General features: G+C 49.7%; 3 protein-coding genes and 2 long non-coding RNA genes across 5 annotated transcripts; 1 reads left to right on the top strand and 4 right to left on the bottom strand.

The window, feature by feature from the left end:
• Nucleotides 1–4,897: 4,897 nt before the first annotated feature.
• Nucleotides 4,898–12,163, bottom strand: LOC306811655 (interferon alpha-inducible protein 27-like protein 2A; the record flags this gene model as incomplete). The annotated part of the gene is made up of 5 exons (XM_079325574.1): nucleotides 12,120–12,163; nucleotides 6,627–6,839; nucleotides 5,692–5,736; nucleotides 5,181–5,342; nucleotides 4,898–4,971 (listed from the first exon to the last, which is right to left on the bottom strand). Coding segments are annotated over exons 1-5 (498 nt in total), but the record flags the coding sequence as incomplete, so codon positions are not given.
• LOC306811716 lies at nucleotides 7,665–9,052 on the bottom strand. The gene is made up of 4 exons (XR_013776718.1): nucleotides 8,993–9,052; nucleotides 8,687–8,746; nucleotides 8,325–8,402; nucleotides 7,665–7,884 (listed from the first exon to the last, which is right to left on the bottom strand). It is a non-coding gene; the product is annotated as an uncharacterized lncRNA (long non-coding RNA).
• Nucleotides 10,791–12,050, bottom strand: LOC306811857. The gene is made up of 2 exons (XR_013776753.1): nucleotides 11,830–12,050; nucleotides 10,791–11,546 (listed from the first exon to the last, which is right to left on the bottom strand). It is a non-coding gene; the product is annotated as an uncharacterized lncRNA (long non-coding RNA).
• An 8,769-nt stretch (nucleotides 12,164–20,932) lies between the features above and the next one.
• On the bottom strand, nucleotides 20,933–50,203 carry KIAA0319L (KIAA0319 like). Its single transcript, XM_079325454.1, has 21 exons — nucleotides 49,859–50,203; nucleotides 48,686–48,852; nucleotides 44,366–45,015; nucleotides 39,143–39,425; nucleotides 37,037–37,138; nucleotides 36,087–36,187; nucleotides 34,877–34,964; nucleotides 33,924–34,016; nucleotides 33,225–33,357; nucleotides 32,165–32,393; nucleotides 31,353–31,476; nucleotides 30,698–30,830; nucleotides 29,717–29,865; nucleotides 29,266–29,417; nucleotides 28,957–29,095; nucleotides 28,477–28,636; nucleotides 26,668–26,810; nucleotides 25,591–25,713; nucleotides 25,008–25,098; nucleotides 24,561–24,652; nucleotides 20,933–22,661 (listed from the first exon to the last, which is right to left on the bottom strand). Exons 2-21 carry the CDS (start codon nucleotides 48,825–48,827, stop codon nucleotides 22,474–22,476), a joined length of 3,315 nt encoding a protein of 1,104 aa, XP_079181580.1. The 5' UTR covers nucleotides 48,828–48,852; nucleotides 49,859–50,203; the 3' UTR covers nucleotides 20,933–22,473.
• Nucleotides 50,204–50,254: 51 nt separating this feature from the next.
• NCDN (neurochondrin) lies at nucleotides 50,255–53,930 on the top strand. The gene is made up of 6 exons (XM_079325455.1): nucleotides 50,255–50,485; nucleotides 50,835–51,821; nucleotides 51,949–52,175; nucleotides 52,341–52,565; nucleotides 52,786–52,928; nucleotides 53,210–53,930. Exons 1-6 carry the CDS (start codon nucleotides 50,384–50,386, stop codon nucleotides 53,674–53,676), a joined length of 2,151 nt encoding a protein of 716 aa, XP_079181581.1. The 5' UTR covers nucleotides 50,255–50,383; the 3' UTR covers nucleotides 53,677–53,930.
• Nucleotides 53,931–55,250: the final 1,320 nt, after the last annotated feature.

Raw genomic sequence — 55,250 nt, 5'->3', positions numbered from 1 at the left:
TTTGATTATTTTGTAAGGCAAACCTAGAGAGGGCTTTGTCATTTCAAACAGAAATACACACACACTCTTTCTCTTTCCACCTTTGCAACACTGGCAGTGTTGTATAAAGGATGCAGTATTACTTCTGACAACAGAACTGTCGTAGAAAATGATCACGTGTGTTTTTATCCCACCCCACCCAAAGAGATTTAGTCATAGTGTTGGAAATGGAAAGAGTTTTTTTTTTTAAGGCTTGGCTGTTACTGAGTCTTTTGGAAGAGAAAAGCTCCCATGTGGTTTATAGAGGACAGGACATTATCAGGTACTGTCTGTATCTGTTTTCTCAAGCTCCAGGTGTGTGTTTCTGATGACCAGTTGTCACAAATTGGAAACCCAAACTATTTTTGAAGAGGAGAATTGTATGGTTTTTATCTAGCTCTGGTCAGTTATCCATCTTCTGTAACAGGGGTCTGATATTTGAGCTTGTCACTAAAATTTCAAGAGATGAAACTCAACAGCCTTGAATAATATTTCAGGTTTTTTTGTTCTGTTTTGGTTTTTGTTTTTTGGGGTTTTTTTTAATTATTTTTTTAGCAGTTACAAAAGTAATTTAACAAAAATAAAATCAGAAAGTAGTCTATTGACGTTGTGTACTCGGTAGTCCTGTCCCTGCCTGTAACAGATTTCACTGATGTATTTTTTAATACAGAAAATTATGTGAAAAGTAAAACCTGCCCCTGATTCTGTCTGACCAAAGCCCATCTGTGTCTGTCATTTCTGAGCAAAAGTTCTGCTTTCTCCATGGCCCAGCATTCCCAGGGGAGATGTTTTGGCCACTCCTCAGCTCAGGGTTGCTCCTGCAGGCTCAGTTTGTGTTCCATGAACACCAACCTGCTCCTCCCCATTGGTACACTGAACAGTGAAATTGCAGGTTTGAATTGGGAAGGTTAAGGCAGAACAAAATCATTCTGGAAAAATCAGTTTGTAGGGGGATTAAGAATGTCTGAGGTGTGGCCATAGCACAGGGGAGGCTGCAGAAATTCCTGGGCAGCTGCTGGGGGTGCAGCACTCTGTCCTTCCCTGGGAATGAGCAAGGCAGCACTGAGGACAGGCTGTGGAGAGGGCAGGCTTTCCTTCCATGGGGATGGTGTGAAAAATAATCCCAAAGTTGAGTGTTCCTTAATAGACATTAACACTAAATTAACATTAAATAGACATAGAGTAACATAAAATATTTGTACCCTATAAGAAACACTTATCTTTCTCTCTTCTCACTGTTTCTTGTCTGGGAACACTTTCACTGAGGTCATTTTTTTGCAGGTGCTTAGAATGAAAGATACTTGCCTTTCAGATTTTCTGGCAAGGCAAGTGAAATCACTTCAATTTTCACTGGCTGAGAGTTGTTAAACATTATAAACTCCTTTGACATGCTGGCTGTGACATGAGAAACATTTCATTGCAGTTTCAATGGTAATAATTAACACAGTAAGTAGTTTTAATTTCTGTTTCACTCCTGCTTGAAGGCCCTTTGGTCTGCCTGGACTATTTTTGCCTCTTGAGGGATTTCTTGTCAACCCAGCTCAAGTTTACACTGATACACAAAGAAGGATTGCCTTGAAGGATTTAAGTATAAAGTATTTGTAGATTATACACACAGGTTCAAAGTTCTGAACACAAACTTGTTTGTAATCAACATTTCTGACTACTGAGCACACAAGATTTATTGAGATATTCTTTTAAACAGAAAAATCATGCTGTGTCCTGCTGAGTTAACTGAGCTGAAAAGGACCTTTAAGATCATCAAATCCACCATGAGACTGAACAGCAGCTTGTCAACCAGACCATGGCACTGAGTCTTTTCTTAAAATGTAGTTTCAGTGTGGAGAAAAAAGCAATAAAGATGGGTGTGAGAAAGAAAAATAGAAAACTTCCTGCTACCAGGGTGCCAGCAGCTCCCAGTGCAGGAGGTGCTTGGTGCAAACCTGCTGCTCCATCCTGCCTTCAGTTCACTAAAGAAGGGAACTGGGGGCATGTTGAAAGCCACAGAACTAGGTGCAAAAGGAAGTTAAATTACCTTGGGAATTATTCTGCCAACTACTGCTAAAAAAAAACCACCCCAGGATTTCTCTGGAATAGTTTCCAACTCCTCAGAGATTTAAAATAGCAGCAAAGTCCCTCGTCACGTGTCCCCAGGTGTGCTGCTGGTTCAGTGCCAGGGCTCACAGATGTGACTCAGACAAATGTGCAATAAAGTAATTGGTCTTTTTTATAATCTCACTAACTCCCCAGTCCCTTGAGAAGCAGTTTGAGTGTTGTCTTAGCCAAAGAACCCAGAACAAATGCCCATGCACAGAATCCTTACTGTGCTGATAACAGCCTGGCATGGCTGGAGCTCTCCTCCCCTCAGCACAGCAGGTTCCTCCCCATTCTTCCTTCACCTGTCATTCAGTTTAAACATTCCAGAGGCAAAACAAAGATTTGCTGTCTTCAATAAAGAGCTTCTCCCTGGCAGTACTTCCCCTGTAGCATCATCAGCCTTGTAGGATGATGTGTAAGAAATGTTTTGAGCTGTTGAGCTCCTGAGCATTAACTGTTGGTTTTGTTGTTTTTCTTTTAACCTGTGTACAAGCACCAAAAGCACATAAAAATCACAGACCATTGCTGAGGAGAAAGGCTAGAAGGAGTTTTGGGAGCACTGGAATGGGTGTGTTGTGCCTCTGAGAGCTGCAGGTCTTGTCTCAAGTTGCCAGAGCTTCACACCTGCACCAGGTGATGTGACAGAGCAGTCCCCACAGGATCCCCTCCTGTGCCTTACAGGGAAATCCCTTTGGTCCAGCACCACAGCCACAGAGCTGAGCAGGTAGGACTGATTCTGTTTTTGCATCTTCCCCAGGAGGAAAGAATTGGTTTGGAAAAGATGGGAGGGGTCAAATGGATTTACACAATAATACTGTGTTTGTTATGAAGTTGATCCCAGCCCTTTTTTAGGTGGATTTTTTTAAACTAAAGAAGAAATCACTCATTTAGTCAGACCACTGGCACCAACTTCTTCCAGCAGCAGAGTTATAAGAACTTGCCTTTTTATCTTCAGTTTCCCCACCACAATCCCAAGGAGCATTCCAGAAGTTTTCTGTTGTGTTGTGCTTTCAGAGGGAGCAGTTTTGGACATGCCAGGAAGAGCAAGTGGCAGAAGAACTGTTACAAGGTGCTGGGAAGGTGCTTTGGGGAGGCAGGTAATTGATGGTATGTAGCAAAACACTGATATAAATAGTAAATCCCTCAGATTCATGGTTTTATATTCAAAACATCTCACTGAGCAGGTCCTTGATGCTCAGCCACTGGCACCAGTGCTGCCTCTGCTCCAGGGAGTGTTGCACAGATGCAGAATGGTTTTTAAACCATAAAAGTCTCAAAGGAGCTTGGATTCCTCTAGCCACAGAACTGACATGTCCATTGGACATCACATTCCCTAAACTGATGGATTTTCAGCAGACATTCATCTTTCATGAAAGAAACAAGATCTGGGATCCCTGACTTTCACCTGCTGGGTGGGAGAAGGGAATTTATGACAATGAAACAGTGAAGTTAGTCAGAGCTTCACACCCCAAATCTCAAAATGAATCTCAAGAACATGGTTTTAATCCTGGAAGATCCAAGTGGGTGTGGGCAGCACAAGCCACACACCCCAACTTGGTTGTTTTGATTCTTAGTGAGCTTTTGGCTATGCCAGCAGAGGAACTTGGGCCTGTGGGTCCTGGGCTTTTTACCCTTTCTTCTGCAAATTTATAGCACTAACAGCTACAGCAATTTGCAAAGATCTTTTTGACCTGCTGAGAGCCAGGCTGCAGCTTTGGAGAGAAGAGTGAGAGTGGTGTTACCTGAACTTTCCCCCCAGCTAAGGCCAACTCATCCCTCAGCCCACAATTCCTGTCACTCCTGAGGACTGATGGCACCTCATGTCTTGTCCCTTCCAGTCTGTACCTCAGTTGTACCCTCTGGGAATTGGCCAGACTTTTCCTACCTCTTTTGGGCATTATGAGGCAGAATTCTACAGGTTCTTTGCAGCCCTGTGATGAAAGGTGCTATAAAACTGCAAAGTGTTACTTCAGAAGAGGTAACTAGGTTACCAGTGCATCATAACCAATATTAAACAGACATTTTCTTATAGCAGAATTTATAATGTTCAATGTATGGTATTAATAAGTGAATTATTGAGACCCTCAAAATAGATTTTGTTTCAATCATACCTGTATTCTGGAAAAGTGATTAAAAACCTTTAACCTTAATTAAAGAGTGTATCCATCCTCCTTTCCTGTATGATGTTGGAATCTAAAAGCAGTATGTAAAACCAATACACAGTTTAAAAGCAGAATCTCACAGATTTCATGTGGGGAGGGCTCAGTAGTTTTTAAGACCATGGTAAAATTGCAGCTGATCACCTGCACAGCAGCACCTGGTGGATTCCACGTGGTGTTCCCACTTACACTCAGTTTTATTCCTCTGGCCTGGGCTGTAACTACACACCTGCCCCAAACTGAGTGCAGGGGAACTGGGGGCACCATCAACATCCTGGGGACTGAACATCCCCTGTGCTCTGTCCCCCTCTAATGCCACCATCACCCCAGAGCTGCACCAACACACAAACACCATCTGCTGCAGCAAAAGTGCCTTTATTGAGCACTTGTTTCTCAAGAGAATCCAAAGCTTTTCAAAGGGGAGGCAAAGCCCTGAGGGGTCTGTGGGGGTTTACCAGCACCTGCCATTGTGCATTGCAAAGCCTTGGGATCAGGCATCTGCTTGGCTTCTCCTGGGTTCCTCGTCTGGAGTTGTCTCCTCCTCATGTTCGTGACCCAAGTTACTTTTTCTTGGGTTTTTCACTTGGATTTTTATCATTTTTAGATTTGTTATTTAAAAGTTTCATCAGCCAGCCCCCGCATGCTGCACCAGATGTGCCCAGCCCAATATTGGTACCAAGAGAGAAACCTGCAGCTCCTGCAGAGACAGACAAAGGTGTGAAGTCCCTGGAGCATCAAGGCTGTGTGCTGAGGGACACAGGACACAGCCAGCCAAGAACCCAGAGAGTTCAGAGTTCACACCAGTGAGGAGTTAAAGGGCTGGTTTGGCTCTAGAGCAAGCCCAGGATACAATCCTGTGTTCCCTGCCATGAGAGGAAGCCCAGCTCCCCTGCCCTCCCCACTCACCGACTGACTGCAGCACGGCCACGGTGCTGCCAGCAGCCACTCCTCCCCCGTTGGCAATGGCAGCTGCTGACATCATCTTGGCAGCCACGGAGCCAACAGCAATGCCAGCCTTTGTGAACCCCAGCATGCTGATGAACAACGGGGGGGCAGTCACAAACAGTCCTGCAGGGACAACAGTGTCAGGGTGCTGTCTGTGACCCACATGTCCTCTCTGGTGCCACCAGCACCAGAACCATCCTCCCCAGAAGCACCCAGGGACCAGAGCAAGGAGAGAGGGCTGGGGGTGCAGGTGTGGGGACACCCCATGGGCAGCAGGAGAGGAGCAGCATGCAGGGCTGCAGCAGCAGGGACAGGCAGGATTCCAGGCAGTGACCAGTGCTGGCCCTTCCCTCCACCTCACCTGCACCCCAATTCTCCCCAGCCCTGGTACTTGCAGCCCCCAGCCCAGCCCACACGCAGCTGGGACTGGGCAGTGAACCCCAGCACTGCTCATCCAGTGCCAGATCCTCACCTGCTACCACTGCGGCTCCAAGGACAATTTTAATGACACCATTCCCTGAAAAGGAAAATGGCAGAAGGGCAGGAAGGACAGGAGCATGGGCAGCAAAGCTCCCCTGAGCAGTGCAGAGCACTCTGTGCCAACAGAGCAGGATCCCAGAGCCAGCAGCAGCTGCTCCAGCCTCCCCCTGCCTCCATCTGCCTCCCACCCCCTGAAGACCCCTGGGAAGAGGCCACTGGTGGGGTGGGCCCCACTGCCCTCCAGGCTGGGAGGAAAAGGGAGAAGGGGCACACCCCGGAGTGCCCACCCACCCTGCCTTGCCCTGCCCACCCACCCGGAACAGCACAGGACACAGAGCACGTGTCAGCCCAGTCTGTCACCTGCCACCAGCACAAGGTGAATCAGAGCTCAGAACAAACTCACCCACTGCCTTGCTAGCCCCTTCCTGTGCAGGGGGACAGAGCAGGGCTGGAAACGCCCACTGGAGTCCCTTCCTGGAGCACTGCAAATCCCGAGGCACTCAGCAGGTACCTGGGCCCTGACTGCACACCCACCACCCCTGCAGCCCCACCTGCTCTTTTGCTTTCAGGGCACCTCTCACCCCAGCACACCCCCAGCTCTTCAGAGGGTGGCCAAGCTGCTGGGGTTCCCAGTGCCTACCAGGCTGCCTGGCAGAGATCTTGGGATCAGGCATCTTCTTGGCTTCTCCTAGGAAGTCATAAAGAATGACAGAATGAACTAGGCTGGAAAAGATCTTTGAAATCCAACCTATGACCTAACACTTTATCAAATAAACCATGGCACTGAGTGCCACACCCTGTCCTTTTTTAAACACATCCAGAGATGGTGACTCTACCCCTTCCCTGGGCAGATCATTCCAGTGTCCAATCAGTCTTTCAGTGAAGAATTTTTTCCTGATGTCTAACCTAAATTCTCCTGCATTTTACCTGGACTTTTCTTACCCTTGGAACTGTCACCAGGATCACACTTGGCACTGCCACCAGGATTTGTCTCATCCCTGGATTCCTCATCTGAAGTTTTTTCCTTCTTGGTCTCATCACCAGGATTTGTCTCATCCCCAGATTCCTCATCTGAAATTGTCTCCTTCTTGGGTTCCTCATCCGGAGTTGGCTTCCTCTTGGACATCTTGGCAGACTTTCCTGCCCCAAGTGATAGATATGACCCAAATTTTGGCACCAAGAGAGAAACCTGCAGCTCCAGGCAGGTTTCTTGAGTCTCTCCAACCCCAGCACCCACAGCCCCCAGCCTGGCAGTGAACCCAAGTGCCAGACCTTTACCTGCTCGGGCAACTGCTCCAGGAGCAGCTCCTTCCCTCTGTGTCTGACGGCAGGAGGGCAGGAGGGAGAAGAGGAAGAGGAAAACGAACAGGAATGTGGAAGAGGGAAGGGAGCAGCGCTGCTGGGCGGGAACGGCCCCGATGCTCGCCCCGGCACTGCCCCGCCCCAGCCATGCCTTCGCAGGAGGCAGAGAACAGCGAGTCTTTATTAGGTACAGCCAGGGAGGCACGGGACACAGACAGGGGTCCCAGCCGCGTTCCAGAGTGTGGGGTCACGGCAGACAGCTGCGGGGGTCCCGGTGTGTACAGGGGGGTCAGGCACGGCAGCCGAACCACAGCCCTGCTGGGACCATTGGTGGCTCTCGTAGCTTAACCCCAGCCAGCCCCAAGCCCCTCGCAGCCTCTTCATCATCACCCTCCATCGGGACCAGGGAGAGTGGAAGAGTAAAAGCCAGAAAACGCACAAAAAAAAAGACCCAAATCAAACAGCCCCAAGCTCAAAATCCCCCAGAGCTTGTGGTGCAAGCCGTGCTCCCCCCAGGATGCTCTGCCAGCCCCCCAGGAGCTCCTGCATTGCTGCTCCCCAGGGATCTGGCCATGAGGATCCCAGGCACGGCTCTCAGGACCCAGGACAAGGCTCCAGCCCAGCAGCAGCAGTGGGACACAGTCTGCTTTTATTAAAACTTTTATTAAAACTCTCAAAGCATTAATTACTCAAGGTAATCCAAATCTGCTAAAGGGGTAGCTGAGGGTCAGTGGGGGCTTTCTAGTTCCTGCAGTGAGAAGGCATAAATCAGGCAGCTTGGAAGGAAGGAAACGTGCTTCTGTTCACTGCCAGAGGTCACCAGCTCTTCTTCTGGACTCTGTAGCTCGGGATTCTGCTCGAGGTGGAGACCTGTTATAGTCCCCTATAAAGACAGGAGTGTCATGTTTGAGAAACATCCAGGCTGCCTGCTGATGGACAAGCACAAGGCAGGGACAGCCAGCAATGTCTCTCCCATAAGGAACTCCTCAGTCTGTGCCAGAGACTTGGCCTGCAGCAAGCTTTGCTCCCTGAGCACAACCAAGCCCTTTCTGCTCCCCATTTCTGTCTCTGACCAGTGCTCCCAGTGGGCACAGGAGTTCTTGCCACACAGCAGACACCTGCCTGCACACCCCTGATGGCTTCAGCCTTGACCCCTGCCCAACAGGTCCTGGCTCTTCCCAGCACATTGGGATTGATCCCGTTCCCATAGTTCAAGCATATTGAATGAGGTGTTAAAGGGCTGGTTTGGCTACAGAGTAAGCCCAGGGGAGAGCCCCGTGTTCCCTCCCAGCACAGCCCAGCTCCCCTGCCCTCCCCACTCACCAGTGTCAAAAACCACGGCGAAAGATCCCCTGCGATTCCCTCTCGCACCCATTCTCATCCCCGTTCCATTTACCAGTGCTGCAGGGAGGACAGAGCAGTGTCAGGGTGCTCTAGTGACCCACACCTCCCCCTGCCCCCAGCACCAGAACCATCCTCCCCAGGAGCACCCAGGGACCAGAGCGGGGAAAGGGGGCTGGGGGTGCAGGTGTGGGGACACCCCATGGGCAGCAGGAGAGGAGCAGCGTGCAGGGCTGCAGCAGCAGGGACAGGCAGGATTCCAGGCAGTGACCAGTGCTGGCCCTTCCTTCTCAGCAGCTCCCCAAGTGAACTCAAAAACTGCTTATCCCGTGCCAGACTCTCACCTACAATTGTGAATCCAAGAATGAGTACAGTGAAGATTCCAAAGGTGACCATTCCTGCAGCTAAGAAGGAAAATGACAGAAGAGCAGGAGTGTTGGCACTAAAGCTCCTCCTGGCAGGAGCCCAGTGCCCTGTGCCAGGCAGGGCAGGGGCCTGGGGGCAGCAGGAGCTCTCCCAGCCCCACCCTCCTTCAGCCCTGCAGACACCCAGCAGGAGAGGGGAGAAGGAATGAATCCCAGGGTCCCTGTGCTCCCCCAATCACCCCCACATCAGTGCCATACCCCTGACCCCTGAGTCCCCCAACCTACCCATGGTGGCGTGGGCAGGAGTGAGAGCTATGATGAGTCTGCTCTAGGCCTGGTCTCGTTCTCTGAGGGGCCAAGGGCGGCCAGGAAGGTCCCACAGCAATGGCACGATCAGCTGATACTCGCGAACTTTGGAAACTGCTCACTGAGTTTCACTTTCTCTTTAACTCTTGATGTTCTGTCTGTGTCAGAGCAGGGCTGGGACTCTCCCATCCTCAGGGGTCAGACCCTGGCACTGTCCCCCAGGGAGCCCTTTCCCCCTGACCGCCTCACACGGGAGAGAGGGGAAGGCTGAGCCGGGCTGGGGGCTCCTCAGGCTGTGCCAGGGCTGCTGTGGCTTCCGAGCAGATCTGGCACCGCTGAGACTTTGCTGCTCTGATTAGGACACCATCGGGCTCTTATCAAACTTCACAGACAGGGACCCACTCTGCCGCGCGTTTCTGCAGCAGGAATCGTCGTAAACATCCACTCTGCCGCGCGTTTCTGCAGCAGGAATCGTTGTAAACAATCCACTCTGCTGCCCGTATCTGCCACTCCCCGCCCCCAGTTCTCAGCCCGAGCCTGCCCAGGGCAGCGGCTGCCGTAGCTCCTGCGCCGCTGCAGCTGGTTGAAGGGGACCAAATCCAGTTCAAGTTGATCGGGTTCCTTTTTTACCAGCCCCAGGGCACGGGGCTGTCGCTGTCCCAGCCGTATGCTCCAGCTGCAGTGAGATCCTGGAAGGAGCCACAGCCCATGGTGAAACCCGAGAGTGGCCAGGGGCTGTGGGGAGCAGCTGCTCCATGTCCTTGTAGGGCGAGGCAGAGCCGTGGGCAAACAATGTGTGCCTTGAATCCAGAGCTCCTCGGGGGCTGCAGGGTGCTCAGAGTGGTGTTTTGGGAGGGATGTTTCCTCTTTGTGGATGATGGGATGCTCCAGGATGCAGCCGAGGCTCAGCAGTTTGGCTGTGGGGGCACCTGGAGAGCTGCACCTGTGAGGAGATGGGGACACAGCCAAGGGCCATGTCCTGTGAGCCCACACGGGCCAGCAGGGATGGATGGCACAGGTGGGAGCCTGTGCTTGGAGCCATTTCCAGAGGGGAAATCCCCTTGGGCCTGACTCTTGGCTGGCAGGAGTGCACCCTGCTGCTGCTGCTGCTGCACTGGGTCAGGATGCAGGAATTCATTCCCTTGCCACCCTGCACATCCCAGGGACTCCACACCCAAATCTCTCAGTGCATTTGTCAGAGCAGTGGTTGAAGGTTGCTGCAGCTGGAGCAGTGTAGGTGGCACCCACCTCTCACACCCCCATGTCCCTGCCCAGCTCATTTGCAGTGACTCTGCACCAGGAGCTGTAGCTGCACACTCGCCAATAGCTCCTCTCAAAGACTCCCAGGTGCCAAATACAGCCTCAGGTCACTGGTCCAGCATCCACAAGCAGCAGAGTCGCTGCTCAGTGCCCTTCTGAGACACCAACTATTACTGTGAGCCACCACTGTGGCTGCCATCACAGCCATGCTAGCCCAGGATGTTCTCCCAGCATCCCAGGAGCTCCTGCATTGCTGCTCCCAAGAGATCCAGCCCTGAGGATCCCAGACAGAGCTCCCAGGACAAGGCCCCAGCCCAGCAGCAGCAGTGGGACACAGCATGTCCCAGGGACTGCCAGCACTGCCAGGGCTCAGTGGAACCAGCCCCTGGCTGTGCAGGGGGACAGGGGACAAGGCTGGAAACATTGCCTGCTTCAATCCTTCCTGGAGCCCAGCAAATGCCCAGGTGCAGGGCAGGTACCTGAGCCACAACACACACCAAGCACCACCACACAGACATGCGAGCACCGTCCATTTATTGTTTAAAATGATTTTATGGCTAAAATTATTCCAAACCATTTAAAGCTGAAGCTGTGGGCATGATGGGTCTTTCCAGCACTTGCCGTTTGAAGATTCAGGGTGCTTGGAAGGAAGGAATCTTGCTTTTGTTCCATTGCAAGGATAACAGGGAGTTGTTGTGCAATTAGCTGCTGATTGAAGGGCAGATCAGGCTAAACTTTTTGCCCCTGCAAAGACAGAAGAATGATGTCCCAGGAGCACCGAGGCTGCCTGCTGAGGGACAAGTATGAGGCAGAAGCAGCCAATGACTTCTAGGAGAGCCAAGGGTCTCCATGGGCTGCACCAGAGACTTGGCCTGCAGCAAGTTCTGCTCCCTGAGCACATCCAAGCCCTTTCTGCTCTCCCTTTTTGCCTCTGTCCAGAGCTGCCAGTGGACACAGGAGTGCTTGACATAGATCAGACACCTACCTGCACAGCCACTGACACCCTCCGACTTGACCTCTACCCCAGCAGGTCCTGGCTCTTCCCACCAAATTGGTTATTTCTCCTATCCCACAGTTTGGGGGGAATTGAACCAGTGAGGAGATAAAAAAGAGTTTGGGCTTTAGAGGAAGCCCAGGGTACAACCTGGTGTTCCCTGCAAGCACAGCCCAGCTCCCTGCCCTCCCCACTCACCAACCGTGAAAGCGACAGCAAGAGTCTTGTTCTTGCTAACCGACATGGCAGTGAGGGTCACATGCATCCCACTTGCTGCTGCTGCAGGGAGGACAGAGCAGTGTCAGGGTGCTCTAGTGACCCACACCTCCCCCTGCCCCCAGCACCAGAACCATCCTCCCCAGGAGCACCCAGGGACCAGAGCGGGGAAAGGGGGCTGGGGGTGCAGGTGTGGGGACACCCCATGGGCAGCAGGAGAGGAGCAGCGTGCAGGGCTGCAGCAGCAGGGGCAGGCAGGATTCCAGGCAGTGACCAGTGCTGGCCCTTCCCTCTCAGCAGCACCACCAGTGAAGTCCAGCAGAGCTCATCCTGTGCAGATGCTCACCTATGATTACAGCTCCTACGACAATTCCAATGACGAATACAATGATGATGTCTTTGAAGTCTAAGAAGGAAAATACCAGAAGAGCAGGAGTGTTGGCACTAAAGCTCCTCCTGGCAGGAGCCCAGTGCCCTGTGCCAGGCAGGGCAGGGGCCTGGGGACAGCAGGAGCTCTCCCAGCCCCACCCTCCTTCAGCCCTGCAGACACCCAGCAGGAGAGGGGAGAAGGGGTTCCCCCTCTGATCTTTCCCACTGCAGGTCCATGCCCCAAATCCCCCGAGCCACCCAACTTACCCATGGTGGCGTGGGCAGGAGTGAGAGCTGCAATGAGTGTACTCTAGGCCTGGTCCCTTGGAAGCAAGAACAAGGCAAGCAGGTGGGGCTTTGCTGTCCTGCATGATCCTCCCAGCCATCCCTCTTCCAGCCAGCAGACCCCAGTCCCCTTTCCTCACAAGAAGAGGCCCCTCAGTCCCACCCAGGATCTTGCCTACTCACACAGCTCAGTAGCTCAGCAAGGTGAGCAGCCCCCCGTTATTGTCCTTGCCTCAGAGAAAGGCTGCTGTCCCCAAACACCCACCGTGGGACAGCAGCACCCCACACCACCAACCTGTTCTGTGTGTGCTGTTCGCTGAGAGAACACTGGCTGCCGCAGAGATTGAGGCAGGTCCGTCCAGTCAGATAGGAAGATTTCTGAAACCGCTCGCTGAGTTGCACTTTTTCATGAACTCTTGATGTTCTGTCTGTGCCAGAGTGGGGCTGGGCCCCTCCTGTGCCTATGGGTCAGACCCTGGGAGCCCTTTCCCCCCAACCACCTCGCACAGGAGCAGAGGGGGAAGGACGAGCGGGGCTGGGGGATCCTCAGTTTATGAGGACTGCTGTGGGTGACGTCACCGAGCAGATTTGGAAACGCCGCTCTCTTACCGAGCACTCACAGGCTCTTATCAAACTTCACAGACCACTCTGCCTGCTCCTCTGCAGCAGGAATCATCATAAACATCCACTCTGCTGCCTGTATCTGCCACTGCCACTCCCCGCCCCCAGTTCTCAGCCCGAGCCTGCCCAGGGCAGCGGCTGCCGTAGCTCATGCGCCGCTGCAGCTGGTTGAAGGGGACCAAATCCAGTTCAAGTTGATCTGGTTCCTTTTTACCAGCCCCAGGGACACATTATCTCTCTGGATGAGCCATCTGGACGGTGCTGGCCAAGGGGGCTTCCTGGCGTGGGGGTCCCAGCCCAAAAATACATACTTCTTAACATTCCATAACGCCGCCGGCTCCATATGGGCATATGAAGAAGTATGTAGGGTTGGGAGGGAGAGGTGAGGCTGGGGCACAGGGCACGGGGCTGTCCCTGTCCCAGCCATGTCCTCCAGCTGCAGTGAGATCCTGGAAGGGGCCAGAGGCCGTGGTGAAACCCGAGAGTGGCCAGGGGCTGTGGGGAGCAGCTCCTGCTCACTCCCAGTGCCATCCTCAGCCTCTGCCCAGTGCAGACCAGCCAGAGGCACTGCCCACATGGGCCCGGTGTCTGCAGCCACACCAGAGCTCCTTGTGCCTGGAGCCGTGGGCAGCCAATGTGTGCCTTGAATCCAGAGCTCCTCGGGGGCTGCAGGGTGCTCAGAGTGGTGTTTTGGGGGGTTGTTTCCTTTTTGTGGATGATGGGATGCTCCAGGATGCAGCCGAGGCTCAGCAATTTGGCTGTGGGGGCACCTGGAGAGCTGCACCTGTGAGGAGATGGGGACACAGCCAAGGGCCATGTCCTGTGAGCCCACACGGGCCAGCAGGGATGGATGGCACAGGTGGGAGCCTGTGCTTGGAGCCATTTCCAGAGGGGAAATCCCCTTGGGCCTGACTCTTGGCTGGCAGGAGTGCACCCTGCTGCTGCTGCTGCTGCACTGGGTCAGGATGCACCAACTTATTCCCTGGCCCTCTACGCCCCCACAGGGCCCCCAAACTCTATGTCCCCCCATCTGTCCATGTGCCAGAGCAGTTATTCAGGTAGGCACATATGGAGTCAGAATAGGGGACCACCTCCCACACCCCCATGTCCCTGCCCCGCTCATTTGAAGGGCACAGACACAGGAGTCTGGGGACTTGGCACCCCCTCCCCACACAGCAGCTCTGGACAGAGAAGACTGGAGATGCCCTTGCCCATGGAGGAGTGGGATTCAGATGAGAGCTCAGCAGCTGGAGACCCTAAGGGGACTTCCTGTCCCCAGCACAGCTTGGCCATGTTTGGGTGCCAGAGGTGATGCATCTTGCCCTTCCCAGCCCTAAATCTGCTGCTGGAATGATACAATGGCTGGTACAGGAAGTGTTCCTGAGTTCCCAGGGCTGCCCCCTCTCAGGACAAGGAAGTGAGGGGTGTATGGGGGTCCAGCTGTGGGCAGGAGGGGCTGGCTGGACATGGTGTGGCCATGACTCAGCACTGGGAGCCGTGGCCACACACAGCACAGCTCCCTGCAAGGAGCCCCCGGGTGCCAAGTACAGCCTCACGTCACCAGCCCAGCTCACAGCACCCACAGGCAGCAAAGTCACTGTTCTGTGGCCCCCAAGATACCAACCCTTGGTGGTGGGCATAGCATGACACAACCGTGCTCTCCCCAGGATGTTCTGCCAGCTCTCCCACCCAGGAGTTTCTGCATTGCTGTTCCCAAGGGATCTGGCCATGAGGATCCCAGGCACAGCTCCTAGGACCCAGGACAAGGCCCCAGCCCAGCAGCAGCAGTGGGACACAGCATGTCTGTCACCAGCAGCCCTGTCCCAGCCCAAATCAAAGTGAGTGGGTGTCCTGAGCCCGAGGCTGCAGAGCTGCACCCACTGAACTCCTCGGGTTCTGCTGGCCCTGCAGTGCAGTGCAGTGCTGCCTTCAGCATTTGCTGCAGCAGTGCTGGGGTCCCAGGGACTGCCAGCACTGTCAGGGCTCAGTGGGAGCTAAAAGCTCGTGGCTGCACCTACCCTGAAATGGCAAAGCCAGGGCACTGTGTCTGGGCTCCCACATCGCAGCCGAGTTCATCTCCTGTCACCTCGGCTGACCTTGGGCTGCCTCCCAGGACTGGGTATTAGAGACACTCCAGCCCGAGCAGCCCACACAGCCCCACCCCATGGCACGGTCGCACAGCCCTCGGCCGGGAGCTCCCAGTGACCTTGGAGGGCTGCACCCAGCCCCAGGGGATGCTCGCTGCACCTCGTGTCCCCCAGCTCCAGCCCAGGCCACTCCTGTCCGTTCCCAACACCCCTCCTCGTCCCTGCCCTTTTCCACAGTCTGGCTCTCCCCCACTGCCCTGTCTGTACCCAGACATTTCCAGTCATCACCACCAACCCCTCTGCAGCCCTGGGAGTGCCCCCAGCACCGAAGGCATCCCTGAACCCTCCTCAGCACCAGCGCTGCCTTTGGCAGCTGTAGATCCCGAGCTGAAACCCACCAGGGAGATGTGGCCTGGGGCAAATTCTTCCACGAATTCTCCGTGCCCTCAGACCGGCTGTGAGTTCCCGGCCAGGGCAGCCGCCCGTGTTCTCCACCTGCCCTGAGAGCAGCTCCCTGCCCGGGCAGGGTGGTTTGTGGGCGCCTGGCTTTGCAGGGGCAGACGGAGGAGCCGGGAGGTTGCCGGGCCCGGCCGTAGTGGCACCCACACGCCCGCAGGCACCCAACAACCCCAGCCTGGCTATAAAAGGAAGAGCCTTTTTTTCTCCCGGCTCCGCCAGCGCCGCGTCCCTGGCCGAGCTCTGCAGCCGCTGCCCCGCAGGGGCCTTTCCAAGTTTTCCCATCCTGTGCTGCCCCCCCAGCGGCTTCCCCCGGCTCATCCATCCCCGGCAAACCCACTGCAGCAGCTCCTGAGTGACTTACGAAATACCAAGAGGCCCAGCAAGGAGGAGAGAAGTGGGTGCAAGGGGAGCGCTGGCACAGGGTGCCGGGGGGAGCACTCCTGTTCCCGTCCTGCCGTCCCTTCACCCGTGTCGGGGCGGTGGGCGCATGACCCTGGCGATCAGCATTTCCCTCCATGCGAGTCCAAAACGCGATGCCGAGGTGCCCAGAAGTTGGGTTTCCCTTCCCACCATATCCCACAGGCTTGGGTGTCCCCACTTCGCGTGGCAGAGGGCACCTCGGCTCCCTGGGGAGGGGCCGGCCCCGGTGCGGGGGGACCCCCGCAGGCAGAAGGGCCGGGCGCTGCCCGCAGAGCAGAGCGCTCAGCACCCGGGACTCCTCTGCAGCCGGGACCTGCCGGCGGAGCACCGCTGTCCCCCAGGCACACAGAGACTTGCTGCTACCCCCCACTCCTCCGCCTCCACCGGGCTGGCCCCGAGCAGGGGGGGCTGTGACCCCCTCCCCGCCCCGCCGAGCCGCTGCCGGCGCCCAGCCGGCATCCCCGGCCCCGCCGAGCTCAGCACCGGCCGGGCTCGCTGAAGGTTAAACCTTGGCGGCGGGGAAAGCCCCGCTGCCCCCCGCAGACCCCGCTCCTCCCTCCCGCAAGGCCACTCACGGTCCTGGAGGTGACAGCGGCCGCAGCGGGCTGGGCTGGCGGCGGAGAGCTGCGGTGACACCGGCACCAGCACGCTGCTCCCTCGCTCGCCTTGACTTTGCCACAGGACTCCTCCGGCTCGTCCGCAGGAGCTTGCAGCATCCTCCAGTTCAGCGGGAGAAGTTCCTCGCCAGGGAGGGAGGGAGGAGGGAGGGAGGGATTTAAGGCAGACCCTGCCTGGGATGTAACATCTAGGGGTGCAGTTGAAGACCCCTTGCTAGCTGGGCACCCCGAAGCTCCCTCCTCGCTCGCCCCATCCTGGTCTCGGTGTCCTGGCACATGTGCCCATGGACCAGTTCTGGGGATGCTGCGGGGGTGATCTCTTCTGAGAAACCCTCTCCCTCCCGGGCCGAGGCAGCCCGGGCTGCCACCAGCACGCAGCCAAGCAGCTCTGCCCCCTGCCCCGCGTCCCTCGAGTGCCCGGCGGGGCTCCCAAAACCATGTCCTGGGGGAGCTGGCACACACCACTGGGCCCAGCAGCAGTCGAGGGCAAAACGGAGCACGTGGAGTGCACAGAAGGGCAAAACCTGTCACCACCTCAGCCACAGGAGATCCCCACGGCCAGGTCATCCGCTTGGGGTGTCCCCAACACCCACGGGGCGGTTGTTCCAGCCTTCCCAGCCGCCAAGTCCGGGGGTACAGAGCTGCTGTGCCCACCCGGTGCCCCGCCGGTCCTACCTGCGGAGAGCTGGCAGGGCGAGGGGGAGCCCCTGCCCGGGGCAGGATGCTGGGAGACACCTTAGTGTGATTCCCAAAGGGAAAAGCCAGGACCAGCAGCGTGGCATCCCTCCCGCGGCAGTCCCGGCGGCTCCCTGCCTTCCACGACACCCTCCCCACCCCGGGTGCGCTCTGTTTGCCTGCTATTTTTGGCAGCCTCCTAAGAGCTCCTCTCAGGCTATTAATAATGAGAGTGAGAAATTCGTTTGGCCTCTCCTATATAAGGAAAGGTAGAGGCTTAGAGGCAGCTAAATATACTGGCGCGTGCGGGAGCGAGCGGGGAGCCTTTGGCACCGCGTGTGGAAAAGAGATTGTTTGAACAATGGAAAGACGGACTCACTCGGCGCACGGGGCCCCGCGCGGACCGACGGGCGGACGGAGGGATGGACAGAGGGATGGACAGAGGGCGGCGGTGCCCGCAGGCCTCCCCCGCAGCACCCCCATCGTCCCCGATGCCCCTCGGGGCTCTGCCCCAGCAGCAGAGGGGAGGCAGGAGCAGGGATGCTCTGCAAACTCCCGCTGCGAGCCAGCCACGCTTGCCCCGAAATGCCTCTAACAACCCCCACTGGGCCGGCAGCGGTCCGGGGAGTGATGCTGGGTCTGTGCCCGGCCAGGAGGGACGCGAGGGGGGCTGGTGGCACGAAGCAGGTGGGCTGTGGTGGGGCGACCAGTTGCCACTGGGACATGACCAGCACAGGATCGGTCCTCCAGCTGAGCCCGTGCAAATCCCGGCGTCTCTTCGGGTCGTGACCGACACTCCTGCCCGGCTCTGGAACAGCCCCGGGGTGCCAGCAGTGCCACAATGTGTCCCCAGCTCCCAAGGAGCCACCAGCAGCCCGCAGTGTGCCCACACCATTAAACACATCGGTACTGTAGCTGTGACCCCCCGTGGCTACGCGGGACCCGGGCGAGGTGCGGGAGCTCCTGTCAGTGCCCAGGACAGGGAGAGCCCGGCTGGAAGAAGCAAAGCAGCAGCAATCCAGGGAATCCTAATGACAGGAAGGCGCTGGGGAGCAGCGCCAAATCCACACGGTCGGAGCAAGGACAACACATGCAGCAGGATGAGTACAGAGGGAGGAAAACCGTGCTCCTCTGGCTCCAGAAAGAACCTTTTGGTTTTTTAACTCTTCGTAGCCTCGGGCGCTGTTTAGGGAGGTACAAGTGGTGTGGCTGAGGCTGCAACCCCGATCTCCCAGCTCTGTCACCGTCTTGGCCTCTGTGCCTGGGCCAAATCCCGGCACCCGCGTCCCCCGGGACTGCGGGGCTTCCCCGGGCTGCTGAACCCCGAAACACCGGGACAACAGCAGTGGGCAGAGTCCTCGAGCTGCTGCCTTGGCCACCGTCACAGCTGCCTCAGTTTCTTGAGTGAAATTCCAGCAGTAAAACCCATTTCAGACTTCGAGCCTGGGGCTGCTCTGAGGCTCCAGCCCAGGCCCTGATTCCCCCCTGGGGATGTGACAAAAACTGCTGGAGGCAAGAGCAGCTCTTTGTCCTCAGGGCAGTGAGAAACCCCATTCTCCTCTTTCGGTGCTGCCCCGGGGCTGCTGCAACTTGTGCTGCAAGTTCTCCCCACCCACCCAGCGGAGCCCGCAGCTCGGAGCTCGGCAGATTTGGCTGATTCTGTCCTTAGGTGACATTGAGGGAAGCGAATTCTGAGGGCTCCAGCCACCCCATGGAGCACTGAACAGTGCATGGACAGAAGGGCAACTCTGAAGGGGTTTTTTTTGGGCTGGGATCCCCACGCCGGGAGCCCCCATGCTCCCGTCTCTGCAGAGACGATGCATCCCTGGGGCTGGGAAAAAGGAACCAGATCAACTTGAACTGGATTTGGTTCCCTTCGGCTGCAGCGGCGCAGGAGCTGCGGCAGCTGCTGCCCCCTGAGCGGGCTCGGGCTGAGGGCTGGGGGCAGGCAGAGGGACAAACGGGGGCACTGGGGCTTTGGCTGGGTTTTGGGGTGGGGAGGAGGAGACAGAGAGGCTGCAGCTCTGCTCTCCCGACTGCTGACAGCTGCGGGTGCTTGATAAGAGCCGGGGAGTTTCAGCGGTCTGAAAAATCAGCGTCCCCCAGTGCCATCGGGTCCCTCCTGGCTGTCATGCTGCTGAAATCTGTTCCCAGCCAGCCCCAGTGAGAGCTGGGGGGCCACAGTCATCTCCTTCAAGGACTCCACTAATTAATAAATGTCCCTCTGCTGCATGAGGAGGTGCTGCTATTCAGGTGTGGGGCAGCTGCTAATTTGCTTTCCTGTGAAATCAAGTCTTTGGTGAGAACTGTCCCACAGCTGAAACTGGAGAAAGAAGCAAGACATCTTTCCATTTGCAAGAAACATTTTCTTTAAAGAAAAAAAAAAAAACTTAATCTTGATTCAAGTAACACTGGAATCACCAAACATGATTAACTAAAGTGCAGACAGGTTGGGTACTTCTAGCTATGCAGCAGAATGCAGAAAAGATTTAAGAACAAACTATTTCAAAACTAAAATTTTCCTCAAACATCTCCACCAGCACTTGAGTATGTTAAAGGAAACAAAACTGAGTGAAGGTGCTGGTTCATCTGACAGATGTCTCAGCCTTTAACTTCCACATGTGGGCAACTTGTAGCCAGTGTCTAATTGTGAAATCATAGAGCATAGCAATGCAGAAACCTTCCTGAGCAAGGTCACGCTCACGGCACTCGGGTAACAACCCAGCAGGAAAATCAGTGATGCTGCAGGAGGAGGGGAGCAGGGAAAGGGATTCCAAAACCCCAGGGAGGCTCTGTGCACACACCTGGGGAGGGCTGTGCTCCTGGGCCACACAGCACACAGCCCACCCTGCTTCCACCTTGGGCCAGAAGTTCCCACCTTCAGCCTTGGCAGGGTCTCTTCACCTCTGTCAGCCCCAAACGTCCTTGTGCTCACCAAAGCTGGGGTGCAGAGCTGCCTGTGCCCATTCCTGAAGGCTTGGTGGCACTCAGCATCAACACCTGGAGGGGGAAGAGCCTGCACAGCCAGGGAATACTAATGGGAGCCAGGAATCTGATGTGAGCTTGTGCTGTGCTGTCACAAACCTGCACTCAGACATGGCAAGTGACTACAAGCTACTGGGCATGGAGGGAAGACCAAAGCCCTCCCCAAGCCCCAGCCCCCATTACAGCACCCCCACCTGAAGGGCTGTGACCCCATAGGGGTGAAGGAAACAACCACAGCTGAGCATAGGTGTTGGAGGTAACAGCAGAGATTATAATTCCCTCTCCTGTAAGAAGCAGCCAGGCTCACTGGAAAGCCCATCCTGTGTCTGCTGAGAAGGGCACTGACCCCTGCAGCAACCAATGCCCAATGGCTGAGCCCCCATCTGCTGCTGGAGACCCTCCCTGGGATGGGCAGGAACAAGGGGCTCAAAAAGCACAAGCCCTAAGGCTCAGAACCAGCTGGAACCCAACAGCTCCTCTCTTCCAGCACAAAGTGCTCCCAGGTGCAGCCTCAGGACCAATTGACCTGGTCAATCCCTGCAGCTCCAAACCCTCCTATTCCCACAGATTGTTTACTTACACCCAAAGGAAGGGACATGCAGAGGGTGGTGTCACCCAAGAGTTAAGTGTGAGGCCATGGGACAGCCAGCCCTGGGCTGTGCCCTCTGAGGAGCATCCTGGGCTCAGCCCTCCCTGTGTGTGGTCCTGGGCTGGTTTGGAGGGAAGGAGCCCTTGGGGAGAGGGTGCAGGAGCCTCCAGAAGGGGAAGGCTGAGCCAAGCCCCAGCTGTGTGCCAGACTGCCCAGGCAGGGGTGGCCTGTGCTGTGACGCCAGCAAACGCTGTGGCCTCTGCACTGGAAGAGCTGCAGGCTCCAGTGCTGGCCTGAGGAACAGCTGATTGCCCAAAAAATAAACTCAGCAGCAGCCATGACTACATTCAGTGAGGGAACATCCCCTCACGTTCAATAGTGTTTAATCTTCATCTAGCTCAACACAAATCAGTAGTGCAGCAATATAAATACAACTGAGGAACTTAAAGCCTTTCGGCTTTCATAGCTCAGTAAGAAGAAAAAAAATAAAAGCCAATGAAACCAGTTTCCAGTTTTTAAATTAAACACAAAGAAAGGCAATGAACTGCCCACCCATCCCCAGAGAAGCAGTGGCATCCTTCATGCCAGCACGAGGCTGAGCTCTGCCCCAGGACAGGGTGCAACTCATGACAGCAGCACAGTGAGATAAAGGAGTGGGAATGGAAAAGGAGCCACCCCCCACACCTGCCCTTGGGCTCAGGCAGCAGGGACACAGTGACACCTGTGCCACGTGCTGCTGGCACTGCCCACTGCCACCCAGAGTTCCCTTTTCCACCAGGGCTCTGCAGCCACAACCACACAAATGAGCTGCCAGCCTGAGGGAGCAGCCAGCTGGGGACTGCAGACACCAATCCCCATCACCTGGGATGTGCAAATTTTAGGGGGGGGAAAAAAAAAACCTAAAAACCCAAACCAAAAAACCACAGTACATAGTGTTCCATAACTGAGATATGGTTGACATCCAGCCTCATGGACGGCCTGGTGACCAACAGAAGGTGCTGGGGCCACAGAACATGTCACAGCTTTGGAATGAAGCCAGATGTTGGACACAGGTACCAAAGGTGGGTGTGTGTCCCCCCAGCTCTGGTACCCAGCAGGAGTTTGCTGCAGGAGGGATCTCCCAGCCTGGGCAGTAACCACAGGCCAGCTTTTCACACATGAACAGGCACCAAGTCCCCAGCACTCCATGAGAGTGGCCTGACAGCAATTCAGAGCAGCCACAAACCCCTCTCCTACCTGCAAACTGCCAGAGTGTGACCAGAGTGTTTACATTCCCCCTCCTCTACACTCCAACAGCAGCCAAGTGCATGTGAAAGGACAAGTCTACATTAAAATAGTGCTTAAACCATTAGGGAAGGTGGGAGTAAAGGAGAAGAAAATTGTTGGACAGCACAAGTAGCTTGTGATAGGCAATGGGAGCCTGAAGGGAGCTCAGAGCACAGCTCAAGGACTTGACCTTCCTTCTCCAAGGAGCCTCAAGGCAAGTGAGCTGGAAGTCCACAGGTGCTCCCTCCACTGCCATCCGAGGTGGTTTAGGAGGGTCCTGCTCATTCACAGTTGCTCCAAGTGGTTCTGTCCTACCCTCTCCAGATGCCAGCTCTGCCCTTTTCTGACTCTCCTCCTGGGCTTCACAGTTGCCTTCTCCTCCCTTTGATTTCCCTTGAAGTTCAAATTCAAGTACAACCAGTTTTAACTGAATGCAAAGAAACCCACAAAACCCAAGTTATTTTCTGTGAAACGAGTTAGCAGCGTCGTCCTAATCCAAGTGGCCTCTGAAGGCCCTGGTAGGACAGGGACAGGCCAGGCTCTCCCTGCTGAGCTGCAGCCAGGGCTGCCCAAGGGGAGCAGCTATATATATATATATATATATATATATATAAATCCTATAGGATCTCCTCCCTCTGGCTCTTGGCTTTGAGTGCCAGCTGGCCGTTGCGCAGGGAGCCGTTCTGGCTGCGCAGCAGTTTCCCTTTCTCCCGGTCAGGCCAGGTGAAAATGGCTTCATCACTGTCCAGCTCCGACTCCGAGTGCATCAGGCTCGTGTTGAGGACCTGGCCTTTCTGTCTGCCACCTTGAAGGAGAAACATTCCCAGGTTAGAAATGCTTTTAACAGCAGTGAACTACCTCAGCTTGCTCCATCCCCTCTAAGTCTCCTTTTCCAATCACACCTAAGAGGCAGCAGAATCTGACTTTCCTCTGTGTGTCTCTTATTCCCTCTGATGTTGAAGCCAAAGTGATCCTGTCTCAGACACTCTGGCATGTTAGAGGTCACAACAAGCAGACAGGAAGGCAATGATGTGACCAGAAGGAGCTGGCAGTACAAGTGGGAGCTGTGTCTCCCTGACCTTGCTTGGGGCATTGCCTAGAAAATGCTTGGAGGGCTCATGACTGGAGTAAGAGAATATGCAGGTGAGTGAGGGAAGATCTCTGCCATCTCTCTACCCTCTCCCTACTCTCCTCTCTGTTACTCCTGCCTGCAAGGGAAGAGAGAGAAATTAGCAGGATGAATTTAGATTAATGCACAAGGACAGGAGAGAGACATTTACTGATATTGTCAGCAGAGGAAATATTTAAATTTAGCTTTTCCTTAATGAAGAAATGCAACATTTTCTCTGTTAGCAGAAAGCTCCCTGGACATATCTAGCAGAGAAAAAGACTTCAGTCAGCAGCCAGTGTCAGGAGCAGCAAGATGAGTTTAGTTACCAGAGAGCAAATGGTGAAGCACATTTGGTACATTTATTGCACAGTGGGCTCTGAGGTGACAGATGGTCAGATTAAAGCAGAGTTGGGTGCTGAGGGAGGGAAACACACCCAGGTTTCCTGCAAAGGTATCTGTGTTTGAGCAGTTGGGACAGCCTGGTCCTCAGAGGAACAGCTGATCAGTCTGTCAGTGCAATGCCCTCCATGCTGCTCTTGGGCACTGCTCACTTTGCTGGAACACCATTAAATGGGATAATGCTGGGATGAGAGGTTATTTTCCACTAGCAGACAAGGTTTAGGGACTCTTTTCCATGCACAGTTAACACATCTCCTTCTCTAAACAAAACCAGGACATACTTTGATAATGAAACACACACTCAACAGCTGCAGAGATCCCTGGCATCCAGCAGGGTTGTACTTGGCACATCCTTTCCAACATTTTCCTCTTTTCCTGGTCAGTCAGCAGGTGACCATGGCCTGGTTCATGTATCCAGCCTGAAATAACTCCCTGATTTTTGTACAGCACCTGACAAGCACCCTCAGGACAGCAATGCAGGCAGGAAAGTGCAGGCTAAGAACACTGAAGAAAAATCCTGCCTTTCTGGAATGGGCCAATGAACCTGTAGCCACATGGAGCACTGAGGAATTCATGGATCTCCCTCCAAAATGCACCAGCTCACTGGAAAACTAGAGGATGAGCTAAAATGTGAAATTTTCACAGCCTGATGTGCACAAGAACAAGAATGAATAAGCTGATGAACCAGTTGTTTGTGGTGGGGGAGTAGCAGAGCAGAAATAAACCTCAGTCTCTCCAGTACACAAGTATTTTCAGACTGCTTTCAGGTGTTGATCAATTTAGTGTTATGTTTAGTGCCATTGAATTCCTGCTCTGCTGTAGAGAATGACCAAAGAATTGCATATTGGCAAAAAGGGAACCAGAACCCAGGGGAAAACTGGAGAAAAAGTTACAATCAAGACCCAGTTCTGGGCTTCCTTATCAGGCTGTTCTGCACAGCTTTAATGAATCCATTTCCTACTTCTGAGGTTCCAAGTGGAGACATCAGGATCAGGCCAGTTTCAGCCCTAATTCCCAAACCTGGAAGTTACATGACTTTACTAAATATCCCATATACAGATCTGAGACAAGCTCTCAGATCTTCTCTCTGTCAATCCCTACATCATTTTTGTTTCACTGTGATTTTGAGTCTCCTGAGGAAGAGTCCTCAGTCAGCACTCTGGAAGTGCTGAGCTCTTCCCTCTCATATTTTACCTGCTTTGGGATTTGGTTTTAACTCCAGGCTTTCTTGATCCGTTGCATCCAAAATCTTGTATTTGCTTTTTCTTTTGGATTTTCCTTTCCGTCTAAAGGGGAGGAAAAGGAATTAAGAGACAGTCCATTTCCAAAAAGAGCCAGAAGAAAAACAACTCTGATCTTCAAAGCTAAAGCATTTGCTATTTAGGATTATGCTCATATACAAAATGAAACATTAAAATGTTGCTAAGTTGCACATTTATAGGTTAAGCCAAATTTTGCTTCTTAACATAATGCAGAGTTGTGGGACTTCAACATGTAACTTGAAACATTTAAGTGAGAAAACCCAACATCCCAAAGCTCAGCAGATGATCTGCTGGGATAATGGGTTTGAATCTTTAACATCCTAGTGCAGACACTTGGCTGTGAAACCTGGATACAGCAGGGCTTTGGTCTGAGTCCCACCTCTTGCAGCAGCAGATCACCATCCATGACAAGATTCCCAAGGCAACCACGATGACAAAAGATGCAATGATCACATACAGCATGCTCCACTCTGCAAGCAAAACCCCAGAGATGAACATGTTTTGGCACCTCATACCATTGACAGTGCATGTTTTAGGGGACTATTCTTGGGAAAGAAAAGGCAAGGCCTGGCCCTTTGCAGAATTAGAGGCCAGCATTCCCCATTGGCAGCACCACCAGATCCCCTTGGAAAACTCAAGATCCAGTGTGAGGACTCACTGGGCAGTTTTCACCACATGTTGGTTCCTGAGGCAGAAAAGCCTGTGTGACAGAAGAGAGCTGTGGTTTATACACCCAGAATGGACTCAACTCTTAGTGAGTTGTTCTCTGGGAGGGCCTGAAGGGGACTCACTCCCTTATCAATCATCATCTGCCCAGGAGCTGAGACAAGGGACTGTGCTCTGCTGTCAGCATCTCATCAGAGCAACTGGGAGACAGCAGGTGCCTGGCACTGTGCCCACCCTGGTTTCAAACACGGTTTCTCTGCCAAGGTGCCCACCCTGGGGGGTCACAGCTCACATACCACAGTTGCTTTCGCCGTCCCCCATCTGCACCCTGAGGAAATTCTCCATCCAGAAGGGGTCACACACGCAGCGCTTGGTGAAGGAGTCGCAGCGCCCGTGCTCAGAGCAGTTCAGCTGACAGGCTGGGGGCCAAAACCAGCAAGGTGAACTAAATGACTCACAGGTGAGGCAAAAAATGGGACAAAATAGTTCAATACAGCCAAGCCCTGCTGCAGGCTCTGACCTGAATGTGGCCCCTCTGTAGCTCATTCATAGCTCACAAGAGGTGAGAAGTGCAAACGTAAGCACCTGGGCCTCGTGCCAAACTCAAACATCCCACTTCACCAGCAACATACATTCTGCCTAATAAATCCTCATTTCTGTACACACGTTATGGAATTTGTGTATTTGTCAAGTAAATGTTTTCAAACAAAGCTTTGATTTTCCAATCCAAACCCTGCCTGTGAGACAGACAAGAAACAAACAGATCCTTTGGAGGGACCAAACAGAAAAATGGCTTCTGAAGGCCACAATATGGTGAGATCAGGAAGTAATGAAAATAATTACACACAATTCTAGTTTCAAATCTCTAATTGATCAGCAAATGATCCTCACAGGATGGATCTCATAAAAGAAAAACAGTGCTAATGTAAAGATTTAAAATAATGACAGAAGGGGAACATTTCCTGCAGACTGATGCTTGTGCTGCACAGGAAACGAGTGGATTCACAGCTACCAAGATGTGCAGCTTGTTTTTTTCAGGATGACACTAATTTCAGTGGCTGTAGTCCATTAACACTGTAGTTTAGTTTCCTAAGTATCAATCTGCTTTTGGTTTTGTGAGCTCTTATCTTCACAGCAACACCGCAAGCAATTATTTATAAGAAGTTGAATAGTGAATAGATGGAATTAATTGGCAAATAAATGATCAGCGAATAGCCTAATAGACTTAATTTTCTGTTTCCCATTGATTAACATGAAAGCTCCTGCAGTGAGTGTAAGTGTGTGGGCACGTGGGTGTTTTGAGCAGCCTTATTCTGTCAGGCAGCTGAAAAGAAGGTAAAAGATGCTCAGTCTGTCCCAAGACTGTCACTTACTGACTGTGTTAATCTCCAGAGCCCGGAAGATGAGGAAGTCTGACTGTTGTTTCCGCAGCTCGTTCTTCAGCGTCCAGGCCACCTCTCGTCCTTTGAAGATCTGATGGGGAGGCTGGTTCTGCACAAAGAACACCATCTTGGTGCTGAAAGAAAGGCAAGACTCATCATCTGAGGCTTCTAAAACATCAGGTGGAGAGCCACACTCTCCAGTCTGTCATTAGAGGGACTCACTCAGAATCCCAAATTTATTTGAAGACCAGACTTCTGGCTCTGTTTGGAAGCACAGAGCTCCAGCACCAGACACTGGAAGTTTACAGTCTTTTGCAGAGTTGAGTTTAAATGCACCAAGTGCTATAGCCCAAAACAACCCAGGTGTGAAGGACTCTGTATTCTGTAGCTTTTACTGCATTAACTTTATGATAGAAGAACTTGTTCCTCATGGCTTGCTCACCTTGCAGAGCCCTGTGGATCCTTTAGACTCACAAAAGGATGCATGAATGTTTAGGATTTATTATCACCAGTTAGCTTATGAGTCAATGGGATATCAGTGAAAAACCCTCAGAGTATGTGAAAAAGAACAAATGAACAGTGAGAGGAAAAAGCTCTTTTTTAAACAGCACAAGTTACTGTGATAGAGGAAGCAAAAATGGAATCTTTAAGCCATCTGTCAGGAAACAATCTCTGCTCTTTTATAACACTTCCCACTCTTTTGTCTGCTTGAACATATAAACAGATGAATTTAATGACAAGAATCCCTTGCTTGCCTCACTCAGGGGCTTGCTCATGGCACAGACAGAGAGCTAATGTTACAACAGAAGTGCTGGCTCCTCTGTTCTCAGCTCTCTAGGCTTGCATGGACAATGAATTCTGATTTTCCTGCTACAGCAGACCACGTGGACATGAAGGAATCAATACATCCCAGCACCCAGGGAAGTGTAAAGTAACAGCAGATTTATTGCTGACTTGCTGGAGGACTTTAAGCATGTTCCCTTAAATCTTCTTCAGTGCTTTAGGTACTTTAAAACTACTCCCCTTTCAATAAAAACTAAGTGCAATATTGCATTTATTTCAACAGTTTGCCACTCAAGGCTTGTTGCCACTCTCCAGGCAGGCAACACCACCCTGACCTACAGCCCTGCTCAGCAGCCAACTTCTATGTGTTTAGAAGAAATGCAGTTTTCTGTAAGCCAACTAGTAATCAAAATTAAGCTTTTCTATCTCTTCAAACAGAAATTACATCACCTTTCAATGGTTTTTCATACACTAAGTTGAAGCAGTTGTGTAATAAAGGCAATAAAGTTATTGCAGAATTAGAGGAAGGTGCCCCTGCCTGTGGCTGTGTGATTGGATCTGGATGATCCTTAAGGTTCTTCCTACCCAAACCAGTCTGGGATTGTAAGAACTACCAATTTGGCATGAAGGTGAGGAGGATTGTTAGACACTCCTGGTGTGCTCTAAGTGTTTCAGCAAACTCCTGCACCAAGCCCCATTACTTCTACAGTTACAGATCACAGCTGCAGAATGTCCCTTCACACAGTCTCCACAATTTTCAAAAAACAAATCAGATTTGCTCTTATTTTACAGGTTTGAGGTGAAAAGACATGAACAGCAGCAGTTTTCAAGGGCAATGCACCATCTCCAGAGGGGAAAGATACTCCAGACCTGCTTGGCAACTCTGATCTGAGCAGGAACATAAACATTAAGCAGTAACTCCACATGCTCTGATTATCCAATCTGCTTTCCAAGAGGCCTTGATTTTCCAAACCCTCACGCAACTCCTCACCCTGTACCCTCCCAGGTGAGTCCCACCTTTGCTCAGTGTATGGCTGGATCTTCTGCACAGTGATGTCTGAGTCCAGGACCCCCAGCAGCACCCCGATCTGCCGGATGAACATCCCCTTCTGCCGCTCCGTCAGCTGGCTCACGTTCACATCCAGAATTATCTCCACCAGGTTATTCTTCCTAGGATCTAGACATTGTACATAGATCTTTAGAGTTTCTATTTAGCAGCTTGGGCACAAGGCAGGTTTTTAGCTATCTTTCCAGGATGTTTCTGATTTGAACACAGAAATACAGAGTGGCATTAGGGGAGGAGACATAAGTATGACTTTCACAGGTGACAGAAGCAGTGAGAGTCAGCCCTCAAAATCCACAGGAAAACACAACCATATCCCTCAAAACTTTTGATATTTACAGATCTAAACTGGAGTAGATGACATATTTTAATCCCAGTATACAGTACCCAGAGGGCTGCAGGCAAATATGGTACAGCACAAAACCCAGACTCACCAGGTTTGACCTCCACTGTGGTCCTTTCCACATCACTCTCTCCTTTGGCATCTGTTACTCTGAGGTGAAATGTGTAGGTCCCTTCTACCAGATTGGACAGGAGTAGGACAGGATGATGGTCTGAATTATTTAAGACTTCCTGGAAGGCAGAACAAAGTATGAGAAAACAAATTATCAAAGCAGCACCATGTATCACCATATTTCAGATTATGACAGAATAACAGCCCAAGAATGAGCTTTGTATTTCCTCAGGAGCTGTCAACATCACCTTGCACTGATTTTTGTGATCCTTTACAAAAGAGAGCTCACCCCAGCTGCAGGACTCCCCTCATCCCTGGTCCACAAGTAGCTGACAATGCCTTTATCATCAGAGGACTTTGATCCATCCAACTCCGCTGTGTTTGTGGGCAAGGTGATCACAACATTACCAGCAATCTTTGCAACAGGTGGCTTGTTTATCTCTAAATAAACAGAGAGAAAGCACTTGGAGAAAGATCTTGTAATGCCCAACCAAAAATTACTGCATTAGATCTTCAGTATACCCCAGAAATCCCTGTCTAACCCTAGGGAAGAGAAGGGAAGGACTGCAGACTAAGCTGAAGATACTGTTCTTCCAGAAAAGGACAAACCTCCAGGCCACTTCAGTGCTCTCCATTGTCTCTCAGCATTCCTTATTTTTATTGTGTCTCTGAGCACAGGTTTTGTTGAACTGCTCAGAGATAACCTGTGACTGAGCAGCTTTGCCCCTGGCTGGATTTACCTTCTTTGACGATGACGTTGACGGAGCTTTGGCTCTGCAGGTTCTTCTCATCTTTCACTGTCAGAGTGAACTCATATGTCCCAACCTGGAGGCCTGTGACAGTGGCAATGCTGCTGTTGGCATTCTCCAGCTTCACACCATCTGGACCCCTAAGCAAGACACAAGGGGTTTGGTTCATTTTTGACCTTTTTCAGGGGTTTTGATTGATTTAAACTTTGTACAGAGCATTGGAGACAACCTCGCTCTAAACAGGAGCCTGGAAATAAGAGTCCATGATAAAAGGTAAAATTATGTTCTCCAGTTACAGCAAGATGATAAGTGCAGGATCCAGGACAAAAAGCATAATTTCTGGCATTTAATGTTTTGGTTAATTTTAAACCAGAGGAACACTGATAACAGCATTTAGGTGATGTTTACAAATAGTGGTACTTTCAGTAAATTGGTTTGTGAACTGCACAATGAGCCAGTTTTGTAAAAAAAAAAAAAAAAAAACAGCAAAAAAACAGTCCTTCATTTCTAGGGCTTTGCACAGACTTTGCATTAGCAAACAAAACCAGCTACTGCAGGCTGCTCATAGGCTTTTTTCTGAATTCCCTAAAGCATTTCAGGGAATTCAGAGTCAGAAGAGAAGTGTGCCTCATTTAAATAAACTGCAAAAGCATTGAGTTAAGAGGCTCTGCTGCTGTTTCAATGACAAGGGTCAGTCTCTCCATGAGACCAAGACAAAACTCCACTGCTGTGAATGGAAACACTGCTGAGCCACACCACACTCAGAGTGGGAGTCAAGCCTAGAGATGAAGGCAAAGCTATTTCTCATGCTCAAAGAAAACTCCACTTCTTTCCAATCAAACATAAATCCTTGTCTTATTCAGGTCACTAGTAAAACATGTCAGGCCCAATGTGACCATGACTGAGTGTGTGGGTGTGACTTGTTTTAAATGAAAAATTTGGATACACAAGACCATGGAAGGGGATACACACTGTGTTTTTTCCCAGAGAAAGTAAACTATCTTCTGGTCATCTGAGCTCTTGCTGCCATCTAGAGTGGTGCTGTCCACAGGAAGAGTCAATTCTTTATCTGGACCAGCATCTGCCTTTGGGGGCTTGTTGTTCTCTGGAAAAGAATGCAGGATTTCTCATACACACACCATAAAGATGAAGCTTAAAACACCACCATTAAGTTTCTCTCTATGATCCCTAGTTCATCCCTTGCCCACTACCTTGTACTCAGATAAAGTGAGGTTAAAAGCTGTTAAGACAGCATTCACACATCTATAATAAAATGAGACTGAAAGATAAATTCTGATTTTTGTTCTTATTCTCCAAGTACTAATCCACTTTTCCTGCCTCCATCTCAGGACCCAGCATAGCAGGCAGACACAGCTGTTTGGAAATACAATCCTGCCTTTACTGTAGAAAAGTATCAATTAGGTTACATTGTGTAAAATAAGAGAACAGCCTACAAAGGCAATATTATACAAGCTTTATTTTGCTCTTTACCAGAAATATAAGAGCCCAGAATGGCCCTAATCAGAGAAGCTTTTTTAAAAATCACCATAAGATCTAGAGGTTGCTGACAGATTGTCACCTCCAAGCCCTGGAAGGAAAGCAGCAACAGCAGGTAAAGGCAGCTTACCTGGCTGGACTATCACAGTGACCTCTGCAGTGGACTGGTGCCCAGCAGAATCAGTCACTATGAGCTGGTAGGTGTAATCACCTTCCTGCATTGCAGAGAGCTGCAAGACTGGTGTCCTCACACCCTGTGAGAGAAAAGATATTCATGGATTAAAAACAACCCTCTCTGAATCTAAAGTAACTATTACCAGCATATTCTAGGGGGTTATTACCAACTCCTGCTATAGGAATAGCATGCAAAGCTCTTGTAGTTGATTTTATGCACACTGCAAGGACACTGTTGTGGGACATAAGAAGAGTAATGCCATACAAGCAGATCTTTGGGGATTCAGTAGTTCCCAACTCCAGTAAAATCCCTGGGGAGCCCTGTGCAAATCCCACACATTGTGAACCTGATTTATGGACTTTCTTATTCCATAAATTTTACAGTAGTAATAATCTTTAAAAGAAAAATGATGACACAGAAACAAGTTTAAACCTTTACTGCTTAGCACTGAGGATAGTCTGGCCAGGATCAGCAAAATTTAGACTCCATGATTCAGCTCAAAAGTTCCCACCTCTCTCAATCCCCCTTCTTCAGTACAGATTTTAAACTGCATTACTCAAGAAAGGAACAGGATGCCAGTGGTGAGGCTGGTGCACCAGCTCACCCACTAAACCATTACCAGCATCACACAGATTTAGCTTTAAACACATCCTTAACCATCACACATTTGCTCTGCAGGATTCTAAAAGACATTTGCTAACAGTGGTTTGATTACAGATAAAAACCCAGCTAGTGAAGCACCCAGAACACTGGAGAGCTGCACTGACCTGCATCTCCATCACCTTCCCTTTGCTGTTGGGGCTGAGCAGCCACTCGTAGCTGACAATGCTGTGGTCATCTGTGCTCTGGTTGCCATAGAGTGTGATGGAGTTCTGGGGCAGGGTGATCACCTGGTTTGGGCCAGCATTGGCCACTGGAGGATAGTCCACTGCCTTCTTCACAGTCAGGTTGGCAGTGGTGGAGTTGCTGGCACCATCTGAATCCACGACTGTTAGACTGAAGAGGGCACAAAGAAATGAAAGCACTGAAGAGTGATGGTGATCAGAGCTGAATACAGCATTTTCTGAACAGAAACTTCCCCCAAATGTCCAATTATCAGCCTCAAAGTGATGCAAGGAATTCAACAGTCACATCCCAGGTGAAACACTGAAGTGCATTATTAATCCACAAGTGGCCTGGGCACAGCACATCACCTCAGGTAGGCTGGTACCACAAAACACAACAGCTTTTTGCTAAATCTAGATGTGAACATGGATCTGATTAGTTCATATGCCAAGTGTTTAACAAGAAAGCAGCATTCAGTAAGAGGTACTCCAGTTTATTTTATTTTAAATAGATCTGCTGATGCAGTAATGGACATCACACCAAAATACAGGCCAAAGGAAAAATAAAGGACAAATACAAAAGTAAAATCAGCTATCACCTACTGCCCAGGCTGTGCATCAAACCATTAGGCCTCATTCACTTATCTGAGACAAACACACTGCATTTAAAAACTGGATTTGAAGAATGCATTTCTTCCTAAGCCTTTACCCAAAGAGTTTGGATTTGACATTTCAAGTGACATTTTGTAGCACTGACAGACCAACCATCATCTTAACCAGGGTGACAAGTCAAGAATAAGAAGTAGCTGGACAGCTTATCTCTCCTGAAGTGCAAAGCTACAAAACTACTTGAAAGTGCAGGAGGGGAAAGAGACAACATCACAAAATGGAGTTCTCTCCATGCTTTATTTTTTTTGGTTTTTAACCAGATTAAGACTTTAGGAATGTCATACATTTCACTCTTAAGGGATGAGAAGTGCTGGACTCTGCCAGTGTGACCTACCTGAATGTGTAATTGCCAGGTACCAGGTTGGTCAGTCTCAGTATGGCAGTGTCACTGGAAACCTTCTCCTCCCTCAGGGGACCCTTCAGCTCTTCCCAGTGGTAGCTGATGATTTTATCATCATCTGTGCTTTCTGTTTCAGTAATGGAAGAAAGCACACACACAAGGAGTTGGAAAATGCTGCTTCACAGATTCCAGATGGTCAGTTCCTACTTCTGCCCTGGGCTGAGTGAGCAAAGGTATTTTTGGTCCAAGCCCAGAGTCTGTTATGCTCAGATACTCAAACTGTAACAAATCAGTGCTAGCTGAGGCTAAAACAACCAGAATTTGTTTAAAGGAACTCCTGAAAAGCTCTAGTGCAGGTCAGGATCATTGAAGGTGGCATGTCAGTAACTTACATGTTTGAAGTTCAGCCAAGAGCCCAGTAATTTTGACTGACAGTAATTATTTTTTGATTCTAAGCAGCAACCTCCAGAGCTTTTCCTTTTTTAGATTAGCTCAGGCCAGTGCCCTTCAAAAGGGAACACAGAGAGGTGATGGTGTGTGTGTTCTCCTCTCCTGGCCAGAGAGGCTAATTCTTTTCACTGAATTGTGTTTTGCAGTGTCACTGTTCCTCTTAAACTTTATGTAAAAAGCCATCCCAGGAGCAAACCCAAACCAGCCCTGCTGGATGCTGCACTTAAACCTGCAGGTACTCACTGCTGCCGTCGATCAGGGTGGAAATGGTGGGCAGGAAGATTTCCTGGAATGGTGGGGACACGATGGCAACAGGAGGCTGATTCACCCTGGGCTCTGCAACAACAACCCAGCTGTTACCATGACACTACAGACAGAAAGCCCTGGCCAAGGAACTGCACAACTATCAGCAACAGTGATTTGTGCTTCCAGCACGTTCTACAGCAGCTTGGGGAACTGAAGCTACCAAAAGGGGGTTCAAACAGTGTGGAGGAGAACAGCCAGCACACCAGTGACCTGAAAAACCTGCACTGCATCAGTTTGCCCCTAATGGGTCCAGCATCTACAGCTTCTTGCCACAGTGTGACTGCTGCTCTGAAAAGTGAAGGATTTTGGTGCATGCTGCCAGCTGCAAAGTCACTGCTTATAAGGAAATGATCAGCCACAGCACCCAGAAGAGCAGCCACACACTCTTGCTAATTTAGGGAGTGCAAGAGTCCTTCTTTGCCCACAAAGCTTGTACAAGAAGTTTTGCTGAAGATTGCAAGGGGTTTTATTGAAACCTGTGGTTGTCTCTTTACACAGGCCACCTAAAAAGTGAGGCAGTCAGCACAAGATGCTGTATCTCCACCAGTTCATCTGCAAACCACATCTTACAATAAGGAATGAGATTTGACTTAACCTGCCTGTGGATTACAGCTCTTTTATCAAGTGGTTGGCTTGATGCAGTACAGGAAAAATAGCTGTGTAGTAGCAGTAGCTTCCCATCTGAGGAAATTATTTAATACATACATAAATATGTGTGTGCATATATACATATATCTCTCTCTCTCTCTATATATATATATATTCTGCAAGTTCACAATACAATGAATGAATTATCACCACACTAAACCAAACAATCTAACCCCATGGCACAGCTGCCTTGGCCTGTCAGAGATGGGTGAAGTCAAGGCAGCTCCAATCCCAGCACTCACTTGGATTCACTGTTACATTCACATATCCCTCTCCATGTGCATTTTCCCCATCAACCACGACTTTGAACTCGTACAGGCCAACAGTCAGCTGGAAACAAACACAAAGGATTATTCACCTACAGGTTGGTGGCACCTTGTCAGGACCTATTGGAAGGTCAAGTTCCTGGTTTTTTGGCACAGGAGCACCCAGGTAATTGTGCATCAGCCTCTGCATACACAGCAAAGGATGGTTTCCAGGTCAAAATGGCATCACACATATTTTAGTTTACAATTGCTACACAGAAACCAAAAAGACTCATATTCCTCTCTGCCACAGGACTGTCAGTCAAGCTTTATTTCCCAGCAACAAAAGGCAAACAGAAGAGAGATAACAGAGATTGTCTGGCTACTGGAATCTGTACCAGCAGATTGCATTTGAGGTGAGAAAAGCTACATGTAAGAAGATAATCTCTTCTTGTATGTTTTTATAAATTCTCTTATTTTTAGGGGACATGAGCCAAGCAGTCACCTCTTCACCATTCACTGTTGAGCCAAAATGAGAGGGTGAGGGACCAAGTGCTGGATAACAATCTTGATACCCAAAAGCTGAAGCCCTGACAGGGACCTGCACACTCCTTTCAAAAGGTTGGGCTCTGCATGATATCCTTACTAAAACCTGCACATTTTTTTCTGAGTGCAGTAGAATCCAGGCTGCTGAAAGGAATGTCTCAAGTACAGAACTGTATATTCACAGTACTTAAGAGTCATTTCCTTGTTAAGAATCCCCATGTGCAGGAACTGGCAACCCTTTACCTGCCAGAGTTTGTCTAAGAGCAGCAGCCAGGGACATGGCACGAGGTATTGCAGGGCTCTTGTTAATGGAAGCAGCAAGTCCCTCTTCCAGTGGGCAGTAAAAAGCTCAGTAATGTTCTAACTGTTCCAGGAATACTCCCACCCCTTGTTACTGTTCATTTCTGCCATTTCTGTGCATTGTCACACTGCTTGTAGGCAGCTTGTAGCTCCTGAAATCAATTTCTTCTTCCCCTGGTGCCAGATCAATGTCTTTTTTCTATGAGCCTCAGAAGAGGGCTTGCAGTCAAATGTTGGCTGCCTGCCCATCATGCAATTTCCTATTCATGAAATCCCACACAAGTGTTTCCTGGCTGTTGGGGTCCCCATCTTCTCCACTTGGCATTTAATACAACAGGATACAAAGCAGCCAAAGCTTTACCTTAGACAACTTCAGGGTCTGGGAATCTGGCTTCCCTGCCATTTCTCCACTGTAGTCTTTTGGATGAGTAATCAACTCCCACTGATAGGAATATGAGGTTCCTTAAAAAAAAAAAAAAAAAAAAGAAAAGAAAAGGTCCAGATGTTTGTTTTCAAAGCCTGTCTTTCTGCCATGCTAAAGAACTGCAAAGGTATTAAACATTTACAAGGCACATTCTGCTGCACTGTGGAGAAATGAGACAGCTTGGGCTGTGGCTTTTTGGGAATATACCCAGGAAAAGAGACAATCTGTGCTTCTAAACTCATTTACTCTGGAATCAAAACCCATCTTTCAGCCTCCAAGGCAATAAAGAGCTTTGGAACAATCACAGCTCCAGGATAATTACAGAGAAAAGCCTTATCACATCCTCAGATCCTGCAGACACAGGAATGCCAATTTTTGAACAGGAATGAATCAATCCCTGCTGCTTGCACAACATGGAACACACCTGCCTCTGCAGCTCCCACTGCACAGTGGACAGAGTTAAGAACTCTAAAAATACCTGCCAACAATTTGTATGATGAAATGGGGAGTGTATAGAATGTGTTCCTCAGCAAGCAAATACCCTAATTTAGATTTCAATCACCTGTTAACACAGCTCACTTCCTATCAGCAAACATCAAGAACAGATGCTAAAAATCCAATTCTTCCTCACACACCACTCTGAGAATGTGCCATCTCTTCCCACAATCTCCCAAATCCACTGGCTTTGTAGCACTTTCCACTTTTTTGTGTCTTGCTATTTTCTCGAAGAGGCAGCACGAGGTAATAGCTGAACATGAAACATTTCCACAGGGAAGTGCTCTCTGACAAAAGACATTTTCAAGATTGCCCTTACTGCATGCCATACATGATGACTGTTTGCCTTTTCACATCCCAAGCCCTTAGCAGAACTCCCAGGGAAGCCTTACCAGGTGGTGGCTCAGGAAGCACAAATGCATTTAGCTGAACTTCATTCTTTGGCAGGGTCACCTCAACACTGTCTCCAGCAGAAACCACCAGCTCCTTCATAGCTGAAAGGGACAAACACAGAATTGGAAGAGGAACAGGAAAAAAAAAAAAAAAAGTACATAAATCCCCCTTGGTTTCAGTTTATGGAATAAACCCCAGCTATAAATGATGATGTATTTTGTAAACATCCTGTTCAAGAGACCTCCCACTTCAGGTTTCACTCTGCTTGTCAATGCAAAAGCACTAATGGGGGTTTACAATTTTTAGACAAGCCCCAAAATAACTCTGTCACCTCTGTCTTCGCAGATCCTGTGCTGAAATGTGACCCTTGGGCCCTGCACAGGGGAGTCTCTTCACCCAGGTCCAGCAGGATGGGAAGGGCTTGACTTGACAGATTTTTTGGCAGAGAACTCAGCTGCAGGCTGATGGCACTGGGAGACAAACACTGCCACTTCCACACTGCAATTCCAAGCTTCACAAATATATAAAGAATCCACAGAATTTCTGTTTTGAAAAACTGCTCGAGGGCTCAGAGAATTTTTTTAAACCTGCAGAGCTGCCACACTGGGTATGGAAGTTCAAACCTGGTCCTTTCATTTATATATTCTTTTCCACCTGTGCTCAAGAATTTTCTTGCCATTCCATTTCAAATAAACTGACAGGTTGCTTTTAAAGATAATGGCCAGGAACATATTTTTTCTGCTTTTTATTAGCATTAAGACAGCCAGAAAGTTGAACACATTTCTTAAAAACATCTCTTGGCCTCCTCATTTCCCTCTTCCCTTCCTATTTGCTTTATATTTGTCTTTTTATTATTGGATTTGGGAATCATGCATAGAAAATATGTTTTCTTTAGTTTGACCCTGTCAAAGACAATGTTTCAGAGGTATGAACAAAAAATTCAAGTTAAAAAAAAAAAAAACCAGGAAAAAAGGACCTCAAACATTCAGCTATTTCCCCACCTTTATTATCTATTATTTATCTATCTTCCAATTTTAATAGCTAGTGGAATTAACCACCTTTTTTTCTCTCTCAAATACTCCATCATTCACCTGCAAACAGTTCCAAGGCAAAAAGCAAATCAGATCTCATTAGGAAATAATAAAAACAAAACCAAGACAAACAGATTAAAAGAACCTGGAAAAACTTGGTAGCTTGGAAAAACTACACTTTACATCATCTCTGCATTGGTTAGCAAAACCAGGAGGCCCTGACTATGTTAATCTCCCCAGACAAGCCAATGAAGATGTTTAAAGTGTATTTTCCACTTTTAGCTGGGGTAAGCCCCTAAAAAAAAAAACCCAAACCATTAACTTGTCAGCAGAAGCAGCCAATGAGCTTCCTGCCAAAAACATCTCTGGATGCAGTGCTTCCCTTACACTTTCCATTTGTTCCCTTGTAAGGGAAAGGAACCCTAAATTCAAAAGAAATTCAGCTGTGGAAGCTTCAGCAGGCTGGATGAAGTGAATCCTGAGCCAGCACACGCCATTCCCTGAGCATGGCCAGCCCTGCAGGGAGAGCTGACAGCCTGCCTGAGGGAACAGAGCTGCCAAAGGCCATTCTGGCCTTTCTGCATCTTCAACAGTCTGTTTTAGGAAATAGCAGTGTGAACAGAAACATCATCATGCTGCAAAGCAAAGCATGGGCTAACAGCCAAGTACACTGTTCTCCACGCCTGAGCTGTGCAGAGACACTTCAGGGACAGAAAATAATCTGTTACACCCTTTTTTGAGCACACATTAAGATTTCTGCTTGATTTGATGGATAGCAGCATGCCAAGGCTACTGGAAAAACACTCCCTGGGACTCTGCCCCACATCACATCTCAGCCTTCACTTTGGGAGTTAAGATATCTCCATTAGTTCCCAGCTGTCCTCACATGCAGATTTATGATGCCCAAGTCCCCTTCCAGACCTCAGGAGTTACTGGGATCCAACAGCACAAGTGCTGACACAGGTGCCTCAGTATTTTCTCCAAGGTACCACAATTATCTCCTATTTTTCCACACTGCCTTGGCTTGAAAAAGCCAGAACAGGTGACATTTGCTGGAGCCCTACAAGTGCTCACCTGGTGTGGTGGCAGCAGTGCTTGGGGCTGCAGCAGTGCTGCTCTGGGCTGTAGGGACACTGCCATTTGTGGGGGCTCCACTGGGCACAGAAGTGGCTGCCTGTGCCTTTGCTGTGCTCTTCACTGGTGTGGGGCTGTCTGTGGGAAACACCTCAGAGGGAGGATGGGCATCATCAGGCTGCCCAGGCTTCTCAGTCTTCCCTGCAGCTGTCAAGTCCAGTGTCACAGGGCTGGAGAAGGTAGCCAGCACTGATGGTGCTGGTGCAGATGTTCCTGTGTGCATCTGTAAAGGAAAAAGTTGTCTGAGTTTGATCTGAACACTGAATGGCAATTTTAAATTGCCCTTCTCCTCCTTCATAGTTAGGGAGGTGGAAAAACCCCTGGTTTGTTTTTCCAGTAGCAGGAATTTTTACAGCTTCCTCTTCTCTCTTTTGAACTGCTTCTCCATGTTCTTCCTCCACAGCAGACAGGCCATTTCTACCCCAGCTGAACACCAGTTAAACCAGACTTAGCTACAGCACTAAATACCAAGGCTGGTGATGTGGCAAATATAAGAGAATATCCAGGTTCAAACCTGCAGTGAGTGGAGATAAATGAACAGAAAGGTGGGATAGGACAGACCCTAAAGACAGGGACCACAAACTGGGGTTAATTTACTTTGGCTGTGATTCCTTTTTCCTGAAGCCATGCAGTTTGGCCAACTCAAAGCAGGAGGATTGCAGTGGCATTTTTATGTAATAACTGAATTGTTGCAGCAAGAGGAAATTTATTTTGGAATCACTCTTCAAAGCAAGGGGAGCTGACACAGAGTTCCCTGCCCTAGGGGATGCTGCTGGGGCAGGGAGAGGAGCTGGAGGGCAAAAGGTTTGCTCACATCCACACAGGATGAGCCACTTGATTGAAAATAATCAGAGTGGTAGGAACAATTTCCTTTCTTTCATCAGAAAATTCCTTTTACCTAGCCCCATTCTAGCCTGCCAGGCCATACTCCTGACAATTTATCCTCCACTGTGAAGTCCATGTGTGTAGCACTATTTTTTATTTTTTTAGTTAACTCTATTTTGAGAACAGCTGCTAAATATTTTAAATGAAGCAATTTACCATCTTTGACTCAGAAAGTGCTTTAGAATGGAATTCCCCATCACTACTCCACATTAGAGGAGTGATTAAAAGCTGATATTGAAGGAAATACACTCAAGCTTTCAGAACATGCTGTTGGCATTGAGTCCAGGAAACAGAAACTGGGAAAACACTCCAGACCATGGTGGGCAACATTCTTGTCACTAAATGGGCTGGACTTTAGAAAACACTAAATGTTGGTTGTAAAAATAAAGCTGTGCTGCCCACACTGAACAACCAGCCAAGGCAGGAGCAGCACTGAAGGCACTGAGGGATTCTCTGCAAGGTTTTTGTTTCAGCCTTGGGCAAATAATTTTCTCTCACCACATCTCAGCTCATATTGCTCCCAAACAATTGTTTGATTAACATCTGAGCTTTATGGACCAAAGAATCAAGCACTATTTGTTAGTGCTACAGACATAAGCTGTCTTCCTTTATTTGGTTACTTGTTAATGGCTTATTTAAACAAAAATATGGATTCTTTGGAATCCATGCTGGAAAAATCCAGCATGCTGCCCTTCCTCATTGGCCTCAGGACAGCTGGATGGCCCAAGCTGTATCATCTTCCACCCACTGACAAATTCAAAGGGTACTGAGTCCCTCTCCTCAAGATAAAGTTTGAAATGCTGGCAGGAGAAAGAAGGGAACAAGCAGGCAGGAACCCAAGTGAGACTCTCTGGGAAAGGCACAGGAGCAGAATGTTTTCATGACTTCCTACCAGTATGGGAAACCACTTTTTGCTTCTTAAGAATCAACCCAGAAGGGTGACAAGAACAAGAGTCACAAACAACACACAGGAGATTCACATTCACCTGCTGGCCATAGCAGAGTTCCCACTTTGCTTGGCAATATTTCCAGTGAGCTGAATGCTTTCTTAACTCACTTTTAAATAAAAAAAAACCCACTTTACAGTTAAGAGAGATCCTCTTCCTTCCAAAAGTCTCCAGGATGAATTGACAGCCAAATGTCTGTGGAGAGCTCAAACAAGATAAGCTTTCCCTGGGGCAACACAACAGTCAAAAATGCCTCTAATGCTTGCAAGCTGAGACATTTCTTATCTTTGCTCTATAACTCTGAATTCTTTAAAGCAAAGAACAGATTATTTCATTCTTGAGGATAAATGACAAGGAGACTAGAAGTTTGCCAGCTGTCCTATCTTATTAGCTTAAGAAAATAGAGAGAAGTGACACATTGGCCTGAGTCAACACAGACAATTTTGATTCCAACCCCTAAATGGCTTTGGCCTGAGACAAACAGCCTGGTGTCCTTGTCTGAGAGTCCCATGTCTGTTAGAGGGACTAGAGCAGCCCTGTGCATCAGAATCCACACTGAGCACAGGTTACTTCAGAGAAAAATACCTCTGTCCTGGAATTTACTTTTATTTTTCCATTTAGGCCTGATCTGAATTTACACAATGGGCTCTTTTCAGCTTAGCTGGTGTCCTTGAGTCTGCACTAAGTGCCACATCTGTGAAGACTCTTAAGACACTAAAATGTAGTAATGTCACCAACCATTACAGAGTTAGTGCTGGTGTGAAAGAGAGACATTTCCTTGCTCTTCATGGATGAAAAGCACCCAGCACTTGCAGGAAGTGTGGCAGCAAGAGCCAAACAGGGGGCTTGATGTGAGGACAGGAATGAGTTCTCTGGCTCTGTTGCAACACTCTGGCTCCAGCCTTTCCCAGTCTGCCTGCAGAGCTGCTGCAGTGCTGCAGCAGCCTTGCTCATCATTTAAATGCTTCTCCTGACTGGCTATTAAATGTGTTGCTATATTTTAAAATTGACAAGGAATTCTACAGGGAGACAGAAAAAAAAAAGCTGGTACCTGGAAAATGTCACTCACTTGAATGAAAATGTACCAATCTCCCTTAGTTAAGGGCTGATGAACAGGATGCACTGTGGTTTATCCTTGTTCCATAGCATGGATACAGCAAAACCAGAAATTAATGCTCACTGCACATCAAAAAATGCCATTGCAGATGACTGTGGAGCCATCAGAACTGCAAGAGGAAAATTAAAACCCACAGAGGCAATATTTTCCCAAAACTGTCATTTTCCTTCTCTCTGAGCCTGCAAGAGGAAAGGAAAAGATTTGCCTTCCACACATTCAATGCTCAGCAGCAGCAGAGGAGAAAAAGCACTTTGATTTCAAATGTCCTTTCCCATTTCAGGTGTTTGACACTCTCAGCCAGTACTGTCCCCATTTTCCAACCCTTCCTAAAGAACAGCATTAAACACCCAGCTTTGTGCTCCATGGATTGGACCAAATGTAACCCAAGAAAAATTCTACTGATTTCAGCACAGGTATAACTTTATTTTGGTCCATAACCAACCCTCCTGGAAGTTCTGGCCATGTCCCAAGAACAGCCTCCAATGTTTTATCCTTGGCTCACATTAAACTGCTCTTGGATTTGAAGTGCAAGGACAGCTGCAGAGCTGGCTTTGCATTTTGCAGGTAAAGTTGGATGGTTCAATAATCCCAGAATTAGCCCAGGTGGATATTTTAATTCTTCCTTCTCCTCAAAAACTCCATCCTAAACCTCAAAAATGCAAATGCCAGGAATTCCATCATGTATTTCATACATGAATTTCAGTGTATTTCAGTAAAATGTTTTTACTTTTATAAACTTGCATTTTATTAAGAGTCATGGATTTTCTTATTAACAAATATCATCAAAGAGAGTAAAAACCTTCCCCCAGCACACATCCAACAGTGCACATTAATGACAATGGGAGCACTTTCTAAAGATGGGAAATCCTGCATGTTCAGCAACATTCAGAAACTGATTAATCAGTGTAATTTAATACTTGCAACCAATTTACTGGACACACATTGGACAGCAGCAGGATAACCAGGAAAGCAAAACTGCAAACAGAACAAGCAGGGAGATGTAAAAGCTGCTCCCCAAGAGCAAGAGAAGACATTTAAGAGTGGCTGTTCACATGTGTGACAGCTGAGAGAATGGGGTCACCCTGCTCAGCTCAACTGCTGGGAGTAGGAAAGAACAGGGAGGGTGGAAAGGCTGCAGCATTGCAGGGGAGAGAGAAAGCTGAGCTTGAGCTGGCCCCAGGTGCTGGGGGGTTGTGGAAAATCAAACATTTGTCAGCTTTTAGTGCCTGGTTTCACCCTGGCTGCCTGGGAGCTGGCAGCAGTGTCCCTTGGCTGCTGGCCACATCCTGCTCAGGGTGGTGGCTCAGGCAGTCCCAGCCCTACCTGCAACTAGGATTTGAAAAATTCAGTCATTTCCACAACCACAGGCAGCAGTTTTGTACAATGCCAAATGCCTGAAACAAGGCAAAAGCTATTTCAGGAACAGTTTAACAAAGCAGAACTGTATTTCACCGTCAGGAGTGCACAAGCATTTTTGAGATAAGGCTCAAAAAATTATTTGCAGATGTAAAAATACAAATATCACTTAACAATTCAAATGTGCCAAATTCTCTGTAACATCAAGATGTACTGGCTTAACACTGTATGTATTTGGAGTAGAAACTAAACTGATTTCATTCACCCAGTGCCAAGGTAAGCTTTGGTGGATTTGAGAAACTGGAGCACTCTTCAAAAAAGAACATTTGGCATTAAGATGCCAACTCAAGCAAGCAGATTGACATTGAAGTACACTGTGAGCTCTATGCATGACTCTATAAAATAACTTAAAAATAAATAATGTATTTAACTGCCTTGATTCAGCATTAAATGAAAATCATTTATTTTATTGTGTGGATCTGAACAGGTTTTTCTACAGGTAACAGTTTTCAGCTTCCAAACAATTCCAACTGACATGTCACCATTCCTTCTCATCTGGGCAAGCACACTGTGTGATTATACAGATAATAAGCATTATCATGGACTCCATCCTGCCTCACCTTCCCACTTCAACACAGTTTATCCCAGCTAGAAAAAGGATGGTGGGGGGAACCTACACCAAAACCCAAACAAAACCCCAAACCACTGGCCATGCCTTGTTGATAGGAGGCTGAAAACTAGTAACCTGCAAAGGTATCTCACCACTTGGGCAGTTCCAAGTCAAAATCTACCTGAAGCCAGACTGAGCAGAGGGACAGCTGTCCCAGACAGGCCCACTCCAGCCCAGCAATCACTTACCTGGGACAAGCTGTCAGCATCCTGTGACCTGTTCACATTATTGCTCTTAGGAGGGAGTGCACTTCTGGGGTTCTGCTCTTTTGGATTCTGTCCATTTTTCAGCAAGTCTTGCTTTTGATTTTCTTTTTCAGGAGCAGCTCTGCCTGCCACTAAGTGCCTCAGGACCTGATCCTTCAAGTGCTCTGCTTCACTTTGGCTGCTTCTGGAGTTCTCTGCCAGATCCCTTCTGAGGAGCTGCTCCCTGTTACCTGCCCACCTCCACTTCTGGAATGATCTCTGCAGTCTTTTCTTCCTCTGGCCAGGGAAATCCCAGTCCAACCACTTGTGACTCCAAGCCTTCACATCACCTTCCACAGGGAAGTTTAACAAGTGCTCTGTGCTTTTTGATTTCTTTAAAAACACCAAAACAGAATCTGAAAAGCCAGTCTTGTTAGCCTGACACGTGCCAGGCATGGTGCAGTTCACCTGGATGCACATATTTTCCAAGAACCAAAAGGCATCACAGGTGGGGTGCTGGCAGCAAGTGTTCTGACAGGAGCTCAGAGTGTGGAATCCTTCCAGAAGCTGCAAATGGTGACCTGCCCACGATGTCAAACGGCTGCCAAGCAGGATCCTCCCCCTCTCACATTTAGATCCATTCCAGTTTGCATCTGGGAAAGAGGAAGGGAGACAAAGAGACAATTGTCAATCTTTTAAAGCACTGAATAATGGATCTCACATTGTTTTGAGGAACAATCTGCTCCTCCTATCTAAGCTATCACCACCCTTTCCAACAGGGAGAAGTGAAGACAGAAATGTTCCTGTTTCAGAGGAGCCCATAATGCCCACACTGAGCAGCTGGACCAAGGTCACACAGCAGCTGAGAGCTGGAAACTGAACCCCAAAATCCCAAGTGCAGTTCTTTAACCAGTTATGGTCTTGCCTCTCTGCCCATAGTCTGCCTAGAAGGAAAACACTGCAAACAGTGGCACTGGCTTGGTGAACAGTAAAGAGGCATTTTTAATTCTTCTGTGCTGATATTTGACATCAGTTGCCTATTCTGACTGAATTTGCTCCACTTGGGAAGTTGTTAACAGCTTCTAGAAGAGGGTTCTGCAAAGCAAAGCCTTGCAACCTACCCTGCCATAGTGTTTTTCATTAAAAACCCTCCAACATTTGACATAATTTCTGTTAAGAGTCAAGTCACTTCAGGTCTCAGCTCTGCAGTAAAGCAGCAACTGCTTTGCATATGGATTCTTTTTTTCTTAGCATGAAAATTTTGCAGGGATCAATGGATTAAAGGCTTCCAAAATCCAGAGCTCTGCAGATTAAAAATTCCCTAAAAATAGTCTAATGACCTATGGGACTGTTACACTGTGCTGTGTTCAGCATCCAAGAGATAATAGGTCACTGGAAGATTACTTTACAAACAGTGTTGCTGGACTGGGAGCTGTGCAGCTGGAGAATATGCTCCAGATCTGGTTCCCTCCCTGTCAAGAATGGAGTTCTTGAACACAACACAAATGGGAAACATTTTTCTCCATTAAAATAAAGTCTGAATTTAAACCACAATATCCTGATTGAGAATGAACTCAAGTTTGGTGACCAAGTCATTGGGGACAGAGCTCCCTGTGGATCTTTGAACCCACCACTGTGCAGAAAGGGGAGAAGCTCCTCACTTGAGCAATGAAATGTGTAAAAGAAATTCTGCAAATGCTCAACAGCAAGAGAAGTTGACAGCAGCACCTTTAAAAACCTCAGCACCCCTGTCACACCTCATCAACACACAGCACTTCCTAGAAGAGAGAGGAGACAGGGAATCTGTGTGCCCAGGGCAACAGCCAAGCTCATCACACCTGAAATGCCTGGACAGCCAGACCCTGGCACTACTGTCACTGTCACAGCCACAGGCAGGGACAAGCTCCTGGCACCAACCTGATGGAGCTGGAATCAGAACAGAATATGGAATCTGTGTACACACCAAACCCACGTGTGTGCTCACACACTCTCTCCAGACTTGCAGAAACAATAACAAATTGAAGAATTACAACGTTCCTGTGAATTTCACCAGGATCTCATACCCTTAGATTTATGTTTTGCCTGTAAAATTCCCTTTCTGTTAAAAGGTGAATCACCATTCCTAATATATCCTGTGCATGAGGGAAGTGTGCTGCTTCCCACATTCCTAAAATCCTTCCTCCTCCACCACTGCTCATCCATCTCTCCTCATATGCCAGGCCTGGCTCACACATACCACTCAAATTAAGGCTTGATATGGAAGCAGTGAAATTCAGCAGCAGTTTCTAGTACCAGGCTTAGAACTGGGGCACACACAGAATGGGGCACATTTAAGAGAAAAATGTTCCCAGGGAAGTTATGCCTTGTGAAAAATCACTACATAACACAGATATTATATTTATTCATCTCAAATGTAAAGCCTGGACCCCCAGAAACATCTCCTCACCATGTCAGAGCTATGACTTATCCTGGATGACACAACACTACCATGCTGAGAGCATTCTGCTGCTCTTTTAACACACTGCTAAAACAAGATTTGAATAATATTTTGGCTACATTTCATTTCCAGAACTCTGCTAATGACCACTTGGGACATGTTTATTTGAAATTAGCCAGTATGTTCTTCTGAATTGCTGTACATGGACAGCTTAAACCTCAGATAACTCTCAGGAATGACAGGAGTGAATGGGCAACTCCCAGCATGCCAGATGTGAATTTTCCAGAGAAATATTGATTTTCACTTGCCTTGGGAGAAAACAGAGTCTACACTGGCAGTTCATCTGTGGAAAGCAGGAACATTCCTGAGGATGAGTTCCCTCCTAAGCTCAGCACCACACAAGTCACAAGACACCTGCACAGTGGGTGTGCTTAGTCACTTTTCCATATTGTTTTTGTCACATCAGTGGAGAAAACAGCTCTTCCCAGGAACTCAGGAGTTCCTGTCCCAGGCATGCAGCTCACAGCTTTGCTGAGCAGCAGGGGAATGGAACACACAGGAACACAGCTTCTATTAATAACTTCAGGTTTACAGACTTGCCCAGGCAGTTAATCCTGCCTGATAGCAGATTAATGATTAAAGACTTGCCTCTGTGGACTTTTTAAACCTGCCACACGTCAGTCAGTTATGTCAACACAGTCCCCCTTGTGTAACTCCACATGACCACGCTCATTTCTAGGCAGCCATAACTCCTCCTCAGCTTCACAAACTCTGCTGCCTGAGTGACACAAACAAGCCCAAAATAACAAAAACTCTGCAATGGAAAAAATGTCCACATCAGGGTAACTATGTCCATATAATTATATTTATTTCTGCACACGCAATAAGTTTAGTTTAATGGACTCTTTGCTCATTTAACCGTTGGACTTAGTGATCTCAGACCTGCACTGTTCCAACTTTTACAATTCTCTGAGTCTTGGCTTTAACTCTTCCAAGCATATCAGGCCTTAAACATGCCAGCACCATCTAGAACACCCTAGAGTCTCATAGGAGCTCTAACTCTTAAATCTCCAAGAAATTACTAAAGCCAGGAAATGCATGCAGGAAGCCCAGTTGATAAGGAAACACTCACCATTCAAACACACAATCCTTTGCTAGGACCAGGAATACAAACATGTCTTCCCAGGGTCTAAATAACTGATTAAGATCACACAGCTTAATCAAATCTGCCACTGGGAACTTCCAGGAAGGTCCAGTAACACTGCAGAGACACTGCAGCTGCCTGGAGAACATGTCCACATAACTGGGAAACAAAGCAAACCAACCCCTTCCCAAACCAAAGATTACACAATTCATTAGAGGAAAACTTCCATCCGAGCCACTAACCTGGTTATTTACTTGAGCAGGAGATTGGTTGCTCAAGTTTGAACAGGAAATAAAAAAAAACAAACACAATCGTTGCCTGTAGGCAAATAAAGACTTCTGACACACAATTCTTGGGAAGAGAGTTAAACATCTTAGGGCTAAAAAAACACTCCTGCCTTTCAAGGTTGTTTTTCTTAAATTAAATCATTTTCCAGATTATCACTTGTTCCTTTTGTCAAAAATTAAGGTCAGAACAAGCTCTCTCTGAGATACAAGCTCCACTTTTGAGAGCTCATTTGGTAACTGCTAAGGGTGGTGTTTTGTTTGGTTTAAAAAAACAAGCAACAGCTTCTGTTTGCTAGTTTAAAAAAATCAATTAAAAATGAAACCAATTAAAAAAAACCAACTCTACAATGTCTCCTAGCAAATCATTTCGCTTTTCTCTCAGAGTATTTTACAAAAGTAAGAAGGATAAAGACTATAAAAATCCATACACACAGTCCCAGAGAGAAAAGAGTCACCTGCAGAGGAGCACAAGGCACACAGGCAAGTGCACAGGTAGAACAGCTGCAGAACTCCCAGCTCCTTTGCAGCTCTTGCCAGGCAGGATCGTGACAGGAACCAGGTGCTGATGCTGGGCTTGGCTTCCAACCTCTTCTCCATGGCCTTTGTGGGCAGCAGTGGGGTTCTAGAAACATGCAGGGTGTGAGACACAAAACATCCCGTGGCCATTGAAACGTTCCTGCACAGATCCAGTGAGACTGCAAAGTGAACAGAGCATTTGTGGAGGAATAGAAATGTCTTATCAGCTGTGATTAGTCCAGCTGTTGCTAAGGAACTATCAATGTCTGATACCCAAATGAAATATGCAGTGGCACAGCTCCCAGTGCTGAGTGCAGAGGGCTTTCCCTTTTGGTTTTCTTCTCATTTTTCATCTGATATCACAGTAGCAGTCCGCTGGATTCCAAAGAGGCATTTGGGAAATTTCAGTTTCAAATATGCCTGAGGATTGGACACTCGGGCAGCAGCACGAGGATAACACAGGACACCAACCCTGCACATCTGCCGGGCAATGTCACTGCAGGCACGTCTGTGAATTGCAGCCAGAAAAGGGGAAACGAGAGCACAGCAACGCTGGGAAACTGGGAGCTAACGCCCTGGTTTGCTTCTTATTTTGCTCCTCAGGTCAGGGATCGCCAAACTTCTCTGCCTTTTTAATGCCAAAGGCTATTTAATAGCCTCACATGCTAATTGAATGTAAATTATCTCTAAGTGATGCGATAGGAGAACATTAATTTTTTCACGCGTAATAAACAGTATGGATTTTAAGGATGCAATTAAAGCATCATTAGGAGCTAAATGGCACTAAATCTGCCAGTTCTGAAGAATCCAAAGGGAATGCTGCTACAGGGAATGCTGCTACAGGGAATGCTGCTACAGCCAGATCCACCAGCGCTCCTCCAGCACTCGGAGCTTGTTACACCTCAAGGAATGGCACTCAACCCTCCGCAGCACAGGAGGAACAGACACACGAGGAAAACTTCACGGGGATAAACCCGCGCCCGCTCAACCAACAGGTCCGTGAGGAAACTTTCCGCCGCCGCAGACCCCCGGTCCCCGCACCTGCCCGGCCGGAACGCCGGGCCCGGGCCCCGCGGGAGGAGCAGCGCCCCGTGCCGCCGGCGAGTACGTACCAAGGGCGCATGGCGAGGCTCGGCGGCTCCTCGGCGAGCTCAGGCGGGCACCGGGCACAGCCGGGCACGGCCGGGGCTCCAGCGCGGCGGGCCCGGGGGCAGCGCGGCCTCCTGCCCCGCGGCCATGGCGGCACCCGCGCACGCTCACCCGGAAGCTGAACCGCCGCCTCCCGGCAGCAGGGCTGGATGCGGCCGTGCGGGCAGTGCCAGGGCTGCGGAGCCGCGGCTCCCCGCCGCTCGCTCCCCGCCGCCGCTCCCGGTCGCACCGGGCGGGGCGGGCGCGGAGGCCGCGCAGCCACAGGTGATTTGCCCACAGTTCCTCGCGGAGGCGGCGGCTTCGAGCACCGCCCAACAAGGCCGCACGCGATTGGCCGGCGGCGCGGAGGCGGCACGCGGATTGGCTGGGGGAAGGTGTCGCGCGCCCGTAGGCGGGGCGCTGTGAGGGAAGGGGCTGGAGCCGTGAGGGAAGGCGCTGAGGGAACGTGCTCGTATTCCCCTTTAGTCCCTCAGCCGCGCTTCCCGGCCATGGCCTCGGACTCCGGGGATGGGCACGCCACGCTGAAGCGGTGCCTCGGTGTGCTCAGAGACGCGAGGAACGACAGCGAGCAGTTCGCAGCGCTGCTGCTGGTAAGGAGCTGCGGAGTCGCGAAGGGGAGGCCAAACGCCCTGCTGGACACGGGAGTGCCTGGGGGACGCGGGGAATTGGGATTGGGAGCTCGGAGCAAGCTGCTTCAGAGCTTTGGGGTTCCCTTCAGCAAAACGAGGCAGCCTGGCATTGCCCTGGGTCTGCCGAGGGTCAGTCAGTGCTGCCACACTTTTAGGACACCGTGGTAAATCTCTAGATTAGCGCTTGGGCCAAGTCCTAGCTCAGTGAGTACTTCCCTGCGCTTGGCTTCTGGTTTGCAACAGCTCCATCCTGTATACACGCACCAAATCCTTTTGCTACGCTCACACCTGCTCCTGCTTTGCCTCGTAGGTGACCAAAGCAGTCAGGGCTGGAGAGGTGGACGCCAAGACCCGTCGGCAGATCTTCGATGCGATCGGGTTCACGTTCCCGACCCGGCTGCTGAGCTCCCGGCAGCCGCCAGCCGGCTGCTCCCCGCACACCTTCCGTGCCCTCGGCCTCACCCTGCTGGCCTGTTTCTGCACCGACCCACAGCTAGCTGGGCACTCCCAGATCCTGAACAAAATCCCCACCTTCAATGACATCCTGCTTTCCCCCTGCGACCCGGACACTACATCCATGGTTGATGATGTGTACCAGTGCCTCAGCGCTGTCCTGGCCACGGCCAGGGGTCCCAGGGAGCTGGTGGCCAAAGGGACAGTGTCTGCCCTGTGCCAGGCCTACCTGAATGGTGGTCATGGCTCTGACCGTGCCCTCACACTGCTTGTGGGGCTGTTGGCCATAGCAGAGGCCAAGTGCTGGCAGAGAGATGCTCCACAGCTCCTGGCTGTGCTCAGCAAGCTCTCTGGTGACTTCCTCAAGGCTGAAGACATGACCAAATTTGAGCTGTGTGAGGTTCTGCCTCACTTCATCCCCCTGTCACCTCCTCTCACAGAGAACTCACAGGGCTCTGAGTGCCTCTGCAGACTTTACAAAGGGCTGGCTGATGTTTTGGGCAGCAAACTCAGCCAGTCACAGCGAGACCCTGCTCTGAAGCTTGCAGCTGGCCTCGTGCAGGCCTGTGGGGCTGAGTGGATCCCAGCAGGGAGTGCTGGCAGCAAGTTCCTGGCCCTGCTGGTGAACTTGGCTTGTGTAGAGGTCCGTCTGACCCTGGAGGAGCCAGGCCCCATGGAGATGGAGGGGAAGAAAGAAGTGGTGACAGCCTGCTATGTCCTTATGGAGATGGGGATCCAGGAGTGCCTGAGGGAAGAGAACCCTCTGCTAGAAAATGGGCAGAAAATGCAGCTCATGAGGATTATGGAGGAGGCATTTGGAGCTGTAATATTCTACTTGAGACAGGTAATGCAGGGCTTTTAATAAAGGGTCTCTGTGTGGAGTACTCTGCCTGTTAGCCCACTGTGGTTTCCAGACCTATGGTAGTTGAAGTACAGTGACAAAAATGTCTCACTTTGCTTTCTTCATGCAGGTTAAACAAGAGGAGCTGCAAGATCCTTTCATCTTTGCCTCTGTTCGAGTCCTTGGAGCTTGGATGGCAGAAGAGACATCCTCCCTCAAGCAGAAAATCTGTGAGCTCTTGCCTTTCCTTGTTGATTATGCCAGAAAGCTTTTCAAGGAAGGCAGCCCAGCTGTGAGTCTTCCCCAGGCAGAGCTGGTCAATACCAAGGGCTCTGCCTTACCCCAGGATGCTCTGAGGTGAGCATTTTAAGCACTCATTTGTTGTATAACCTGCTCCAATATTTTTTCTATTTTCACTCTCCCTGCAGTACTAGTTCCATGGGGCTTTCTGCCCTGAGATGGATGTAAATGCAGGGCTTAGACCCATTCTACCTCATGCTCCCAGTTTCTTTCCCCTTCCAGATTTCTGCTACCTGGGTTTTGCCATTTGACAGCAGAGGACAGGCCCAGGGACATCCTCATCTCTGAAGGGGCACCAGCACTGCTGTGTGAGTACTTCCTGCAGCAGTGGGAGGTTCTGACCTCTGAGTCCATGGCCCCTGCACCCCTGACAAGCACTGAAATGAGTCTCCAGACCGTGTGTGGGATTTTCCTTAACCTGGTTGTGACTGCTCCAGACCTGGTCAGGTAACAGAGCTGTGGGGACTGGCTCTGAGGTTGGCAGTGGGAAGAAGGGATGCCTTGTGCATTGAGCTTGAGCATCTGTTAACATGCTATGCTGAAAAGGGATGTTCCTTTTTCAGCTCCAATTTCATTACACTTTTGGTGCTGTGTTTAGCCTTGACATTCCCAGGTGCTCCTGGCTCTGCTCAGGAAATGTGTCAAAAAGGGTTTGTTTTGTCTTTAGGCGTGACAAAGCCTTTTCCTCCTTGATGGATGTGTTGCTGAACTCTCTTCCACTTCTGCTGCCTCAGAAGCATCACCTGGTTCTGGCAGCAAACATTGCCACTCTGGGCCTGATGATGGCCAGGATCCTCGTGGGGTCAGCAGGTAAAGGAAGTTCCCATTGGCAAAGCCCACATTGTGCTGCAGGGGCAGAGGGTGGGAGCCAGAAATTTGGGAAAGCAAATATAAAGAAAACTGGTCCAGTTTATCATTAGAAAAGTGATAAACCAAAAACGTTCAGGACCAAGGAATATGTGAAACATTCAGCAGGCTGAGAGATTTCTAGGGCAGGAAAATTTTGTCCTGCTCCACACAGCTACCACCTCAGGGCCTTTCTTAGAGTGAGCAGACTCTACATTGTGACATCAATCTCCTCTTCCTTTCAGCCCTTCAGGGAGCCAAGTCTGCCAGGGAGTTCTTTGGAGCGGCCGTTGGCTTCCTCTGCGAGGCGCACACGGCGCAGGCAGACCCCAGCAGCCCTGGCCTGGCCCTGGCAGTGTCACCCAGCTACGTGAGTGCCTGGGATGACATCTGTGAGCTCTGGTTCCTGGCAATGCAGGCCTTGGCTGGCTGCATCCCCCTGTTCCCCTGGCTGCCACACGCCCTTCTGCAGGCACGCTGCCTGCAGGGACTCGTGCACCTGCTCTCCCGCGTTGTTCCCTCCTCTGTGCATTTGGAGCTCGTCACTGCTTTCCAGGCTGTGCTGCTGGAGCTGGCCAGAGCCAGTGAGCAGTGCAGGGATGTCATCCTGTCCCACCATGGCACAGAGTGGGCCAGTCTGTATGGAATGGCAGCTCTGGAACAGTGTCTGGCTGAGCATGGAGGAGCCAGCAGCACTCTAGGTGGGAAATAAAGCCAGACACCTCAATACTTCTGCCATGCTCTTTGCTGCCAGATGGGCACAGGAAAAAACATTTAAATGACCAAACTTTACAAAACTGGAATGATGCAGCAGCACCCAGCTTGATCAGCACTGCCCACATTGGTGTGCAGAATGCTGCTGCCTCAGAACATTTCACCATGCCCTTGCTCAACCTGTTGTGAGGATTTCTCTGTAAAAACAGCCTGTTTTGTTATTAAAAACATTTTGTCAGTTTGTTTTTTAGACTCCTCAGTGCTGGGATTTCTTTCTGCCCAGGGCCCTGACAGAATGTTTGGTTTTCCTGTTAATATGGTCACAGTTTTGTCAAAATAAGCCCTGCAGGTTTTCACCTTATTTTCTCTGAGTCCTGCACATGTTAGTAAATAACTTAGCACTTCACACAGAACTATGAAAAGGCAGAAATGGGAACAGCTTTATAATTTACTAATAGCACTGGGAATAACTCCTTGTGACTTGAAGATGCCATGTTGCTGAATGATCTCCCAGTTCATATCCACCCCTGGTACCATCATCCCAAGGTCACACCACTCCCCAGCACCACTTGCTCTGCCTTCCTTGCCCCATAAAACACCTGCACAAAGTTCATCCATGTGATTTTCAATTTGCTTCCTCTTGCTGCCAGAACGGGATGTACAAGGAGATTTTTCCACTCTTAATGGAATCAGTTTGCTTCTGCTCCTTTTAGGATGTGAAAGCCAAAATTAAGTGAATTCCCCCTTACTGATTCCCTGTAGACCAAAGAACATCTTGCTTTACAGAAGAGAAAGGCCACATGTCCCATGGAGTCAATCTCTTGTAGCTTGGCCTTCCAGTTCTCAGGTCCCGCGTTATCCCGAGGATATTTCCCAGGGGGAGCAGCTGCACCGGGCGGCTGCTGAAGCTGAGGCTGATCCGAGCAGAGCTCCCTGCTCCTGCTTTTCCACCAGGTGGCAGCCGAGGAGTTCTCTGGGAGCTGCCGCCAGCCCAAGGCGTTGATCAGAACTTGCAGGGGGCTGGGAATCGTCTGATCAAGGGAAAATCAAGCACGAAGCTGACTCAAAAGGAGGGCTGGCTCTGGGTGTATTCCTGCTTTATGCTGTGTTTTTGGCTCACTGTTTTATTAGAGCGAGTGCCTTACACAACTGGAGAGGAGGCTGTTGCTCAGGGAAAGTATCTTTAGATCTTTTCAGCTCAGCCCTGAGCAGCCAGCACAAGTTGGAACAAAGGCAGGTGCTCCCAGTAGAGTGGTGTGAGCCAAACAGGCAAATGAGCCTCCTGGCCTTGGAAAAGAGCAGAATTTTGTGGAGCTGGGCTGGGAGAGGCTCCTCAGCCTGCCAGGAGCACATCCCTGCACCACAGGGAAACACCAGCAGGAAAAGTTAGGAATATAATACAGTGTCAGAAAAAAATACCCAAACCCTCAAAGCCTTTACCTTCAAGTGTTCCCAGTCCTGTACACTCTCTTGCCTCTGGTCAGGGGTATGGGCTTCCCATTAATGACAGCCACTAATTAGTGCTAATGAGAGATATGACCTATATCAGCAGGAGGATGTTCTGCTATCCCC

Source organism: Erithacus rubecula (assembly GCF_903797595.1).
Source record: "Erithacus rubecula genome assembly, chromosome: 23".
NCBI lineage: Eukaryota > Metazoa > Chordata > Aves > Passeriformes > Muscicapidae > Erithacus > Erithacus rubecula.
Note: the sequence above shows the minus strand (reverse complement) of the source record. Positions and strands in the feature narration are given on the sequence as shown.

Bases quoted from the DNA above. Each gene is read 5' to 3' on its own strand.
- KIAA0319L (XM_079325454.1), bottom strand. From the start codon at position 48,827: ATGGAGAAGAGGTTGGAAGCCAAGCCCAGCATCAGCACCTGGTTCCTG. The intron at 33,358-33,923 runs GTGAGTACCTGC...TTACTGAAACAG, and splicing joins CACCCTGATCGACGGCAGCA to AAAGCACAGATGATGATAAA. The intron at 24,653-25,007 runs GTGGGACTCAGA...CCTCCCCTTTAG, and splicing joins GTGATCTGCTGCTGCAAGAG to ACGGAAAGGAAAATCCAAAA.
- NCDN (XM_079325455.1), top strand. From the start codon at position 50,384: ATGGCCTCGGACTCCGGGGATGGGCACGCCACGCTGAAGCGGTGCCTC. The intron at 52,176-52,340 runs GTGAGCATTTTA...TTCCCCTTCCAG, and splicing joins TTACCCCAGGATGCTCTGAG to ATTTCTGCTACCTGGGTTTT. The intron at 52,566-52,785 runs GTAACAGAGCTG...TTTTGTCTTTAG, and splicing joins ACTGCTCCAGACCTGGTCAG to GCGTGACAAAGCCTTTTCCT.